Source organism: Vigna radiata, chromosome 2, assembly GCF_000741045.1.
Source record: "Vigna radiata var. radiata cultivar VC1973A chromosome 2, Vradiata_ver6, whole genome shotgun sequence".
NCBI lineage: Eukaryota > Viridiplantae > Streptophyta > Magnoliopsida > Fabales > Fabaceae > Vigna > Vigna radiata.
In genome coordinates, this window is record NC_028352.1 from 7,516,660 (window position 1) to 7,588,748 (window position 72,089).

At 28.8% G+C, this 72,089-nt stretch overlaps 5 protein-coding genes and 1 pseudogene across 9 annotated transcripts in view; 1 reads left to right on the top strand and 5 right to left on the bottom strand.

The window, feature by feature from the left end:
* The window catches only part of LOC106776100 (serine/threonine-protein kinase D6PK), a 3,085-nt gene extending 2,730 nt beyond the window's left edge, over positions 1-355 (bottom strand). The window contains exon 1 of the mRNA XM_014663426.2: positions 1-355. This exon is cut by the window's left edge and continues 326 nt beyond it. Coding sequence (XP_014518912.1) covers positions 1-216 — 216 coding nt within the window. The 5' untranslated portion in view covers positions 217-355.
* Positions 356-11,646: 11,291 nt separating this feature from the next.
* On the bottom strand, positions 11,647-17,931 carry LOC106756524 (histone deacetylase 9). Of its 3 annotated transcripts, XM_014638986.2 has the most exons (14): positions 17,722-17,930; positions 16,597-16,709; positions 16,368-16,485; positions 15,829-15,903; positions 15,523-15,742; positions 15,332-15,395; positions 15,022-15,114; positions 14,774-14,882; positions 14,548-14,597; positions 14,378-14,468; positions 13,571-13,641; positions 13,277-13,375; positions 12,649-12,715; positions 11,647-12,258 (listed from the first exon to the last, which is right to left on the bottom strand). In XM_014638986.2, exons 1-14 carry the CDS (start codon positions 17,756-17,758, stop codon positions 12,176-12,178), a joined length of 1,290 nt encoding a protein of 429 aa, XP_014494472.1. In that variant the 5' UTR covers positions 17,759-17,930; the 3' UTR covers positions 11,647-12,175. The 3 variants fall into 3 exon arrangements, with proteins under 3 accessions (XP_014494472.1, XP_022634252.1, XP_022634251.1); XM_022778531.1 differs by lacking the exon at positions 16,597-16,709 and having other exon boundaries at positions 17,722-17,931; XM_022778530.1 differs by lacking the exon at positions 13,277-13,375 and having other exon boundaries at positions 17,722-17,931.
* An 808-nt stretch (positions 17,932-18,739) lies between these two features.
* On the top strand, positions 18,740-26,101 carry LOC106756285. 3 transcript variants are annotated; one of them, XM_022778533.1, is made up of 6 exons: positions 18,740-18,773; positions 18,892-19,005; positions 19,361-19,457; positions 19,623-23,093; positions 23,725-23,828; positions 26,083-26,101. In XM_022778533.1, the coding sequence occupies exon 4, from the start codon at positions 19,639-19,641 to the stop codon at positions 22,297-22,299; it is 2,661 nt and encodes an 886-aa protein (XP_022634254.1). In that variant the 5' UTR covers positions 18,740-18,773; positions 18,892-19,005; positions 19,361-19,457; positions 19,623-19,638; the 3' UTR covers positions 22,300-23,093; positions 23,725-23,828; positions 26,083-26,101. The 3 variants fall into 3 exon arrangements, with proteins under 3 accessions (XP_022634254.1, XP_022634253.1, XP_022634255.1); XM_022778532.1 differs by having other exon boundaries at positions 18,741-19,005; XM_022778534.1 differs by lacking the exons at positions 18,740-18,773; positions 18,892-19,005 and having other exon boundaries at positions 19,457-19,532.
* A 6,421-nt stretch (positions 26,102-32,522) lies between these two features.
* On the bottom strand, positions 32,523-34,099 carry LOC106755807 (annotated as a pseudogene).
* Positions 34,100-39,153: 5,054 nt separating this feature from the next.
* Positions 39,154-40,082, bottom strand: LOC106755810 (stress-response A/B barrel domain-containing protein At5g22580). Its single transcript, XM_014638024.2, has 2 exons — positions 39,871-40,082; positions 39,154-39,551 (listed from the first exon to the last, which is right to left on the bottom strand). The coding sequence occupies exons 1-2, from the start codon at positions 40,038-40,040 to the stop codon at positions 39,353-39,355; spliced, it is 369 nt and encodes a 122-aa protein (XP_014493510.2). The 5' UTR covers positions 40,041-40,082; the 3' UTR covers positions 39,154-39,352.
* Positions 40,083-47,013: 6,931 nt separating this feature from the next.
* On the bottom strand, positions 47,014-54,175 carry LOC106779774 (dehydration-responsive element-binding protein 1F-like). The gene is made up of 3 exons (XM_014667968.2): positions 54,018-54,175; positions 49,016-49,034; positions 47,014-47,619 (listed from the first exon to the last, which is right to left on the bottom strand). The coding sequence occupies exons 1-3, from the start codon at positions 54,173-54,175 to the stop codon at positions 47,014-47,016; spliced, it is 783 nt and encodes a 260-aa protein (XP_014523454.2).
* Between the last annotated feature and the right edge of the window lie 17,914 nt (positions 54,176-72,089).

Below are 72,089 nucleotides of genomic sequence, written 5' to 3' on the forward strand. Positions count from 1 at the left end.
GGCGAGGGGCCTCGTGCGGTGGATGAAAGAGGCGCAGGGGTCGGAGGAGGGCGCGTGAGGCTTGGCGTTAGGGATTGGCGCGTGAAGGAAGTGGGAGGAGGTGGAGGGCGTGACGGTGGTTGTTTCTGAGCTGAAACTTGTGCTGCGTTTGGTAGTGGTGGTGGTGGAAGCGAAGCTGAGACTGTGAAGGTCGTCGGCTAGATCCTCTGCGTCCATGGTTTGTGTTTGGGAATGGAAATGAAGATGAGAATGGAAGAAGAAGAAGAAGAAGAAGAAGATGAAGTGTATGTGAGTGTGCGTGTGAGAGAGAGAGAGGTTGTGACAAGAGAAAGAGGGTAATTGTCGGTTAGATCCTTTCCTTTTTTATTTTCCAGAGCCACACGCGGCTTTCTATCTCGAAAGGGTTGGGCCGAGAATCTGGGCTTGGCCCACCTTCAAACATTATAACAAAAATACCTAAATTTAAAAAAAAAAGTCAATAAATTTCTCAAATATCAAATAAGTTTTTTTTAGACTTAATAGGTTATTGTTTTAATCTTTAAAACACGTGTCAAAATCATCTTTTAAGGAGTTAACTTTATAAATATTATATTAAATTTAGTTTTTTCTTTTTACTTCAGATATTATTATGACAGTGTATTCTCCTTGTAGAAATGTCTCCTTTAAAAGTTTAAATACGTTTCAAATTTTATTTTAAATCATTGATTTAGAATTTTGATTTTAAAAAATACTTTTATTTTTCATTTTCAAAAGAAAATCAAATTTTATTTGTTGGTTCATGTTATTGCGTAACATGTGTTAATGATTTATGTGTTTATTTAGCAGAAGTTTAGTCAGTAGTGTTTGTGGTATAATCTTAATATATGTTTATCCTAATCAGAAGTTGTTTATTCACCTCAAAATCAATTTAAAAAAATGAAAATGTTAATTTTAAATTTTAAAATTTTTACAAACAAAACAATTACAAAATGGAAATTAACTTTTGTTCATTTTTAGGAACTTAGCCATTTTAGAGTTGTAGACATAAAATAAAATAAAAATACATTCATTTTATGAAAATAAAACAGAAATTCTTAAAATAAAAATTAAAAAAGATAATCTCAGTACAAGGTAATTAAAAAAAGAAGTACCTTCCTATTCTCTAACATTTAGACCATGTTTTTAGTAAACCTCTATATATGTTTATATAAAAGAATCATATATTAAAGTGAACTGTATATAATTTAAAATCCTATAATTTTAACTTAAGGATACGATAATAGTTCTTAACCAGAGTAATTAGGAGAAGCAGTTAAGCAATTGCATAATATTAATTTACCGAGGAAGAAAATAATGTTGGTTGTAATTAGCATAGAGGATACATGGAGCAACCAAATAACTAATAAAACTACATGATTTAATTTAAAATTTGAGTTTCACTTACCACATTTAGGGTGTTTTACTTTTTTTAAGAAGAATGAGTGGATGTATTTGAGGATAATTTAATTATTCTTCATATGAATGAATCTTGAGGCGAGTGAGAGTCATAAGTAAATATGGTAAGATTTGAAAGAAATAGAATTAGTTGATGCATAAAAAAATTATTTAATTGATAAAAATTTAAAATTATCAAAATATTCTTAGTTATTAAAGTAATATAAAATTATAATTCTCAATGTTATATTTAATTATAAAAAGGTTTATAAAGAGAACAAAATTAAAATTAATTTTAAAAATGTAAAAAAATTGTAATTTAGTAAAATGAAATAATTTTTTATTTTAAAAATGTATATATATTACTCTTCAATACAATACAAGGTTTAGAAATTATTTTGACATTCATAAAATGCTTTGCAATATGCATGGCTAATAACAAAGGAAACGGGATTGTATTGTCATCTACTACATCGTTAGATAATATTCAAACACTTGGGCTATATATAACATCACACTCTTACAAACTTTACAGTAAGCAAAATACATGTTATTTATATAGTCATCCAACAACATTGGGAAGTTGGAACTGAATAAGCCATTGCAGAACTGAATACAACCACAGACCATGGTGAACAAAAAGCTATAACCGAAGACAGAGGGCGCCAAAGCCGAATACAAGTTGTTGTTCAATTCTTTCTACGTGCTGGAACCAGATACCAAGAGCTTTGGAACCAAATACAAGAGCTTTGGACGAATCAAAGCCACGCTTCTTCAACCTTTCTTCTTCATGTTCTCCATCTTCAACACATGTTCATGGCAGCAGCCACATATGTACGAAGGGTAAAAATGATTTTCACTCCTAATTCACTAAATCACACCATACCAACGAGTGATAGAAAAAACGTTCATCTTACAAATCCACTTAATTATGTTTTTGCAAATCTCCAGAGCGAACACAAAAAATCTCTCAAATCAGTTTTTACTTTTCGTCTTAAACATTAAAATCTGTTCAAATGAACAAAATCATTAAAGATCACACCGAACATCTTATATGAAAGATAAATAAATATCAAGAAAAAATATTAAGTATAATTAAAAATGTAAAAAAATGAGTTTAAATTTGATATAAACACACAGATTTTGATGCAAAATAACTTAAAATAAAATATCATTACTAACCATTGAACCGTTTATCAATAATTAAATATAATTAGGTAGTTGTTGATTATAAATTTATTTTAAAATCTATAAATATAAATATAAGATAAGAATGTAAGTATTGTGTTTAATTCGTCATTGATATTTAAGCGGTTAAACTTTCATCTAATTTTAATATAGGAACGTCTTTTGCATTTCGAAATTGTTTTGACAAACAACTACCATAGAATTTAAGCAAAAGATAATCTTTGAACTACTTTAGACTTTGATCTCAACGCTAAAAACATAATATTACGAAATGAAAAAATTTAAAAACATTGATGTTGGATATTTCATACAACTGTAAAGGTTAGGTGAGCGTTAAAACATGAAGTAAATAAGATCTGCATGCAATGCATTGTCATTTACTGTTCTCACGTGCATGAAGAAGCACCATCAAATGGTAATGTGCAGTATCTTCAGATTTCGGGTTCATTTATATTTTGTCTTTATAAGACTTTTTATGTTATAGTAACAGTTAGTTTTAAACTTTGTGTGTGTTAAGGCCGACCAACTATCGAGGTCGGCTATCCATCAGATTGATTATCTAGATTGATCGAGCATCAAGACTGACCGATCACTCAAGTCGATCATTCATCAAGTTGACTGACTACTTAGTCAACCACCCTAGTCGATTATGGTTAGATTATAAGTAATAATAGCTCATTAAAGTCTTTAATGAAAATTAAGGTATGATTGGGTCGTCATGAGACCCACAAAAGGTAAAAGTTCATTATAACTAATATAAATAAAGGTTACATGTATGATTTTCAGACCATGATTCACATTATGCACACCACATGCATCACTTGGTGTGATAGTCGTTCGGACATTTTACTGATTTCAGCGTCAGAGTATCTTTGACAGGTGTCTGCTCGCCTTGCTTGGAGAAGGAGGAAGGAGAAGAAACAATACAACTTGGAGTACATAGAGGCGACTAGGAACCCGTCTGGCCTTTCACGAACCCGTTTGGTCTTCAAGATAACCTAGATTGCTTAGGTCCGCCCAGTCTTCAAGGTCCATCCGGTCTTAGAGACAACATGAAGTGTTTTAAGTGAAGAACCCCAAGTCTTACTGAAAATATATATATATATATATATACATATATATATATATATATATATATATATATATATATATATATATATATATATATATATATATATATATAAACACACCTGTATCATTTATTTATTATTGTGTTTTTATGTTGTTTATTTATTAGTAATTCACAATATATATGTTATGGTTTGCTAACAAATTACTATCAACATAAGGAGAAATCAAAGTTAAAGAGTACATGATCATATATGTAAAGGAATACATTTTAAGAATGGATTAAAATGTACGTTTGAAAACTTATATTTTTAAAATGATAAAATATAATGACTTATGGGAATGAAGTATAAATGAAGTATAAATTTAGAGTGCATGTTCATGCAAAAAATAAACTTAAGGATTAATTAAGACAAAAAAAAATTGGTGTTTATTGTTAAAAGAGGTTTTGTTTCCTAATTAAATTAGAATGACTAAGAGAACGTTTAACATTTTTTTTCTCCGGAATTTGAAATTAAGAATGTTTTCTTTTATGTTTAGTTTATATCTTCAAAATTAATATTATCATAAACTATTGATAATGTTTTGTAGTTAGATTTTCTCAAAATTATATGAAAATTGGAGTTAAAAAAATTTCATTGCAAAAAAAAAAAATTCGTATTATTTTATTACCAAATTTAATATGGTAAGTAATAAAATGTTTTTAGTCAGAATATTATGTTATTTATGTATATATCATAATTTTATATTTAGTGAAAAAAAAACATTTTATTAATGAGTTCCTAGTAATTTTTGTCTTTTTATTTGTTTTATTAATTTTGTTGCCTAATTTTTCATTTTCATAATTCTTAAAAATAGTTTTATGATCCGTTTGAAAATAGATTGTATATTTGCTTTATTTATGTGTCTTGTATACATTTACATTGGTAAAATGTTAAATACAATACAACAAAATTTATAATTTAATTTTGATTCATAAATTTAGTTTGATAGATCTTAAATTCACAAACTCCTTTACGAGTTTATATCATAAATGAATGGGAAAAAAAAAGTAAAACAAAGTGAAGAAAAATGGTTGTTTAGGTGAAATAATATAAAGTGAATAGAAAATAAAAATAAAAGAGATAAATCTTCTTTGGTGTGAAAGAAAATAAAAGGTAATTTTTTATGGCATTTCCACAATAGCATTTTATGAGTTACGATATAACATCAATATAATTGTGAAGGTAATTTTTTGAAATAACCTTTCTTATTTTTAACCCTACAATATTACAAAAGTCTACTAAAATAATAAGAAACACTTATATTTCAATTGTGGTTTTAGTGTTTCTTTGATTTTGACTTTAATTTTTATTAAAGTGAATGATTTACAAGGAATTTGAAATTAAAAGATTTCACTGAGTAAGATGATTTAATTTATATTTTTGTGTTTTTCAATATATTCTAACTATTATACATATTACTGATATTTTTTATTACTGATAAAAATAAAATATAGTTGTTCTCGTGGTTCGTTGTTCCTTTCTTCTTCTAGCTTCTTTAAACTTTCATATGTATATAAAATGAACCTTCTAATAAATTTTTGTATTGTCTTTTGGTTAAAAATATTTTCAACATATTTATCCAATAATAATATAAATACATTTCCTTTGTATTAATTTTCTTACCATTATTCCTTCATTCTTTCTATTATATCAATATTAAAAGGCATTTTTTTTTCATACATTATTATTTAACCACTATCATTTTGGTTAATTTTATCCTCAAAATTATTTTTCACACTTTTTTTTCTCAAGTTTTTAACGTGTTAAATTTATAATAAAGTGGTTATATGTTAATATTAAGAATACTAAATCGACATTATTGGTTGAATATTAGTAAAACAAAAGTTATTTAAATTTTATTTTATTTTTTGTGTTAAATATATTTTTAGTTTTAAAAATTGAATATAAAATTAAAACTCATTGTTTTAAACTTTAATATATTTCATCTTTACATTTAAAAAAATAATAAATAAGTTATTTTAACTCAATAATACTAATCCTTTTGTATGCGTTAAATTGTGTTCTAAATTAGCATACTAATATGCACTAGTGCAAAAAGGACTTTAAACGTTTGTTATTTTGGACATCTAATGTCACATCCATACATGACGTCTTTATGGGTGACGTTAATGGGACGTCGGACTCTGCACATCCGCCGTCTTTATAAAGACGTCGGGGCATGGAATTAACTAACGTCTAAGGACATTATAAAGACGTCAAACATGGCACTAACAGACGTCTAAGGGCACAATAGACGTTGGATATGACATTAACTGACGTTTGCTGAGTATTCGTTGTGTTTTAATGCAATTTTGCTCGTGGTTTTGGGTAGCGTAGCAGCACCTCCTCCCTTTGCTAGCTTCTTCATAAGAAAAAATTGCGTCTTTTGCATCTCTTATGACATTTCAACTCAAAACCGAACTTAGGTCGTTGCCTAGTTCCATTCCAACCGCCAAAGAAAAAGAATACGATGACATGAAAACTAGGCAAGGACCCAGGTTCGACTTTAGGTTGAAATGTCATAAGAGATCTAAAAGACATAAGCTTTTCTTAAGAGGAAGCTAGCAAAGGGAGAAGCTGCATTACGCTACTCAAAGACACGAGAAGAACCACACCAAAACATAATGAAAACTCATTTTAATCGGTTCAAATGAAAGATAATACATCAAAGATTACTTCAATCGGAGTAAACGTAAGTTTAAACGGTTCAAAAGAGATTAAATACACCTGGAAATGCAATGCCACTAAGAAAAAAGGCGAAAGAAGATAATGAAGTGCGCGTAACTGCTGGTTCACAATTTCTTATTTAATAGGAAATTAGACGTCGGTTTCCAGCGATGGACGTCTATTCTTGAATATACGTCGGGGACCTCACTAATGTGACGTCCATTTGATTTAAAAATTAATATTCGTGGCATATATAAATGTCAGGTGTAGGGGGAGTCGACGCTTATAATCGCATATAGACGTCGAAGTGACGGGATCAGACGTCTAAATGGCGGAAAGAAATGACTTTTCACCCGTTAGACATATAGACGTCGGTTAGGAGGGACATCGACGTCTATAATATTATAGACGTCGGTACCCCTGCGAACCGACGTCTATATGGCGGAAAAAAATGACTTTTCACCTACATGTCAAACACATAGATGTCAGTTAGTTGGGAACCCAACGTCTATAATATTATAAACGTCGAGACCCCTCCGAATTGACGTCTATATGTCCAACTTATTTATAAAAATGCCACCAGTCAATAAATTTACCTTGAATGTTTTCTGATCCGACGTTTATGGGAGTATCGTTAAAGTCCAATTTTACACTAGTTATGATAAATTATAACCACAAATATTAATCTAAAATACAAATTACCCCGTAAACAAAATACATAAATACTTTATTATAAATTTAATTTACAGACAAATTTTTTGAAAATGAAAAATATTGATGATAAAAGATGAAAAAACAAATTCAAATGTTAAAATTCACCGATCAATAAAATAATATTACACTAAAACTAAAAAATTTATTCTAAGAAAAAGTAGAACTAAGCAGGCAAAGATATTGTAGGAAACAAATGTTCTACCACAATTAAGCATGTTTACATATTAAACATCTCTCAAAAAGTTAATATAATAAGAAAATAGAAAATAGCACTCTATAAAAGAAATTAATGAAAAAATATATAATTTTTATTGGAAGTTTTTTCTTTCTTGGTCTCCTAAAAGACGTCGTAGGAGAAAAAAAAAATTGAAAACACCGTCCTTAGGAAGAACGATGAATGTTATTAATTTACAGTTTTGCCACTCTTCCCAACTCCTCCATTCACCAAATCTCTTATGCATTGTTCCTTCTTTGCAAATCCCAAACTTCACTCTGAGAAACCCAACAACCCCATTTGCTATTTCCTTTCAAAAATCGTTTATTTTCTCCAATTTGTGCGTCGTGGCCTCCTCAGCCTCCGTCACGGAGAACGAAACATAGCCATTTTCCGTTCTCTTGGTGTGCCTCAGCAACATTTGCAGAAGCCTCGTTACCGAAGGAGTCTTCACTGACTTAGTCAACAAAAGGAGCCTCAATTTGATGTTCAGAATTGATTCTGCTGGCACCATCAATTACCACGAGGTGGGTTTGTGTTGTGTTTATAACAAACACCTAATGTCATTTCATCCAAAAAGATGATTTTTTGGAAGAAAAATTGTGATGGGTTTATCTTTAGTTTAAAAGGAGTGAGCATAGTTTTTACATGGTATCTTAGAATATGAGTAAAGTTTAACTCAATCCCATCAAGTTTGTTGGTGAGATGAGTGTTGTTTCACACTTGTGTATTTTCTTTGGCCTTGTTCCGGTAAATGTGTTACTTGGATACACCAACTGTGTTTAGTGTGTGGATAATATGTTAGATGACCCTACAACTGATCTTGTCTATGCTTTGATATCGTTTTAGCATTTGGGTTAGCTTCATTAAACCCCACTAAATCATCTAGTATGGTGATAGTTGTTCCCACAACTCAATGTGGACTTAAGATTTTCTCAATGTGGACGTGAGATTTTCTCAATATGGCCCACCAATCAAAATTCTCACTGCAATAATTCTTATGATGGGGATTATCATATATGTCATGTGTCATGATTGGATTTCTTTCTCTCACACACATATATTTGAGGACTTTTGGATAAGTAGTATATGCATAATTCTGTTGAAGAACGAAATTTTCATTAATTCTAGTCTGCATCTGATAAAGAATGACAGCAAATCGTGAAGCACTTTTCTATAAAATTCAAGAGGAAATTGAGAAGGCTTTGGGCGTGGAAATGACGGGATATAATATGAAGGAAGTTGTTGGTTCATTCATGTATAATATATCTTCAATCACTAGTTATCATGGATGATAAGTTGGTTGATTTTTGCAATGAAAGTTAAAAAGTTAAACCAATCATCTGCAGTGTAAAGATTTTCATACTACGTGGTATTTAAACTCTATAGATTGTTTAAAAAGGTTTTCAACAGATGGAAAGGAAAGCATTCCTTACAGGATGATGCACATAAAAAGGTTGGCGTAAGATCTTGCTCTTCTTTGGGGCTTTTGTTTGGTATGCTTTTTGGTCTAACCAGGATTGTGATGATGCCGATAAGTTGATGTGCTCATAGTGTAAGAAGCCTGATAAAAGTGAAAGCAAGAGTTTGAGAAGGTAATTATATTCATGTTGGTTATGGTAGTACTTGGTTAGCTTTGTATGTTGGAGTGGAGTGTTAATTCCTAGTGCTACGATAGTTTTGAATGATGGTACTACATGGTTCAATAAACTGTTATATGAATATTGCATGGTGGATCTTTCTCAAATTTTTGATGATTCAATAAATGCATCTATTTTCAAAGATAACAAACACTAATGAACGAACTTCAGTAGAACTATTCACTCTTGGTTCATGCTTTGCTTATCATCATCAAGTTGGCACTGGCAGGTGTTGAACTTGCTAGAAGATGATTGCGGATCATTACTGGAAACCATTTTGGCAGAAAAGAAAAACATGTACAAGAATCCTAAAAACATGTACAGAAGATTCAATCTTGTGTGAAGTTATAGATCCATTTCATTTATTTCTTTATATTTTTTTTATAGGTTAAATACCTTTTTTTTGTCCCAGTTTTGGTTACGAATATTCAAACTGGTCCCCATTTTATTTTTCTGTTCAATATAGTCCTAAAGAACGTAATTATGTTCAATTTAGTCCTTTTTATGTTCAATGTAATCCTAAAGAACGTAGTTTGTGTTCAATTTAGTCCTTGTTTGTGGTTCATGGAGTTTGTAAAAAGGACTAAATTGAACACAAATTACGTTCTTTAGGACTACATTGAACAGAAAAAGGACTAAATTGAACATAATTACGTTTTTTAGAACTATATTGAACAGAAAAATAAAATGGGAACCATTTCGAATATTTGTAACCAAAATTGGGACCAAAAAAGGTATTTTACCTTTTTTATAATAGGTATAGCTTATCTAGCTTATCTATGTTAGAATTTCTTATAATGGATTTGGTGTGGTCCCTGTGCTTTTTGTATTCTCTTATTTTTATTTTTAATAATATTTTTTATGTGATGACAAATGGTAGATGGACGGTAAGGTATTATCATAGTTGTGATGTCAAAGTTTACAGTGATACCTAACAAGAGTTTATTTGAGACGTTATAAATCCATTGATTATTGGAGAAGCACATGTCATAATATCTTCTTGTTTCAGTGGTTCATTGTCCTAAAGGCAACGATTTGTTATATATTGTTGGAAACTTCTTGCCATATTCATATAACAATCTGAGTCACAAGTTCGATTCTGTTTGTTTTTCTTCTGGTAGTCACTTTCAATGCTGAAATTCAGCAGAATATAGCAGAGGTATGTAATGATATTGGTGGCTATTATGTTGAGGTACATGTTCTTGAATTCTTGCATGGGTGAGGACTGATTTGTGGCATGTTTGGTTGTCTTTTCAGAAGCTATACTTTTGAGGCAAACACAGATTAGTTGTGTAGGCCTTTCAAATGATGAATATTGTTATTAGCTGTTAGATGCAGCCACTTGAATGGAACCTGAAATTCAGATTCATTTAACTTGGTTGTTTAGTGGCATGTTATGTTACACATCTTTTTAGAAGCTATGGATCAAAACTTGTGCATTTTTCACATAGTGAACATGATTTTATACTTTTAAGAAGAGTGTCCAATCAAATATTAGTTGTGTAAGCCTTTCAAATGAGTCACATTATTAGTTGTAACATGCTACAGCATTGAACCCAAAAGTTCAGATTCATTTAACTTGGTTTGTCAAGGTTTACCTACTACCATTGATTGGGAGTAATGAGGTGGTGAATGCATTTAAAAGTTCAATTGAATATCATGCAGTAGCCACCAAGTTGATTTACTTTGAAGAAAATTGAAAAATGCATTTTCAAAAATTGTCAAGGCTGTCTGCTTCGGAGGAGGGAAGATTTTATTGGTGGGTGATATTGATTTGATTATATGTTTTGGTTGGTGTAGAGGATAAGAGTTTCCAGGGAAACATTTTCAATATTCTCATTTCTTTATTACAAGAGTTTATTTAAAATTAAAATTTATTCATTTTTTTAATATATATTCATAATGTCTTTTATATTATTTATTTGGTTAATTAAGTTATAAATCTCTCATAAATTTATATATCTTTAATTATTTTTTTGTTAATTAATTAGTTTATTTAATAGTAAAAAAAAAATATTTTTATTTATTGTTTGTTTTCTCGTTTTCACATATTAAAATACGAAAGGTTTTGTTGTTATTATAAGATAATATTACGATTAATGAGTAATATAAATCTTTAAATTAATATTATTTTATATTAACTATAAAATTTTATCTCTTTAACACATGGAGACAAAAAAGTAAAATAATAATCATCTTACTCAATTTCAAGACTGAATTGTAATTTGAAGTACTTAATACACAAAAATAAATAATTAAAACCTATTTATAATTTTTCAAAGTCTAACTTCGTCTTGCATAAAAAAACATATCGTAAACCTTTGTGACTAAGCACAATCGATAAAATTAATATTGCAAACTTATTCATCATGAGGAACATTAATAGAATTAAAACCAAATAATTCTTGAAAAATAAAACATCGATATTAACAATTTAAGAAAAATATAATATTAATAAGTAAACTAAGCATTTAGTAGACTAACTGATGGAATCTTACTGAAAAGATTATTATTTTTTTAATTTCCTTGTATCATTTTTAGTTTGAAAAAACAAGAATATTGATATTGTGATCAATATATTCAAAAAGCTTTAAATAATTTACAATAGTGCCAACATTGTTCATTAAACGACACCTTGTTTGAAAAAAAGTTCAAATAAATAATGCTATTCAGCTCGTATCAGATTTCACACAAAAAATAGATATTCCGTGATACCAAGGAAATAAAGAATAATCAAACTTTTGAGAAAATATACAACTTCGAAACTAAAAATTCTATTAAATATACAAGTTTGTTGCACTAGCCCCTACCACTTTCTTGCTACAAGTAGGTGTTCATCTCTAATTGGATTTTCTCTTTTGAAATGGTCACACCCCAACACTGGCTGGCTAGTTAACGTGGAATTGAAAATCAACCCTTAATCTCATTCTTGAGAAATGCTCCGACTTCATTCTTTACATACTTTTTTGAAACAATCTCACTGATTAAAATTTATTGAAAATTACAAAATTTGGTAAATCTCATAACTAAATGACTCTTTCCTGATTTTATAATTTTCAATAAATTTTAACCAATAAGAGAGGGTGTACAAGGAAGAGTATGTTAAAAAGTGAGATTCTGGCATTCTTCAAAAAACTAAAAATAAGATAAAAAGAAATAGTCATTATATCACGACTGCACCCCTTGACTCTGAAATGTGACTGCAGTGAATCAAGGTCCAGCTAATTTCATGAAACATCCATTTGATCATTGTCATTGTCAGCTTCATAATATTCATCATCGCGCTGGATGTGCTTGTCTTGAGAGTGCTCTGAAAAAGAGAATTGTCATATCCATAAACCAAGATTTGGCACTAAGGTAAAAAGAGGAAGGAAAATGACGCTTTTTTACTTAATCACACTTTTAAAGTCTATATTCAATATTAATAATTACGGATAGTCCTTAAGATTTTTTAATTAAGTTATTTGTCCCAAAAGTTTATCCACACTGATTAATATAATAAAAAAATAAAAATGGAATTTTGATGTAAAATAAAAATGTGATATGTGAATATATATAAAAGTTGTATGCAAAATCAAATTACTCCTAGAGTAATTTTAGAGTTACTCTCCCTATTATTGAATGGAAATTAGACATTCCAAAATCACAGATCAATATAGAGATCAGAAATGCAATTAATAATTATTTTCTTTTTCCTTACGATCAATACGCTCATCAGGGTTCTGCTCATCTTCATCGAAATCTGGAATGTAGAAGTCAGGAGGGACCTGTGATCCACAAAACATTAGTTGATGCATTACTAAAAGTAGTTGGATCCGACATCATCAAATGGGTTTGAACCCAAGTCCAAAACAATTCAACAAAGAATGGAGAGCGACAAGAAACATTTTGAAGAATTAATTATTAGCGAGATTCCAAGTTTACTAACAAGCATAGCCTAAATAATAGATTTCAATAGTCCAAATGCCCAACTTCAATGGCTACCATCCTTCAGTTTAACAATTTTACAGAATCAGTTGATACATAGTTCCTGAAATTCCACCCAACTTTAGAAACCTTCACTCTCCACAATCTACCAATGATTCTCATCTTAATTTAGAAGCATCATAGGAAGGAATATTTTCACTTAAAATGCTTAAAGGTATACCTCCCAAAAATTGATTAGTAACCATTGGCAACAGATTATTAATACAAGAAAGTTAAAGAGCTTCTAACACAACACCTCTAAAGTAAAAACAAAACATTCACAAGAAACAATTTTATGATAAAGTAATTGAGTCTGCCCACAAGATGGGGTCCTCCTATTTCAAGGATGAACTCACACTCACCTCCTGCATTTGAACACTTGGAGCATGTTGGATGCAACGAAGATTTTCCAAGACTTGCATTTTAATAGTGCTAAGATATGATTTACTATTTAGGTTTTCCTGATCAATTTAAAGGAAATATTAGTACAAGCAATATTGTAAAGAGGAAAGATACCACTAGATGCAAATTAAACATTCTAATGAGTATTTTTTAATCTATCCAATGAAATCAGAGACATTAAATGTCAAAAAGAAATCCAATCATCAAACAAATTAAACTCAATAGAAGAGAAACCCCAACAAATAGATACATACTATCTGCCCATTTGGAATCTTCAAAGAGAATTCTGGTGCAAAATATTTAATATAATCATTTTCCGGAATCTCTGCAAGACAGAACAAAGCAAGTAAGAAACATTTCCAATCTGAAAACAGTAGGACAGAATTTAAATCTGGAATGGGGAATCGACTATATTGGACAACACATGTATGGTATTGTTTAGGGGCTCGTAGGGTTAAGGAGGATTATATTGTCTATCAGGACATAAACCTAAAAAGCACAAACTTATAACTAAGATAGAAAGCATTTTGGGGATAAATTACTCTCCGGGCAAATGTTGCAAAATAAATATAATGCAACAATTAGTAAATGTAAAGCAAACTCTCCCATGCTCCTGAGGAAAAATCGGTATTGCGTATTTTTTTCACCCATTCCAAGTGTTGTGTGCAACTACCGATATCCTATGCTCATAGAAATTATGAGAAAGGAGCAGAGCAGGGGTTTTGGTCATAACAATAAACAACCTTGCCTATGAGGCAAAGAGGGTAGAAAGGAAGGGGAAACCATTTGAAGTAACAAAGATAATAAAAGGCTGGGAAGCGCAACATAGAGGAGATTCAGTATTCAGTGAATTTGAGGGGTGGCTTTACTCAGTTAAGTTTACAGAGCCTCAAAGGTCTGTAGTGTTTAAATAACCATCACTTGACAATTCACATGACAATAGTGTTTTAGTTTCACTTTAAAGCATGAACAAAATAAATATCCAATCCCATTAACAAAAGAAAATAAAATCTTGGTATAACATTTCATAATTCAAGACTTGAAAAGAGGCTGACTAATACCATTAGGAAGCTCTGTATCTAGAAGAACTCCTGTTTCAACAGTCCAACATCGAGCAACATTTTCTTTTGTGTATCCTCCACCTCCAGTGACCTGTGACAGAAGTCCAATCTTGTAAAATCATCCATAGCACATGTGAGTGGAAGGCAAACATAAACTAATATAAACTCACCAGCAATGGCAAATTGAATCTTTTTACAAAGCTAACACATTCGGAGTGACCTATTAAAGAAACATTGAAAAATAAATTTTCTAATCAAGCTAAACCATCCACTAAGCAATAGAGACCAATATTTGAGAAGACAGACTGAACATAAACAAGAACAACCAGGCTTTATCCCTAACATTGAATGGTGATATTTTTTCATCAGAAAGGAAATTTACAGGGAGATAAGCACCATCAATAGAGAGATTGAAGCAACCCAAGCGATCTCCAGCAAGCGAATCTGCTCCACACTGGAGAACTATTGCACCAGGTTGATATGTTTCAACTACTTTGGAAATAATCTATGGCATAAGCATTTAAAAAAGTTCAGACAAATTACCACCAAGCAGAAATAATGAAATGAGTATTGAAATGAGCAGCTTTATAATTTAGGTTGAAGTTTGGCAGAAAAAGAAAAGGGAAAAAAAAAATTGAACTTACAGTCTTGAAAAGTCGTGTGAAGCTAAGGTCATCTATTCCATCCTTCAGTGGGACATTTATCGCATAAAACTTTCCTTCTCTTTCTCCTATTTCCTTTAATATGGTAAAATCAGTTCAAATCATTCCAATCTATAGAGTATTTAAAAAGCTTTTCAGAAAGCATAGAGCATTCCATTCAGCAGATTACAACATGGGCAACAGTGAAATCCAGATTTAGAATATTAATATTAATGTAATAGTAAGGTTGTGATAGTCTGATAGAACAAACTGATGGCACAACCAGAGATACAAAGAGAATAAAGACAATCACCTTAGCATCACCAGTACCCGGGAAGAACAGGTCTCCATACTTATGAAAACTGACAGTCATCACCCTGTAATGAGAAAGTTTACCATTTAACAAGGTAGAGAAGTCACAAGAAGTATGGCTAAACTCCCTATATTCTCAATCATTAATAGTTTCACCTCATAAGCCAAACATGATATTAGACATCAACTGACCTATCAGTGAAGTAGAAGGCTTCTTCTACGCCATCACCATGGTGCACATCTATATCAATATACAAAACACGGGCATGATATTTAAGAAGCTCCAAGATTCCTAAAACCAAGTCATTGATGTAACAAAACCCAGATGCCTCGCATTTCTTGGCATGGTGAAGTCCACCAGCCCAGTTTATAGCGATATCACAAAGTTGGTTGTTCAATCGACGTGCAGCATCTGTAGGCACATGAGTGAATCAGCATACATATGACAAACTAGGCATAACAAAAATTCAGAGAAGCACTATTATAAACATATTATACCTATAGTTCCGCCAGCATAAATCTGACAAAATTCAAACAAGTTGTCAAATACAGGGCAGTCTTCTCCAAGATTATCTGACACATGATTAAAAAAAATAAGAGAAACCTGATATTAGCCAGAAGCTAGACGATAAGTTAATAATATATAAGAAAAATAATTATATAACCATTGTGGTTGGAAAACATTAATTTCAAAAGTCAAATATCAATAATTTATAGAAGGAACTAGGGAGGAAACCACATATTTGATGAAAAGTAACAGGAATTATAGGTAAACATTTACTATATTCTTCAGTACTTTCAAAATCACTCCCTTTCCCCCCACACTTATCTGCCATGAACATTAGGGTTAGATAATGTTAATCCAAAACATTTATGGAACTATCCTCCTCTCCCCCCCTCCCCCCAGGCAAATGTTTTTGGACATGGAACCCTAATTTAGTGACAGCTGCATCCAGGATAAATTACACGTTCAGTATTTGGGTTTCATCATATCTCTTAAAATTACATCTGAATGCATTTAAAACTGAATAGCATACATTTCGTCAGTTCATTTAAGAACAAGTGCTGAGTGTCTGGCGTAATCCTGTGCAAAAACTCAACATAATCAGCCGAGTGAAACTGGGCAAGCTCAACAGGATAAGCCTTATGTGGACGCTGGATCATGCATAAAATAGAAACCATCAGAACAAAATTATGCAATCAACAACTTGGCAACAAAAAAACAAACATAAATAAAATGCAGAACAGCCTATATATGTAACTAACATAAATCTCCATTTTCTTATGAAGGTCATATGAGAGAACAAGATGATGAGTCATGCAAAGCCGGTGTGGCTTCATTGGATGCTTTGCACCAAAGTAAACACTACCAACATCGCCTGCAATATGAACATTGAAATGCATGAGTAGATAAAAAAGATGCAAAGAAACAAAACCTAGCAGATAACATAAATATTAATCCGGCTGTCATGACACTGTTAAGGACTCAAAAATAAACAGGCAGTAAATGGAAATTGAAAAGCAAAGCTTTTCTAAGTTCTCAATGAACTAAACATTGCACTTTCATTAAATAATTTCACTTTTCAATTTATACTTTCCTAACAAATTTAATAAAGGAACTTCTTGACATGAGCCAAGGTTTTAAATTGAGGTTGCAGCTACCTGCAATTCGTCATATTGCAAATAAACATGGCTGGTGTCCTCATTTGTGAAAACCACAAAAACCTTGATGTTGCAGCCACAATTGCAAATGTGCACCAAAATTTAAAACCTAGAACCCGAAAACCAATTGGTATTCAAGATCGAACAGCTCCTCACAGAACTCGACTGTCATTGCAGATGCTGATTTTCTTACTGAACAGCGTGAGTAATAACAAAAAAAAAAATGTAAAACTAAACTCCATAGTGACAGCCAAATAGAGTTTTTTAAAGTGCAACTATCCAAAATTCTCTACATTGAATCTTTCAGAAAAAATACTGAGCCAAGCATGGAGCAGAATCAGAAACCTAAAACAGCTCTAAAGACAAATTCATATCCTTATTGTACAGGCGACTTCTTTGGAATTTAAGTAAAATAAATAATATATAAGTAGAAAGAACTATAATCCCAGTTTCTTGATTTTAGGTTGAAAATACTTCCTGTACTTTTTATATAGTATTGCTTACAACTCGTTGTTACCGGTTAACGAATCCTCGGTATCCCGCCATGAAAAACCTCACATGGCTAGGGTTTCGATATTCAAGAACGAACTGAGCTAGGAATTTGAAAATTGCGTGATACGAAGAGCGTTGACGAACATCACGAGTTCAATTTCGTGAAAGAAGAATCGGACAAGAAAACAAAGAAAAGGAACGCGATTTGAAGAATATAAGGAAAAAAGAAAAACGTACCGTCATAGAAGTATGCGATTCTGTCCTTGGAGCGCATGTTTTGGAGAGAGCGTTGAAGAGTAGTGGCGGGAATTGATGAAAGAGAATATGGCTACCATGGCAGTGTCAATGGCATTAGCTTTCCCTGCTGTGACATTTCGCCTCTTCTTTTCGGTACCTCTTCTCTCTGTCACTGAATGACCGTGTTTTTGTCTGCTTTTTTATTCGGTTAAACCGTTTACGCGTACTTATTTTCGTAAATTTGGTATCCTTCTTTTACAACTTTTTTTGAATTGAGTTGTTATAATTATTAATTTCAAACAAATTAATTTCTTTTGTTAAAATTGTTAAAGGTATTAAAATTGTGTAAAGGTGGGTAGATGACGTGGTTAAAATTCTCCTTTTTAGGTGTTAAAATTATGTAGAGATGTTAAAATTGTGCATAGGTGTTTAAATTTTTCATATTTTCCTCTGTACAATTTTAACACATTTGCACAATTTTAACACCTCAAATAACAACAGAGGCTAATTTGTTTGAAATTAACATCTATAAAGATTCAATTGAGAAAGTTTAAAAAATAGACACCAACTTGAGAATCCCTTACAAAACAAAAATAAAGACGTGTATATGGTTTTAACCTTTTTATTGTCAGATAAACAATTTAACCATTGCTTGTAGTTTTACCTTTAATAACTTGTTTTTTACAACTGTTTTTTTAGTTAGATATATTTTTTCTTAAACTATTATAAAAGGTATATTTTGTTTTTAAATTAAATTTTGTTTTGTTGAAAAACATATTTTATATTGGTTTTATAAAATTTTGAGACTGAATTTTTTATAATTTAGTTTAAATTGAAATATATATTTTTTATAATATTTAGAGACTAAAAATAATTATTGTTTTTATAATTAATATTTTGCCAAACTTTAACATGAATATGATTAAGAAACATAAATTTTAAATTTTTATTGTGTTATTATAAAAATATTTTAAATTGATTGTATATAAGAGTAATTTATAGCAGAGGAGGACGCAGCATCCACACCCAAAACAGGACACAAACTTACCCAGGTGCGTTCTGCATAAATCATGACCTTCAAACAAGCAAATTCAGTGTCGTTTTTTGAATTTTTTTTTATCTTGTATCCAACCGAACTCGCTGAACCGACTCCAAAACCGTTTTCTGAAGCGAGTCGAGATATAATAAGGAGAGCGCACGCAGTTCATCCCATCACAGCTGTGCAACTGGAGTGGTCTCTGTGGACTCGTGAGACGTTGAGGAAGAGATAATCCTACTCTGCAGGTTACTTCCATTTTCTTTTTAACTTCATGCCACTGGAACTCTTGTATGTGTTGATCTGGGATCTGAGTGAAAAGAATAGAAAAAAGAAAAGAAAGAGGAAGAGAGGGCAGAGTGAAATCTTTTATTTATTATCATCATTATTAGTACTTTAATTTTGTTATAATTATTATTTTATCTATCATAATTTTTTTTTTTTTGTATATCCTTAAATACAAATACTGACTTTCTTTCGTTCCACGCCTACATTAAATTCCTGAAAACAATAACAGTGTGAAGGATGATAAAGAAAATTGCTGAGTTATGGAGAATGTGCTGGCTGAATTTTTGTGTTAATCTAATGTTTCTATTGGTACAGGGAACTTAATATTGGCATTGTACAATATAGTCCTCTGGGTCGTGGCTTTTTTGGAGGAAAAGGAATTCTGGAAAACGTGTCTGCTGTTAGCAACCTGGTATATGTTATTTTAGCATTTGCAGTTTCATGTGTGTTTCTGCTGTATACCGTGGGGATGGAAATGTTAAGTTCTGTATGTAGCCTAATGCAAGTTAGAATTAATAATTTCCTTAGTATTAATTTACTCTTTTTGAAAATCTTATTTTGTATGATTTTATTACAGGGGTTGTGCAATTGCAATGGAGCTCTCAGAAGAATGGAAATCATTCTTCCCAGTGGGATCCTCTACAGCAGCTCCTCTTCTTCTCTCCAGTTCCTCTTCCCTCCCTTTGGGTCCTCTTCACTTCAACCCTAACCCTAATTCGCTCTCCCTTATCTTCTCTTCCACCTCTCTGCAACCCTCTCTTCACTACACTCCATACCTCTTACCTTCACGATTCCTTCTCTCTTCCCACCCTTCTTCCATTCTCCCATCCACCGCTTCCTCCATCGCCTCCCTCTTCTCCTCCACCCAACAAAACGACGCCGCTTCCCCCTTCCTCCGCAACCGCCTCCACCTCCTCACCTACTCCCATCGCCCTTATGCCCTCATTTTATTTCCCGCCGGCGACAACGACCACAAGCTCGCATTTTTCACGCTTTGCTTCGAGGACTCTCGCTTCCATACTCAGCTCGACACTAACGGCGACGTTTTTTATGCGTCTACCGGCTCCTCACACCGTATCTTGAACATTTCTGTTAACCCTGTTACTGAATATGACGAGGTTGATGGAGTTATCGGGTATTTTCTGGCTACTACTCTGTATTCCGTTCATTGGTTCGCTGCGAGACACAATCAAATTTTGGATAGACCTAGTGTGCTCTGTTTGGGTGATAAGATGTTTAAGACTTGCCCTGTGGCGCATGCTTGTTGGAGTCCTCATATATTAGAGGAGAGCTTGGTTTTGTTGGAGAGTGGCCATTTGTTTTTGTTTGATTTGGAGTGTTTTGGCTCCGGTGCTGGTTTCAAGGGGACTAGGTTGAAGGTGCCCTGGAATGATTCTTCAGAGAGTAAGGCGTGGCTGAGTTGTGAGTTTAGTTGGCACCCCAGGATTTTGGTTGTTGCCCGTTCGGATGCTGTTTTCTTGGTTGATTTGAGGCTGAAAGAGTGTAGTGTGAGTTGTTTGATGAAGATTGAGATGCTGCGAATGTATGCTCCGGATGAGAATGAGCGGTTTCTTGCGTTGTCGAGGGCTGCTCCGGACAATTTTTACTTTGTTGTGGCTTCAACTAGTGTTTTGCTTCTATGTGATGTGAGGAAGCCTTTGGTGCCGGTTTTGCAATGGGTGCATGGGATTGAAGGGCCTAGCTTCATGTCTGTATTAAGGTTGTCTGATTTGAGGTCCCACTCGAAGGAGGATGATTTTCAGGTGGCTTCTGAATCTGGGTTTTGTATTATGTTGGGATCCATTTGGAATTGTGAGTTCAATATCTTCTGCTATGGGTCTATATTACCATTTCGCAAAGGNTCTGTTACTTCAAAGATTANNCCAGCCATTTGTGCTTGGGAGCTTCCACTTGAGATTAATTTGTCTGGTCATGAGTGTCACTGTGGAAGTTGTCTCTTAAGGAAAGAGTTCACGAAGGATGCGCTTCCTGAGTGGACTGATTGGCAGCAAAAGAAAGAGATAGTTTTGGGATTTGGCATTTTAAGCAATAAACTTGCTGCATTACTCACTGAACCTGATGAAAATGGGGGTTTTACACTGATAAGGCTTACTTCATCGGGAAAGTTTGAATTGCAGAGATACCATGCCTCTTGGGCTCCGGTCAGAAACTTAGAAGATTGCCCAGATCAAGTATTGTGTTTGAATAGACACTTACTGTATCCCATGAGTGATGAGGATTACAAATTTCCAAAAAATTATAACTACTTAAAATTGGATTACCTTTACTCATATGCATATGGTGGACTCACTCGATTCCTGGTTAGAAAACTAAAAAGAAACTTTCAGGATGCTCATGACAAAGAACCTTTTAGTGCTGAAGTGCATGAGTTATTGTGTGAGAAATTAAATGCTTGTGGATTTGGTCAACTAAGATCCTGTCCTGAAGTTACTTCTGTTTTTAATGATGTCAAGCTACCAACAAGCTTACATGAGGTTGCTTGGAGAAGAATGTGGATTGACTTACCTATGGAACTGTTGCAGTTGGCGTTTTTGAGTCGTGCTGAATGCCATAAAGTTATTGGAAACCTGGATCACAATAGGGTGGCATTGGAATCTTTAGCTGTTCCCGAACTTCCTCAATTGCCTCCATTCTTTTTAAGGAAATCATCACCGCACGGCAATAATGACATTGTGGGTCCAGTTATTCCTTTTCCTGTTCTTCTTGTGCTTAATAAATATCGCAATGGGTGCTCAAACTTGGAAGGTGAATTTTCAATAGAAACAGAGCTTAGCCTCAAATACAAAGAAGTTATGCAGGTGGCTGGCGAGATTGCTGTCTCAGCTTATGGGCCTACACACCTTGATGATCATGCAGTCTCCCTTGCTGAGGATAGAGACGAAACATGGGCTGGATATTCGAAACCAAAGTCTTTTTTGTTATACCGTCCAGTTTCATTCAACTCGTTTGCAGCCGACCATGTACGTGAAAAGTCTGTTTATAGTGACGCAAATTATGATACATTCATCTCTCATATCCCAGAGAAGAAGTCCACTGAGCAGACTGAATTTGTTGGCCAAGAGATATTTGATGATCTTTCCCCTGTTGAATTGAGATTTGATGCTCCTGCGAAGAAGCTCGATCCTCTAGGTTTAAAGGCATATGATCTATTGAAGAGACAGATGTCTAAATGGCAACAAAGTTTTGATTCGTATAAGGAATTTTGTATTCAATCTAGATTTGAAAAAAAATAGTTTACCAGTGATCCCTCCTTTGTTCATTCTCTTCCCCTTAAAACGTGGATATCTTAGTAGCAATGGATCCCCTACTCCTCCTATATGTTGCTTTTGGTTGATTCTTGGAGACAGATGGTTAGTGTAATTTTATGTAAGTAATTGACAATTAAAGATGGTAGAATTGAAGAAGCTGCTCCTGGTGAAAAGAGGCTCTTATCAATTTGAAGAGGAAGTAGGCAGCTAGTTCTCAAAAACTCTAATCTATTTGGCCGATTTTGTACTGCTTCCTCCCATCATTCTTATTCTGTATAGGGGAAGATGATCTTCTTTTGTGGCTGGTAAGTGAACCTAAAAGGAGTTTATCCTCTGCTTCCCCTCAAGATGATTCAGGAATTGACAGAAGTACAGTCTATCAATTATTTATTGCTCATACAAGAATGATATTCTGTGGAAGCAACATCGGTATAGATTTTAAATCCTGTCTGTGTGAATCTGATATCCACTCTGTGATACAAGGCTCATTAAAACAAGAAAGCAACGAGGTACCCATCTTTCAAGATAACATCAAATTCTTTTCTAAAAGGTGTCATAAGGGAGAAAGAAATAAGCAATATCCAGTGCTTTATGCATCTAAACACCTTTTCTCGACGTGGATACAGTGATCTTCCCTAATGTCTATCTAGTCTTTCCATGAGTTCTTGCTGATTATGAGAGTTGAAATCTTGTTTTGTCCAACCCAAAAACAATTTTCACAGGCATGATAAACCAGTGCACTGCCAGACTCCTGAGGGTGAAAATCAGTTTAGAAAATGGTTGGTCTCTTTCAGTGCTGTATCGTTTTGTTTTATGTTGCAATTTTTCTTTCATTATATATGATGTGTTGTTTGCTATCATGCATTACCTGGGGATTTTTTGCTGAATGTTTTACTGGTTTTCATGTGTCAAACCTATATTCAACATACATTGTTGTGCTTGTAATGTATATACGAGTTTAACATCATGAAGCAAACAATCAAATTTAGATCCATTAAAAAAGAACTAGAAATTTGATAACTGGTAAAAAAGAGTTTGATAACTGGGCTTATGTTAACCGTTGGAAATTATCTTGGGTAGTCGTTGTAATTTGTAGAACAATGTTGTCTCGAACCTGGTTGGAGCTGATTGTTTTGAATGTTACTAGAAGTGTACGATGTTGAATTGATCTTCTACTGAACGTATGCTGAAGCCGTGGAAAAATGTCCAATTTGTTTACTAGTTTTATTTATTTATTTTCTATATCACACATTTTATTCCTTGAAAACCATTATACATTTTTTTTAAAGAAAAAAATTCCCACATGTATTATTTATAAAAGAAATTGATTCCTATATGTTCTCTTTGGTAACTTGTTCTTCTGATCCTATTAAATTTCTAGCATATGCTGATTTATGGTGAACTCAACAGGGACACCTTGTTGAAAGAGAGGTTGCACATTACTGCAGTCTGCACTGACAGTAGCACTTTCCATTATCCGAAACTAATCCTACTGTTTGATGCTTATTCAGAAGGTAATTGATTCTATTTTTAATTTATCACAATCGGGCAGTGTTCTCTGGCAATTGTTAAACAATAACAATGATTAGTTCTTCCATAAATGTCTTTTAAGATAATTAAATGGATAGTAGATAGGTTTAGAGTTAAGGCTTTCTCCTCCTTGGGATTCTTTTTCAAACCTTACAGCTACTCACGATTTCAAGCTCTTTTTTTTTTAGTTATTGCTCGATTCCATTGTTGCCTGCAATATTTTGTTGCTTCACTTTTTTTCCTGAAACCAAGGCAAACCTCGCATAATTCACCATGGCTAGCTTGAAAATGCACCCAACATTGTACACAGCTATCCATGTCTACAAAGGGTGGATCCCTAACATGAATACTGATATATGTGGACTGGGGGACATTGTACTCTGTACATTTTGTTATGAATAAAGATCGGGTCAATTGTTTTTTCGGCTGAAAATTTGTATATTCAGACAGCCACTATTATGTATTTTCTCTTCCATATCTCTCCGTCTTAATTTGCTGTTCTGCTGCTCTTGTATGAAAATCATGTGGTGATTCTGGTAAGAGGAAAACAAATTATAATGATCTTATTTAATGAAGGCATCTGGTTTTTCGAAAAAGAAATCATACTGAGAAGTTGGGTCAAAAAGTTGAAAATTGAAATTGAAGAGCTGTATATTTTAGAGATAACATGTGATACTGCTGCTAAAGCGAGGACCCAATTAGCTGAAGGAATAAAATATAGTGGTGTTGGTAGTGTGTGTGTGTGTGTGTGTGTATATATATATATATATATATATATATATATATATATATATATATATATATATATGTATGTATGTATGTATGTATATTTTTGGGCTAATCCACATAACTAGTAAAGTCAATTTCTCATTTATTTTTATTATATTCATATTTCCTGCCTTTTGCTTAGAAAAACTGGGTAGGGTTCATAATTCATAGTATGTGCCCTTTCTGTCTCCCTGTAAGGCATGATATCATCAATTATTTTGACTCTCGGGCCTTTAACTTTTAGCAATAGCAATCATATTTTTAGATGGTATAATGATTCTATTGAAAATAACAGTGATGGTTATTGGTTATGCTTGCATGTATACCTTAATGTACTTGCAAGAAAATGGAGAAAACAAACAACTGCTTCCGCTCTTTAACATATACTGGTTCCATGATACTAATTAGCTTAAGTTACACTACACGCACAATTAACAACATGAAAGTAAACAGGCTTGCAACTTGCACTTGGTACTGTGCAACACTGCTGTACGTGAATGTATATGGTGGATTTTTATTACAAATGACATTTGCCAACTGTTTTTCATTACACAACATTATTTAATTGTACTATTTTGAATCTTCTATAAATATTTACGAATGCAATTGTGGTTTATATTTTTAAATTTTTAACCTGAACTAAAAGAAAACATTTTTTAATCCAAACTTATTTCTTGAGAAATGATATGTAAAATCACTTTTCTAGGTATTTTTTTTATGTGATTATAACCAAATGTAAACTTCTGCTTAACATAAAACCTCTATAAGTTTCACTTTTTCTTTATATAATTTTCAATCTGCTTTTATAAGCTTAAGCAAATGGTCCTGAATTTGTAGGCATTGCATGTTTGAAATGGCTGTCACTGTGGAGAAGTCGTACTGCTTCATCAACACTCAACTTGTTAGCCAATACTCTTCGCCGATTTTCTTCTGGTACATTGGTTTCTACTTTGATACTCAGCAATAAGAACATTAATTTCGTAGTATTTTGTAGAAAATGGAACAAGGCGGGGAAAATATTGGAAAGAAGTCTCTGTTGCTTGGGGTTTCTTTTTATGGCTGCTCTTCAGTTTAGTTACACAGCTTTGCACAAATGACTTGATTGCTTTACACCCTAGCCTTATTCTAATAAAGCCTTAGTCTTTTCAATGCTGTTTAATGGTGGCTTACGAAATCATTCATCTTAATAAACACCGTCAAATCTAGTAATAGCCTTGTTCATGCGCTCTACTTCAAAACAACCTTGTTTAAGGTAGCATTAGGTACACTTGTTAGAAGAAGAACCAAAGAAAATTTATATGGTTTGCGTTTTAAAATTAAAGAAAACGGAAAGTGGGGTTTGAAATTTGTACATTTTATTTGGTCTATGGGCTAAATGCTATCCAAAATGGAAACTATGGCTTCTATGCTATCCCTGATTGCTTCTTTCTCCATCGTTTAGTCACACGTATTTGTTCTGCCTTTTCTCAGAAGTGACAAACACCAGCGCTCAAAGAACGCGAGAGAGTATGACGAATCAAATGATGTATTCTGACATAAACTCACGAATTGGGAGTTGCATGCCACTGTCTGCTATGCGAATTGGAACAATCATTCACAACATTGAGTTGAACCCAGGGCAAGGTGGCAAGCTTGTCCGAGCTGCAGGAACCAGTGCAAAGATCTTGAAAGAGCCCACATCAGCATACTGTTTGATCCAGATGACCCATTGTTCGAGGAGTGACAATGAATCCGATAGATCATCCTCATGGAGGAGGAGAGGGTAAAAGCAAGAGTAGTGGAAAATGGGGGAAAGGATCTCACACTCCTTGGGGCAAGCCAACGAAGGGTGGCTGTAAGACAGGACCCTTGAAGCGCAGAAGGTAGTAGTAGTAGTATATACAACATTCACTACAGCTGCTTCTGATGCTTAACATGCATGTAATAATTTTGGAAACTGTTAGAAAATTCATGGAACTGATTAGATTCAGTCAAATTGTGCATGTTATAGGTTCAAATTTTATTGTTGCTTAAGTAAAATGTTTTTGCATTTTCTCTGAACTAGTCTTGCATTCAGCTCACACCTCCATTGTTCACACTGAGTTTTTCTTGACTGCCTATTATGCTTTTATGAATTGGTTTGGATTAATTTTGTTGACTTGCTTAAATGAGACAGCGGTTTTTTGTTTCTTTTATATACTTCTGCTTATGCTTGGTATTCATGAAAAAAAATTATGTTGATGCTCTTTGATATTGTTCTTGAGATAGGGAAAGAATTGTTGTGCATAAAGAATCACATTCACATTACCAGCAAGGAAACTAAGTTCCCGTCTACTTTTAATTCCAATAAAAATCTATGTTAGTTTTAAATTTGTGATATTTTCTAACTGTTTTTTTTTTCTCATTTTTATTGCTAATTATTGCTAGCTTTAATCTAAACATAAAAATATTAGTTAATATAATTAAGATAGAAAAATATATTTCAAATTAAAATAATTACAAAATTTAAATATATATAATTATTATTTCTATTTTTTGGTTTAATAATTTATTTTTAGTATTATAGTTTATTAAAAATAATTATATTTCACTTAGAGCTTATAAATTATTTTTTATATATTAATTTTGATATTATAATGTTAAATTAGTGCATACATTATTTTTGAATTTATAATTCGATTAAGTAAAGTAATATTTTCATAAAAAAAATCACATAATTAATTTTCATTTGCAATATATTGTAAACAATATTTTTCTATAAAATAATAATTACCTTTTTATTTAAAAGTTACTTAAATAAAAGTTTTTCATCTATTTGGTTTTTTATATTACATGTAGTTTTAATATATAATGATTAGCAATTCTAAACATGTAATATTATGTGATTCTTTTTGTTTGAGATAAAATCTTATATATGATGTATTAACAAAAACGATTTTAATGAGTTTTAATAAAAAAACGTGTTAGGAGTAAATATGGAATAAGAAATAATATACATAAAATATATTATAATTAAAAAATATAATAAATAAATATTATTGAAATATAAATCATATATATTATTTATGATAAATAATTATGGTGTGACATAATGCTATTTTAATGAGAGAAATTTTAAAGATATTAAAATATAATTTAGCAAAACAAAATTATATATTAAAATGTATTATAAGTTAATAACTAAATAAAAAAATGTTCTAGTTGGAAAAAGAAATTCTAACATACTTTCTTTAAAGAATAATTCTCAAAGACATTTTTTTTACTCAAGTTAGTGAAAATTGAAACTAGTCTTTCTTCAAAACTTTTATCTAATTTAGTTTTCTAATTTTAGACATGTATAAATTTAGTCCTTTTTTATCTTTATTTTAATTTATGTAAAAAGTACATTGAACGAGTTATATTATATGGACAAATAAATTATATACTCAATTATTAATATATATATATATCCAAAGATGGAGACTTAATAAAAAGGAAAATTCAGTAAAAAATATTTAACCTATTTTTCTTTTGTGAATTCTCACAAAATATTCTTAAACATCACTTAATTAGTTATAGAGAAATTTTTTTAGCCTAGTTCATACTTTATATATTTTCAAGCATAAAATCATAGACACCTTTATCTTACGTAAAATCTCTAAAATTGTGGGATCCATCTACACTTTATTTATTTATTATTTTTTAATTAATTAGGTTATCCATTATCAATAACTTCATATATTATATTTATACATAATACCCCACCATTTTTGTTTTTCATGTTTATCGTTCAATTTTACAATGAAATGACCATTTCCTTCATCCTGAAATGTCTAAACTCATCTTTTTGTTGTCTTTGTTAAACTTTTTCTTCTTAATAAAAATCATAATAAACTTTTCATTAGACACAATTCTGTTCTATTCTTCTTTTGGATTAAAGATTTAATTTTTTCTGAATGAATGATGTAAGATTTAATTCCGATTTTTTTAATAAATATTACGGTAGTTTAATTCTAGTTTCATAGGTCTTAGTTGAATCCTTTGAATATCTACAAACATATGTATAATTTAATGGCTTAATTAACTTATAAATTTAATCATATTTACTTAATTTTTTCTTAAATTTTTTTGCTTATTACGTACTTAAAAATATTTGTTTATTTATTTTCGTAGAAGTGTTACATACTTTGATTTTAGTGTTAGTATACTGTATCAATTAATTAGATTCTTTCTCTTTAATTTTATTGATCAATAATTGAAGAAGAAATAAACGAGTTCATAAGTGAATTAAAAACGAGAGAACAAAATAATGACTCACAAAAATCAAATAAAATGATATTTATATAAAAATAACAAATGTTTTATGCATAATTATAATTGTAAATAAAAATTAAATTAAACAAAATAATTTCCTAACAAAAAAAATAATCAACATAAAATATAATTAAATTTAGGTGTGAGTCTAATTTTTTAAATTAAATAATGATTAAAAAGTTAACTATTACATTTCATAAATTCATTGCCCTGTGTTAAATTAGAAATATGATGTTAATTTCACTTATATTTCTTTAATTAAACTAATATTATAAATAATACTTTAAGACATCCTGTATTTTTTATAATTTTATTGTTTTTCTCATTTAAGGCTTGCATGATCAAATTTGAATTAATGTCACAACTCAAATGTTATTTTTTTTATCAAATATTTGTAACCTAATTTGTTTTGTTGTCAGTTTCTATGCAATTTTTTTAATTTTTCTGATTTGAATTAGTTTTTCAAGTAAATTTGTCCAAGATAATGCAAGAGGTTTCACAAATAAGGTGAAGGTTCTTTTAATAATATTTCTTTAATATTTTCCATAGAAATTGACTCTTATAACTTTATAAATTTTAAAATCAGAACTTCTATACTAAGTAGAGACGAGAGAGATGAGTTAAAAAAAATCACAAATTTATTACAATGAAATTTTGAATTAAATCTATGAAAAAGTTCTTTTAATAATTTTTTTTGATAATTTTTTGACAACGCATACATGGTAGCTTGTGATGGGTCTGTTTTAAATATTTTTTTAAAAATAAATTCAAATAGACCTATAAAATAATAATACATATTCTGTTATCAAAAAAATTGTTTAAAAAAGTTGTTAACATGATTCTTAATATATGGTCTTTTATATAAGTTAACTCATATTTCAAAACTCATCAAATCACACATTTATATGCATATTTGAAAAAGATTTAGTCAAAAGTTAAGATATTTCAACGCAAAACAAAAACTGGAAGACAAAAGTATACATAATTGAAAGCGAACACGACAACTTAGTGGCTTCTTCCATCCATGTCTGAATGTTACCGAATTCTCATGTTTTGTTTCATGAAATGACGCTGCTAAATTTCTGCTTGACATTTATTTTTTCTTTTCTCTTCAATTTTAAATTTCTGCTAAATTATAAGGGATAATTTTAGAGTAACACATTTTATATTTATTTGACATAGTATAAAGATAAAATAATCACAAAAAAATAAATTTTTATATTTTTTCAATAAAGAAAAGAGTAAAAGTAAGAAATAATGATATTAAATAAATGTAAAAAATTTATAGATGTCAAAGTATTATTTCTCACTCATAATGTTTGATGAATTCTAAAAAAGCAATAAATCACTTTTTTTTTCATTGCTTTTGTTTTTGTCTTTCAATGAATATTTTTAATATTTTAGTTCGTGTTTTCGATCTTCAACTTTGATTGGATAATAAGAATAGTTTATTCCTATAAAGATAATTTAGGTCAAAGAAAAACTTAATCCTTTTATCTGGGATGTTTACCAATTTATTATACTTTTTATTAGAATTTTATCTTTCATATGATTAAGAAAGATCTAATTATAGTTTAATCTTGATTTAATTTTTGTTTTGTGTATAATCCCTATTTAGTTATGCTAAATATTGGTTGTAATATTAGAATCTTTTAAACTTTGTTGTCTTAAAAAACTCTATAGGCCACTCGTGAAATATTGTATATTTTTTCTTGTATGTGAAATATCCTAATTCTCTATATCTTTTATGAGAGGATGTAATTTTTTATATTATATTTGGTTAATTAGATAGTGATACTGAAGTCGCATATCAACTAGAGATAAAAACAAACAATTTATAATATATAAGTGAGTACATACTTTAGTTTATAAGTCGATTTGTGAGACTGAGTTAGGTTTAAAGTTCACTTTTAATCATGATATCGAAATTATGGTTAGAGTTTATCGTAACGATATTTGTTTGATATTTTCGAGGTTTAAAGTTTATTTTTTATCAATTATTCCATCCAAAATTGTTTTCCGTTAATGTTATTACAAATTTAGTTTTTTTATTTATTTATTAATGTTAATTAAAGTTAATTTTAGCTAGTTCAAAGTTATTTATAAACCAATTTTAATATGAACTTTTTTCTAATGTCAGTAGGTCTATTTTTATTTTATGAATATAAGTTGAGATTATTTATGAGTTTTTCAACTATAATACAAAAACAACCCAGTTTTTTTAGTTGATACAAACCAGGTTTTTTTAATTCTATTAGGCTTTTTTTTTTCGACGTCAACAAATATTATTTTTTTATAACATTATCTATGTTAATTATTTTTAAAGTTGGTCAAAATCGTAGTCAAATTTATTCAAGAGAACTTTTTAGTCATTGATGTTACCCGAAAACCTTAACTGTAAAGAAAATTTCCTTTACATGATAACTAATTGATAAATAAATTTTGACCAAAATTTCCTTTACATGATAACTGTAAAGAAAATTTTTTTTAATCAACTTTAACTGATAAATAAATTTGACCAAAATCAATTGAAAATATTATTTTAAATTATTAAATATCATTTAATATTAGAGTAAATTCTGGTCTTTCATAATACTGAAAATATTTTATCCAAACGAAAAGTTAAAGTTCAATTTGAATATTATCTTTTTTACCAAAACATTTGAAAAATAAATTCATTTGAATAGAAAACAATTCAAATTTAATATATTTTAATTTTTTAAAATTGTTTTAAATTCAATATATATATATATATATATATATATATATATATATATATATATATTATGCATATTTTGTGCTTCAGTTGGCTTTACAGCATAGTAAAATAAAATGAATAATTATATTTCCTATAAACCCCTGAAAGTTTAGTTGCAGATTTTATCTTAGACCGTATTTTTATTTATTATATGCATTTTTAGTTGAAACAATCTTCTTCGAGGTACTATTTGGAAATTTAATAGACAGGAAGTAAGATCCAACTTTAATATAGGTTTAAATTTTTTTTTGTCCCTAAGTTAACTTTTGATATTCAGTTTAGTTCTCGTTTTTAAAAATGTTAACCTTTAGTCCCTATGATATGAAAAATGTATCAAATCAGTCCTATTCGTTAACAAATCACAAGTTTTTTCATTAAGTGATTTGTTGTTCATAACACATTCTGTTAACAAATCACAAAATATTGGATACCTAGGTATGAAAAGTTGTGATTTATTGTTCATTAAGTGCTGTCATGAGGACTGATTTGATACATTTTTCATATCATAGAGACTAAAGGTTTGACATTTTTAAAAGCGAAGAATAAACTGAACATCAAAACTTAACTTACGGATAAAAAAGGGTTTAAATCTTTCATATAAATAATTGAAAGCTTTATCTGTAATATTTATTTTGTAATATTGAATTAAATTTAATCTCATATTCCATTTCTGACAAACTTTCAATCTGATCTTACTTTAAAATCCTTTACACATAATATAAAAGGTTCATGTTCATAGTTACAGTTAACATAACATGTTCAAAGATTATACATATTATGTAAGAATGATATTTAGGCAATCATTTTTAACAACTTATATATTATTATTTTATTGATTTATATATTTAAAACAGATCAATTATCAACTGTGAGATAAATGGTTATTAAAAAATTGTTAAAACAAGTTCTTAAAGATAATTTTTCTATATTTTAATAGCAAATGATAAGTGTACAACCACCAACTACTCTTAACTAACAAACCGACCCTTAGCTAAACTTTCTTACACACACATGATTAAGGTAACAGAAACTGAACCAATGAAAGAAAGCAGAGAGAAAAAAACACTACCAGTAGATTTTATCACAGCCTTCGAGATGACCTTGTCTTCTGCAAAATTTTCGTTATTTATTCAGTCAGACTCATCAAACAGTTACCTCACAACTCAACAAAAGGAAAGGAAAAAATAGAAAACAGGCAAAAGATAGATACACTTTTATAAAATATTCTTTTATTTAGTATTGCTTTCAACCAAAACTTAAATTTTAGCTATATTATTAAAACAAATAATTTTTAAATCTAATTTAACTCCATGAAATCAATTCATAAAAATATTTATATCTTCTTACTAAATTAATTTTATCTTTAATATAAGTGAAACTTTTAATCTATATTGAAATATATATTTTAAACACAAGACTGACATTAATTAAAAGATAGTCTAATAATATATAAGAACATATCTTTTTAATAATTTTTTTATAATCATTTATTTGACCGTTTATAATTATACGAACCAATAAAATAATTATACGTAATAAAAAAATGAAATAAAATATCATAGTCTTAACATATAAAACAGTAAAACTAACAAATTTCGTTAAAATAGATTATATTTGGGAAAATGATATTTTGACACAAATTTTTGACACTATTTTGACATTGTACACGTGTCAAAATGTAGTTGGACAATTTTAAATTAAAAAAAGCTTAAACAAGAACATATTTGGAAGTAAAAAATCAAAGCTTTTTTTAAAATTTGAAATCATCCAACCACATTTTGACATGTGTGCAGTGTTAAAATGGTGTCAAAATATCATTTTCCAATTTGTATCAAGAAATAAACTTTAAATTTATAAGTTTTGTTGAAACAAAATCTATGTGCATGTGTAATGAGGAAGTTAATTACTTACTGCACTCTTTAGGGTGACATAAACAGTTCAAACCAGCACCACAGCTTCCATTAGGCTTTTCACACCCTTGACAAATTTCTGGTACACGAGGAATGTCAACAGATATTCTTGTTCCAACCTTAAATCCCTGATCATGTCCACCGTCTGATGTTCTTCTATGCACCCAGCTGAAATGAGAGCAGTTCAGACGCTGAGGGTGAAAATCATTGTCAACTTTTCTCAGATCTTCAACAACTAAACATGGATGAAGGTTGTTCTTGTTCTCTGCAGCACCTCCACAAGTGTACAACTTTCTACAATTTTGCATGGTTGGTAAAATGGGGTGTCTTCTGCTTGAGCAATTGAAGAGAACAAGCGAGTTAGGCTCAGGAGGAGAAGGAAATCCAGCAGTGACAGCCGTAGGAGAAACATATTGCAGAGAAGAACAAGAAGAGTGAGTGATGGTTAGAAATCTACCATTGTTGTCTAGTGAAGAGACATGAAAAAGACCAAGGGATGTTCTGAAATAGAGATTCTGAGATATGCACAAAACGATGTTGTCTAATATAGAAGGTGTTTGTTTTCTAATACTTTGACAGTAGTTTGCATCGTTTTGTATAGAAGAACATGATAATATGATATTGAATAAGAGTAAAGAATGAAGAATTTGTGGTTTCTTGAATGGCTTCATCATGTTCATCCCTTTCTGAATCACTAAGTTATTTTAATATTTGTATAGATTTGTTTGTGATGATAGAAGATGAGAAAGCATGGTGTTAATAACTCTAGAAAAAGGTCACATTTCAAAGTTGGTCCCATGGATGCTTAGTGACTTTCTTTTTCCTTCTTTTCTTTTCCTTAGTCACTAGAAAAAGGTCACATTGCTTTGAGAGGGAATCTTAGGCTTCAAATTTCAAAATCTTTTTTTTTTCAATTTATTACTTTAATTTTTTAACTTTTTTTATGAATTTTCTAGCTATTATTTATTTCAAAATACTAACTTTTTTTTTATTCAACAATTTCTGTAGTTTTAATATGACTTTAGTTGATAATAATCTTAAGTTATCTCTATATGTGACTAAATGTTATTTTATTTTACTCTTCAAACTTTTAAAATCCAATCAATTGGTCAATTGGTATCGTTTGTCAAATTATTTCAAATACGTAGAATAAGATTGAAATGCTTTAAAACAAAAATCGAGAAAGAAAGGTAATGGGAGGGAAAATTTTTTGGAATTTTAAAATTTATGGTAATAAAATAAAACAACATTAAATCTAATATGAAAATAACTTAATTAGCACATGATATCAGAAAAGTTGAATAAAACTAAAACAAAGAAGGACTAATAATGTGTTAAATTCTAAAAGTTAAAAAAATAAAATAAAATAAAAGTTAAGAAAAATAAAAAGATAAATTAAAAATTTTACTTTGTTTTAGGCTTGTCATTGCTTTTCTAGACCATCCTTCCAAAAAGTTGTGCTACTTCCAATTGGTGATTTTTTTTTTTTTTTTCATGTTCAATGTCTTCACCATTGATCATCATTTCATATACCCTACTAAAGTAGATTTGGTGTTTAGCCTTTTTTAGGCAAGGCAGGGCCAAATGAATGTTTTGACCCCATTCTCATTATCAATTGTTCAATGCATCAATCCACCAACCAAAATATATGCATATGGAAGATGCATTTAGAGAACACCAAAATATGCATAATTTTATGGAAGATGCATTTAGAGAACACCAAAATATGCATAATTTTATTTCCAAGTGAGCAATGACCGATGTTGCACGTGAGAGTGTGAGATAAAGATATGTGAATATAAATTGATACATTAAAAATTATAATTTTATACATTTTTTTTTTAAAAGTAATATCTTCAAGAAAATATGACATTTTACACTTCATCTTTTAAGCATATAGACACAATAGAAAGACACTTTCATCAATGGCTAACAAGACACGTGTAATTTTATACAATGAAATTCCATACATTGCATTAAACATAAAATATAAATAAGGCAAAGTATATTTAGATGGCTATTAAAACTTCTATAGTAAAATAAGTTGACAATATTGAATGCTTTAAATTGCATATTACACTGTTTAATCTCTGAATTTACATTAATAACACAAATTTGCTTGGCAATGTTATGATAATTTCATTTAGCACGTTGTTCCCTCCACCTCCCCACTTGTTTCTTTCACCTTGTCATTTTCTCTTTTATTCTTCACTATATTTTTCTATTTCTATTTTATCCTTTTAATAAAAGTTTATTTTAGATTAAAATTTTATAATTTTTACCTACTCCATCACATAACCTATTATTAATTCTCTTTAACTCTTTTAGATTTATGTTTTCATTCTTACTGCTCGTTGCTTCGTTTTTCTTCTCTTTAACGTGAGAGTGTGGTGGGTGAGAGATTGGTAGAAGGAATTAGTCTCTGTTACAAAAGTTTAATCATCTCCGCACTTGGAGGTAGAAGTTTAATCATCGTTAATAATCTCTAATCATCTCTGCGCTTTGAAGGCAATCACGAACTCTGAAAAAAAAGGTGCGTGAATAACCTAACCCTAATAATGTTGAAACCTCCCTTAAACAGATATGAGCATCTGTTAACGGATGTCAACATCCGTTTAGGCCTGGACGTCTTCTTCCTCCTACGTACACAGAAAGCCTCAACAGGAAAAACAAAGCAACAACAAACTCGCGCACACACAGAGCAGAAATCAAACACAATTTTCAAACTATATTACATACATTTACAAAAAAACGAAGCATAAATCAACACAACCTTAAGAAACGAAAGAAACCAACATGCTCGTGCATGCTTCGATCATAAAAGGGATTGAGGATGGGGAAAGGGGGGTTTCAGTGATAATGGGACTAAAATTGAAAGGAAAAAACGAAAGATTAATCAAAGACGATGAATTGGTACTATCTTTGCATGCGTGACAAGGTATAAGAGCCGAAAAACATTTGGGGGAAAAACAGATAACAGTGAGTGAGAGCGAAGAGGCGAAATGTTATACCTGAACATCATCGACAATGCTGCACTGTCGCACACACCCGCCGTACCACCGCACATACCAAAAGCTAAAACCACCACACACAAAGGGAAGAAAGAACTGAGAGAGTTGGAAAGTTTTAGAAAATGAAACTTGGAGCGTGGGAGTGAGAATCCGAGAAAGAGAAGTTACTTAGTTAAAGAGGGTTAAAAAAGTAAAAAAAAAAAGATTATTTTTATAATTAAAGGAAAGTTAAAAAAATTAGGAAGATGCAAAATGGAAATGGGGAGGTAGAGGGAGCAACACCCTTTCATTTATATCTGAGATATTATTTTTAAAGCTTGAATTCAATTTTTTTTTTCTTCATAGTTTTATCATAAAAACGTGTTTTATTATTAAGAGACAGTGTGTGTATAAATTAAGCTAATCTTAATTTATAGTTGATGTAAAATTTTTACATGTGTTATTAGAAGACATCTCACTATTAACAAAGAATGATGGGTATAAAAAGTAGTGAAATTTTGTGTATCATAAAAAAACAAGTTTCAATTTTAGCAAATAAACATGTAAATTAATTTTTAAAATATCAAAGTTAACATTTTTTCAAAAATTCAAATATATAAGGACTCTTTATACATACAAATTTTAATTTTAATATAACAAAAGTAATTTTTTTTAAATGATTGAAGATAATTTTTTTTTCTCCTCTCATTCATAGATTCGTGTTAGTGCACCTCTGTTTAAGAGTGGCACAATAGTTTAATAATGAGATGAAAGTGAAAAAAAGTTGACAAGATGACCTAAAAAGTAAAAGGAAGATGTTGAGTATAAATTTCTTAAAGAAGTGAAAGAAAGAGACAGATTGAGAAGGTGGAAAAGAAGAGAGGTAGAAAGTGACACCCAAATTCATCTTGTAAGACTAAGAAAAAGAGGAATAGAAAGAAAATAGATATAACAGATGATACATGTCTAATTTATCTCAAAAAAAGAAAAAATAAAGATACACTTATAAAAAGTAATATTACAACTAATACATACTTCAAGATTATTACTATAATTTTTTTAATTGCATTAATTATTTTTAATGAAATTTTTTGGTACTAATTTTATTTAAAATTAAATTGCACAAATTAATGATAACTTTTTATTTTTATTGAAATCTGTTAAAAATTTTATGTAAATTAAAAATAACATTAATTTATAATATATAAGTATATATAAATCTTATCTTAAGTTTATTTTATAGGAAATGAATTTAAAGTTTATTTAATATGATATTAGAATTCTGATTTATAATTTATACTAATAAAATTTGAGATCAGCATATAAAATGAACGTAAACTTATAATATAATAAATAAAAGTTTATAACATTTATAGATTAATATCATAAAACTTGTGATATTTGTAATTTAATATTATATGAGTAATTGAAATCAAATATTAAACAATATAATGATTTAGAAAAATAAATATTTTCCTTTTAGGTAATTTATCACGACTCATCATAATTCTTACCAATTTGTATAAACTAAACATCGAAAAATATAACCCAATTGTGTACATAAGTGCATACAATATAACACAATAATATATATATATATATATATATATATATGCTAACATATTAAAAAAAATCAACATCAAAATATTTATATCATGTATGCAAATGTAAAGTATGATAATAAAAAAAAATCAATATAATCTTAAAAAGTGTGTCAAATTATTAATATTAAAATATTTCAACCTTATTTTTATAATAATAATAATACTGGTATCTTGATGATTGTCTTTTTAAGAAAAAATATCATAATAATTAAAATACTTTCAAATAAAGTTGTGTTACACATCAATACGACCTTTGACACCTCATTATTGATATTACAAAATTTATTAATCATTTACCATCATATAAAAATTTATTGAAAGAAAAAAAAAATATACCAATAATGAAAAACCTCTATAAACTCATGATAAAAGTTGCATAACACCAAATATAAATAAAGTATACCTAATATAAAAAAAAATCTAAATAAATACATTTCTTTTGACAAAACATTCAAATTTATAATGTTATTTATGAATCAAAGCTATATTAACTAATTTATCAACATAATGATTTTTTTTACAAAAAAAATATAAAAAACTTTGAAAAACATATGCTTATAAAAATACAAACACTAAATCATCACTTTTGAAAACTTTAAAGAACCATTATTAGTTTATCCAAAAAAAATCATGAGAAATTAAAAGAAAATCACTGTCTCTAAAAGTCCTCTCTTCAAATATGCATTAAAACATAAATGATCATCATAGATAAATAAAAATTTATACTTAAAAAAAACTGAAAAACAACTCGGATATTTATCCCAACTTCTCCAACTTCCTCTGAACATATCAGAAAGAAATGACAAGCATTATCCACCTTAGATCAATTAAAAAATAAAACATACCATATTACACCCATAAACAAACTCACTTTACCTTTCATAGTTTTAATATTAAATAATACTTTAATTATATTTAAAATGATAAGGTAATATTTCAAATATATCAAGAGTATAAAGAATGTTTACATGGATTGATTATCAGAGCAGTCTGTTAGAGATTGGAAGGCTATAAAATGTGTTGACATATTAGATCTTGATGTTTTCCACATGAAACATTTTCATAGTATTAACCAATTGAACTGCTAGAACTTTGATTAATGGGAAAAAAAAGAGAGCTTATTATGAAGTTGAAATTGCAGAAGAACATGTAGGAATACTAGGAAGAACCATAACAGATGCAGTTTAAAGATGGAAGGTTGAATAATCATGCTGGTGCTTTGACAAGCTTAGATGGAAAATCCAGCACCACAATCTTCTCAATAGCTGGTGAAAACACTCCTGAGAACTCAACATGATTTGGATGAGTCTGAAATGCATTGAACTCCTCTTTTCCATTGAATGCCATCAAGAAAACATGAGTGAAACCTTGTCTTAGCATTTCATGGCTTTCTATGTCCTTTCCCCTGTCATACAAACAAACAAACATTAATCAAACCTACTCTTTTTAACTCCAACAATACTAAATTAAACAAAAATCATGCATATATCCAAAATAGACTATAAGGTTTAGTTGGTTGTGTTTTTCAATTACTATATATCTACAAGCTTATCTTTGACAACTGATATACCAAAAATCAATCAAAACCTTATATAAAGTGATGCCCTATTCATAGATCACACACAAGGATTAACCAGTCATGTAAATGCAGAAAAGTAAGTCTTTAAGGGAAAGAAGAACACAAGCACCTTGAAATAAAGTAAAGCTAAGATATGGTTTTATACCATTCAAAGGATTTGACTTGATCAATTCCTGATACCATCTTCTCCAACCCTTGAATGAGCTCTTCAACTTCCACACCATCCTTGAACTTAACAATCACATAGTGATTAAAAGATCCCATAGCTGTAACACAAGTCTTATGAACCAAAAGTATAGCTCCTAGGAGCCACATATATATGCAGAAAACCTACATCATGCAGGCATAAACTATTTTACAGTCCCTATTTGTACACTGTGATCATAAAAGACCAGTTTCACCGCTGGGGTAATGAATCTTAAGAAGTGAAGTTTAAGTTTAGTTTATCTTCACAAAACTGTCTATGGACATATTGAACATCATAGTAGAATTAATGGATAGTTCGATAGTGACTCGATAATGAGTGAAACAGAATGTCTACATAGATCTTGTTAGGATTGACTCCGACCATGATTCTGATATCATTTTAGGAAGTGGAGTTTAAACTTAACTCGTCCTAACAAAACTGACTTGATTTATATCCCACTTATATATTATAAATTGACCTTATCTCTAAACGATGTGATGTGAGACTTGCAACGAATTCGCCAAAAAGTTTTTGGGGACAGAATCCAGAGTTGAATATGAGGAAAGGTACTGGTTTGAAACATAGACCCACCATGGTGCAACTTCTTCTCCATATTTGCACAGTAAAAGTTGTCTGGTGTAATTGTCATTGTGCATGAAGGACAGAGCTTTGGGGTCATTTGCCTCTAGAAGTTTGAGTTATGTGTTGGCCTCATTCAGAGTGAGAAAACATTATGATAATATGTCTGCCACAACCCTTTCCTTTCTTCACTGCCATTTTCTATTCAAGAAAAAGTGGTGTCATTTGCTGGACTGTTCTTCTTGTCCTTGCCATGTGCACTACCAAGGTAAATTATTGAACTTCAATTCATCCATCAATGGCATCTTCCTATGTACTTATCTTTAAGGAATCTTCACTCCCTTTAATATACAACAATGATCTGCAGGTCTTTTTTTATTTATCAACTTCACCTGTTTAATTTCCACTATTAAGTTATACAAAATTATCAGAAAAGAATATATTTAATTTATTTTTTATGTCAATTCCTAAATAAATTAAAAATAATAGATACCTAGAAGACGTATTTATTTTCATCAACACGTGTTTCCTATGTTATTATTATTGGTGTAAAAAGGCTAGCAATATTTAGCTTAATTATATGACATGACATATATGAAAAAAGAAAGCCATTATTGATCATAGATAGCCTAATAAAATCAATACAATTGGTAATCTGTCTTAATCATTAGATATTATGAAATCAAAAACTTTTAATACAAATGAATTATTTGGGTTGATTTTTTTAGAAATTATTTTCTCTATAATTTTAATAATTGATGATATTTTAGTCAATAATAGACTCCAATATTTAGTCTTAGATTAGTTCAAGAAATTTAAACTGTAAAAATCTGACTTGATGAAAGAAAAATATTATAAATTTAAATTTTTGATAAAAGAAATATAACTTGTTACAGGTTAACCACTAAAATATAGTATATGGTAAAAAATATTTAATTTTTAATAAATTATTTCAACTCTATTTTATAAAATTAATTTCTAAATAAAATTTCGTATCTTCAAAAGTCTAATAAATAATAATTTTTTTTGAAATAAATTTTATATAAGTTTCATACCCTCAAACTTTAAATATAATTTAATTTTACAAAATTTACATATAAAATAAGATTTTTATCTATTTATATAATATATTTTTTTTTAATTTTTAATTAGTGTGAAGTCTCTAATATTATTGATAAAAAATATTAATTTTTTTTTATAAGTTCTTTTCGCAGGTTGATCTTATATTAGAGTTAGGAATGTGTTTATGTAAAAAAAAAATAAAAAATTGGGTATTAATTGATTTTCTATATAATAAAGAAACATCATATTATTGTTCTATCATGGTGTATTGTGTGATAGATTATATGAAAAATATAAGATACAAATAGTGTTATGAATTCAAATATTCTCTTTCACAAGGTGAATCTTAATTTCTAAATCATTTCGTCAATAGGCCAAACTCATTAATTAATTTTCCGATAACTACTTTTTATAAAAAAAAAAAAAGAAGAAGAAAAGAAGATGATTAAACGTTGTTAGAATAGTATTACTTTTCATTAATATGAAATTTAAATTTTATATAAATACACAGTAAATAAAGATAAATATTTAAACGGGTCATGTTTAAATCTGTGAATTGGATCCATATACTTCAGTTTTTGCATTAAAGAGAGGCCCAAAGATAAAAATAAACACTACAAAAATCCAATAAGTTTTTTGTTTTGGTCTCTCATAATTTCTATTAAATTTTCATAAATGTAAAATAATTCATATTTCCCATGAATAAAAAATAAATTCTGAAATGTATAATTTAAAAATATATTCCAAAATTACGCAATCCAGAACTTAAAAATATATTTTAGATTATATACTATAATATTTAATATTATATTTCAAATTGTTCGTATTTACTGAATTTTGTTCACATTTTAATATAAATAAATATTCTCCTTGCAACCATCATTATCGATTTTTTAATTTCCATTGACCCTAATATATACAGATAGGTCTCCAGGTAATTAATCATTCGTCTAAAATTATAACTTATGATGGTTAGATTTTCCTTTGAAAATATGTTTTTATCATGAAGAGAAAAAGAAAAGAAAAAAAAGAAAGAGATTAATGAGATTTTTAGCATATCTGAAACCAGATTATTTTTAAAATATGACGTAACAGAAAAAAGAAAAAGAAAACTACTGTTTTTTTTTTTTTACTTACAACTTAATAAAAAGATAATACTAATAGAACAAGGATGACTATAACAATTAAAACAATCGAGTGAAAAGTATTGGTTATTATAGTTAGATTTTTTGTAATTACATTGTTTTTTTTTTTTTTTGAGAAATACTAAGAATAAAATATAAAAGGTTATATCATATTTAAATGATAAAGATTAAAATAAATTATTCATATTTTGTTCGCTAACTAATATATTGGGATAACCAAATACGAATTAATTATACAATCATAAATATAATTATCACCATTTAAAAGTAAGTTATTGTTTAGAAAATGCATGATTTCTTTTTTAAATTTCCGATGATTTATATTATATTTCCTTTTGTATAAAAATAAAAATACCTTATATAGAGATAGAAAAAACTATATTTTCATAATCATTAAATCGTTGTTTTTTAAACAATTACTATACAATTCAAACATCTTAGAAAGGTCTATTTTGAATACCGAAAGTTTGAGATGATGGTCTAATAATTGTAGTGTGAAAATAATATTGTTTAGTAAAATAGTTTTTTTATAAATATAAATATTTAAATTATATTTGAATGATTAGGATTAAGTTAAATATGCGAGTTCTTTTAAAAACTTTTTATATGAACAATGCTAACAATAATATAATTTTGTTTAAGAATTTTTATCGTTAGATTTTAAGAAAGTATAATATTATTTTTTTAGGCTTTTAAAAAAGTAAAACTACTATATTATATTTTCGTTTATTAATATTATATATTTTTCATATTTATTCATATAATTTTCTATCATCAAATCTCTAATTTTTATGAGTTATTTTTCTATTATTTGAAATTGTAAATAACTTTTACTTAATTAATATGTTATTGTGCTTACCACATTTTTTTTTATCTAGTCAATCTTAATTAAAATAAGGCTAATACAATATTTTCATTATTTGTGTGTGGCCTATAAATTATTTCTTTGAAATTATCATTATAAGAATGTTTGTATTTAGTTTTCAAAACAAATGTAAACAAAACACACGACAAAAAAATTAATAAGATTTTATTTACGTTAGTCCAAATATTACATTAATAATATTAAATAAATACAAAAAGAAAACTTGTGTGGGCCTGCTCGCTGCTAATAAACTATTTTTTATTAATATGAGCATCGATATAATTGACGCTAAATAGGATAAATTAGAAAAGGATATTAACGGTAACATTTATCTAGTTAACACTATGATAGATTAGAAAAATAAAAAATAATATTAATAGTAACAACTAGACAACATTAAATAGTGAGATAAAGAAAATAAAATACATTAGTGCTATAATATAAATAAAAAGTAAAATATTTGTATGTGTTTAGCATCAACTTTATCGGCACAAATTAGTTAATTTTTTATTAATATTAAGAAAGTAGTGTCGGACTAACCGATGCTTATTAAGAAGAGTGAGGGTCAGGAATCATTTGCAGTAAAAAAATTTGTTTATCATAAGGATAATTTTTATAAAATTCATCTTTAGTTATATTGAACAAAAACTTGGGTCTCATTTTAAAAATATAAATTGATATTATTTAAAAAAAAACTTAATTGCTCTATTCGTCTAGGTTTGATTAAAAAGTTTCAAGTTGATTTTTACTTATTTCTTTCAATCAAGTCTCAACTTTTAAAAAATTGGCTTAATTAAGTAGTTTTCGTTAATATTTTAACAATTTAACAGAAAATACTTAATTGTGTTAATTTTTCAGAAATTAAAACTTGATTGAAATAAAAATTCAAATGAAGACCAACTTAAAACTTTTTAACCAAACTTGGAATGAACAGATTAATTAAGCCTATTTTTAAGTAATATTAATTTAAAATTTGTCGATAAAATTTCACTAGTAGAAAAACTCTATTTAACGTTGATTATTTTGTGTTTTAAACGTCACCACCAAAACCGACGTCTATACGGGTGACGTTAATGGGACGTCGACTTTTTGCAGGTGCGACGTCTATATAGACGTCGGTTTAGTTCAGAGAACGACGTCTACAAAGACATCAGTCATTGTGTTAACCGACGTCTATAAAGTCGCCAAACATTGCATTAACCGACGTCTTTGGGACATCATAGACATTGGTTTGTGCATTAACTGACATCGTTGGGACATTGTAGACGTTGGTTTGTACATTAACCGACGTCTATGAAGTGATCGTTGTGTTTTGGTGAGGTTTTTGTTGTGTCTTGGGGTAGCGTATGAATACCTCTTTCCTTTGCTAGTTTCTTCGTAAGAAAAGCTTGTGTCTTTTGGACTTCTCATGACATTTCAACCCAAAGACAAACTTGGGTCGTTGCCTAGTTCCATTCCGACCGCCAAAGAAAAAATATACGGTGAGAATACACCGTATACTTTTTCGTTGGCGGTTGGAATGGACATAGGCAACCACCCAAGTTCGTCCTTGGGTTGAAATGCCATGAGAAATCGAAAAAACGCAAGTTTTCCTTACGAGGAAACTAGCAAAGGGTGAAGGTACACTACGCTACACAAAGACACTACAAAAAAACCGCACAAAAACACAACGAAAACTCATTTTAATTGGTTCAAATGAGAGAAAATACATCAAAGATTACTTTAATCGGAGTAAAAAGAAATTTAAATATAGTTAAAAGGAGAGGAAACTTACTTGGAAGTGCAGAGCAACAGAGAGAAAAGGCAAAGACGACCAAAGTGTTGGTTCGCAAACCGTTGGTTCGCAGTGTATATATATATATATATATATATATATATATATATATATATATATATATATATATATATATTGTCATTATTGGGTAAATTCAATAAAATCTTTCAATTTGATAGAGGTATTATTATTAAGGACAATGATATTTTGACAACTATTTTTTAACAATTTTTTGATAACAGTACACATGTCATCATTTTATTAGTCTGTTTGAATTTATGTTTAAAAAAATATTTGAAACGGACCAATCATAAACTGTCATGTACGCATTGTCAAAAAGTTGTCAAAAAAAAGTTGTTAAAGAGACTTTTTCCTATTATTAAAATATAGACTTTTAAATCTAAAAATTTGACTTAGGTTTATATTACATACCATGTAATCGTCTAATATCATTGTGGATTTCCAAGTGTTACCATTGATCTTCTTGTGTTCAATCACATCACACTACACTTTTGCATGAAACGAGTTCATTTAGTAATTTGCTGGCTCCCACAACACATTTACGTATAAAAGATAAAAACAAGAAAAAAAAATACATAAAAGAGGGGGACAAGACCAGAAAACCACGTTTTTCTTTTCTATACAGAGTCAGTTTATCTGCCAAACTAATTAATAAGCTTTTATGACAAGCAACCACAAAATGTTTTTAAAATATTACGATACTTTTAAAAATAACCTTCAAAAACTTGCTTTAATGATAAAATATTATATTTACATGTTAATGATAAGGAAAATGATATTTTGACATCAATTTTTTGACATCATCTTGATACTGTACACGTGTTAAAATTGTGGTTGGACGATTTCAAATTAAAAAAAAAAATTGTTTTTTTCTTCCAAATATGTCCTTGTCTCAGTTTTTTAATTTGAAATCGTCCAACCACGTTTTAACATGTGTACAGTGTCAAAATAGTGTCAAAAATTGGTGTCAAAATATCATTTTCCTTTTTATAAATAGAATAACTCGGTAGCACACAGAAAGAAAAGTATAATTGATTTTTCTGATAAGGAAAAAATTAAAAAAAAAATCTTTTTAACAACTTTTTTTTATAAGATATATGTGACCGTTTGTGATTGATTTGTTTTAAATATTTTTTTAGAATAAATTCAAACAGATCAATAAAAGGATGACACGTATCTTGATGTCAAAAAATTATTAAAAAAAATTGTTAAAATATCACTCTCCTCTCTTTCTAATATACCAGTTTCACACTCTTTATTTCTTCTCCCATATATAAACCTTTCTGACTGCATATTCATCTCAAAAAGGTGATGACTTTGAAAAATGGTTGGGAGAAATTATAGCAGCAGTACAAGAGTACATGCAGTAATTAAGCAAAGATTCTAGCAGAAGGAATTAGTATCATTCTCTCTCACACGCACACACAAATATATATATATATATTTGTGAGAATGAGAAACTAAAAAGAGAAACTCTATTTAACAATTCTTTTTTCACAACTTTTTGACTGACAGTTTATGATTGGTCCGTTTTAAATATTTTTTTAAAATTAAATTCAAACATACCAATAAGATGATGACACATATATCTGTTGTCAAAAATTGTTAAAAAAGAATTATCATTGTCCAAACAAAAAATATAGGTAGTGTTGATATCAGTTATTCCAGAGAGTAAGGTCTATTTCAGAATCAGAAGGGTCCCAGTCCAGTGCTGTAGAGGGTGGAGTAATCAGCAAACCCTCGGCCATACTATCCAACAAACCTGGCATATTATACAGTGCCTCCTCATCAAAGAACACGGTTTCAGACTCATCATCGTGCATGCTCGTGTTAAATAAACTGTCTTCAAAACTAGAATTTCCGTGAGAGGAACAAGAAAAAGAGGAGTTTGGCGTGAAAGTATCATGGACAGTAGCAGCTTTTGCTGCTTCCCTTATATCTGCAGCAGAAGAAGACTTTGCAAGGGGAAGAAGGGAAACTGAATCGGGGAAATTGAACTTAGCAGAGATGCCATTAAGGGCTAAAACAGCGACGTCGTGTGCCCTAGCAGCCATTTCAGGAGAAGAATATGTGCCTACCCAGATCCTTGACTTTTTCACTGGTTCCCTAATTTCACACACCCATCTGTTTCCGTTTCTTTGGCGTACACCCCTGTACACAGGGTGTCTTGTCTCCCTAAACTTTTTTCTGCCTGCTTTTCTTTTGTGGGATGGATTAGGGTTTGATGGAGACTGTGAAATGGAACAAGGAGATTCCTTGTTCTTCATGTTCATATTAATCATTTGTATCTATTTGATTTTGGAAAAGATGAAGTGATGAAGAGGGAGAAAAGGGTGTATATTGTCTGTGTGTGAGGAAGATGGTACAAGGTTCAGTAATATATATGAATGATAAACACGAGTTGGACACGCATGGAACGTACGTACACGTGCGACACATGTACGCTTATGAATATCATTGCTTTGATTAGTTTTAGGAAACCACGTGGGATGTGAAGAACAGAATTTAACTCTGGATTCTGGTTTCCTGACGTCAATGGATGTCGTGTCTCGAGCAGGAATGAGATCAAAGGTGATATTCAAGTTCAAAGGCTACACTGTGGGTTAAAGAAGTGACAGATAAAAATAGAAAGAAAATTAAGAGAGAAGAAATGTGGTGAAAAGGAAGTGAAATAAGAGTGAAAGTGTGGCGATATTATGTTATTCAGATTTGTATAATGTGACGAACTTGAGTTGGATGCACTATTTACAGCTATAAAGGTATCATTACGAGTGATATTGCCATCAACTTTTGGAAATAACGAAATAGGAAAATAATCCTTTTATAAAATTTAGAGAAAAAAAATACAAACAAAAATTAAGCCTTTGAATAAACATAAATATGTTCTTATTAAAAATTTATTGGGTTGATCCAAGTTGATGAGTTCCTGATTGATGGGTTCCTTATTGGATATTTATATATAGGCTTTTGTACAGAGATGATAACGGATTAAATCTAGCACGAATAATGTTTATACGCTACATGATCATAACAAAAAATTCTTATTATATGTCTTGTTATATGTTAAATATTTGTTTAAAAATACTTTTAAGTATTTTAAAACTTATTAAATACTTATGGGTATCCGTAGATACACGTTGATATTTTAAGAAAAAATATTTAATAAATTTTTAGAATAAAATCTATGTAAAATTATAAAAATAAAATAAAATATAAATTAAATTTAATTAAAATTTAATTTTAATTAAATTTAACTTAATAAAATATAAATTAATTTTAATTTTAATTAAATTTACCTAAATAAAATATAAATTAAATTTTAATTGTAATTGTTTATTCGATCAGCCTCATAAAAAATTTTGGTCGACTGATCTCTGTTATTTTCATCCTGAAATACTTGGTCTTGAATCCCTTTAAAGAACGTGACATAAAAAGAAAAGAGCCACATTCCCTTTTCGGATACGAGGGACACCATACCCTTCTTGGCGTTTGGTTGAGTACAAAAGTAATGTAGAAAGATGAGAGGAGTTAGAGTGATATCAAAGGTCAAATAGAGCACCCTAAAGGTTTGAGGTAAGAAGGTAGGTGATATGCATTTACTCAGCTATTAATATTTGAACTGTCAATGTTAAGTTGACTTTGGCAGTTTGGACAAGCGGTAGCACTAGAACTTGGACTTTAAGACAACTTTCGGACCCTAGACAACTCACCAGACTTTGGACGGTTGACCTCAACCCTACATCTTAAAACAAATTGTATAAAAAGATTTATCATTTATTTTAGAAAAATATACGAAAGTTTGCGTTATGTTAAGTAATATTATTTGTGCATATTCAACTCAAAATATAGATTTAAACCTCTTTTTGGTCCCCAAGTTATAAGCGGATGTTCAGTTTAGTCCCCATTTTTTAAAATGTAAATCTTTGGTCCCTAAGTTATAAAAAATGTATCAAATGAGTCCTTTTTTGACTTGAAATACTGTTTTTGGTTGTTTCTTAACAACTACTACATCTTTAGATTGCTCTGATTTGTTTCTTAATAATAACAACACTTTAGATTGCTTTTTGTACTTTGACCATGAACATCAAAAAAAGGACTCATTTGATACATTTTTTATAACTTAGGAATCAAAGGTTTACATTTTTAAAAGCGGGGACTAAACTGAACATCCGCTCATAACTTAGGGACCAAAAAGAGGTTTAAACCCAAAATATATTAGTCCAATTTGGTCTTATAATCATGTGATCCAAAGTGTGAGATTTATATATTGAATACAATTATTATACCTATTAATACGTTGCTATATTTTGAGTCTATCTTAATTGTTGTTATACTAATAGGCTCACAAAAGTACGGATGACAAAAGTACTCGTGCTTGTAAGTATCTATAGATAAAATCTGTCACGGATAATTGGTACCCATGAGTATTTATTACCCATAGGTAACGGTTAGCAGATATTTTAATACTAATTTATAAACTTATCGAGTGCGGATATTATATTATTCGTACCCGCGAGTATTTATTAGCTACTTAAATTTCTTTTTTACTGGACTCAAATTCCCATAAAAATAACCTCATGGCACAAGTCCACAATGAAACCGAAATAAATGGTCGTAGAGATCGATCACCTCCCTCATTGTCTCCCTTCCCGAAAACTTGTCATGTGCCACAAGTCTACAAACCTCTACAAGAAATAATATCTTCCTGGAATCCAAAATAAAAATATTAATTCAACAAGATATTTGTTCAGCAAAGGGCCGATTGTGGCGGCACAACTGGTGCCGAGTCTTCGGGCACTCCAACAGCGAGTCGCCTTACCTCGGACACTCCAACATCGAGACATCCTACTATTGTCGAAGGGACTATACAACCGTCTATGATCCTTCTATCTTTATACATCCACCCAATCAACCTCAACCTATTTGGGTTGATTCTACTTCTCAACCAACACCCATCACGATCATCTACCCTAACCCACAAGAGGGTCGAGAGGTAGAAAAGGGAAAAGGAAGTCTCACTGTCAAGGTGAGAAATCATCTTCCTCACACAAGAAGAGTTACAAGCATGGAAGCCTTTCCAAGTCTTTGATTAGAGGCGTATTTGACATTGAGTTCCAACTTGGTGATAAGGTAGTCTTCGACTTGGTCGAGGACAAGAAGGACTTGGTGGGTAAGATGTCTCACCAGAAAGCATTGGACGCTACCTTTTAGATGAGCCCCCTGACGGCTCTATTAATTTTGCGTGTTGTTGAAATCGTAGAGGGTGGGTCCGAGAAGCTGAAGGAAAAATTGGCTACCATATAATCTAACTTGGACGAAGCGTTAAAAACCATTTATGAGTTGAATGCAACGTTGTAGGAGGTGATCACTACTCACGCTGATTAGGATAAGAAGCGGGAGGATGTGGCCACCTGGTTGTCAGAGTCCCACGGGGCGGACACTACAAGAAAAAAAGGTATTATTGACAGCCAAAATTAGTTGAAAATGTTAAAAATTCGTTGAAATGACTTTTATTCGAACGAATTACCGACAAATCAAAATTTGTCGGTAAGAATGCAATTGATAATATTTATCACAAAATCTTATTTTTGTTAGTAATTACTGATGGAAAAATCCATTAGTAAATATAAGAAAATCGTATCGATAATTATTGAAGAAAAAATTTGTCGATAATTACCCAAGAAAAATTTCGTCGGTAAATTTTGTCGATAAATATCGTGATCTGATTTTTCTTCTTCCTCATGTCTCCTTCTTCTTTGCTTAAGGGTTTCAATTTTTTTATTTGTGCTTTTCATGTCAACAAAATCAAATCTTCCTACCTGTGTTGACAATTACTGTTGATTTTTGAATTTTCAGTCTGATGACGAAAATCTGTTTCAAGTGAACTCTGATGTCAAAGTCAACTTAACGTTAATAGTTCATATATTCATAATACAATAAGGGCATATCATCTACTTCCTTACCTCAAACTTGTGTTTATAAGTGTTTTTAGTGGAGATTCGATTAACAATAGCCTAATTACAATCCAATTATGGGTAATCACATTTTACCTCATAAGTTAGTCAACATTAAAGTTAATTATTCTTACTCATGACTGATTGATTCACTTCTTCACTAATTGGTCTCCATATGGCTCATTGCATTGTCTGAATTAGGGTTGATCATCTTATTCGTGGTTAACCGAATTGTCGTACACAGTTCAAAAGAGTTGAATTATAGTGATTATTTTCAAATCAACTTTTATTTTTTATAATAAATTTCTTTTGTTGCATTCTTCATATTTGTGAACGGGGGACTTTAATGAACATTACTTATAACCAACATCAACATAGCTGACTTTCTCATGTTTCGTGTTTAGTTTATTAAATGTGTTCAGAATGAATTAATGGGTATATGATTCCACATAAATTAAAAAGAAGTTGAAAGAAAATTATACAGTTCGATATAATTTATCTAGAATTTAACATTTTATAAAAATAAAATTTGCCGTACGTGTGATAATTATAAAAAAGAATTAAGGTCTAACAATTTACAGTTTACTATAAATAAATAAGAAAGTATATTATAAAAAATATATTGAAAGAAACTATAAAATAAAATTTAGATTTGTACTTGTAATAATGAAATAATTAATAAAAATATTTAATTATTATACACACAAATATAGCGATGAAATATTAAAAAAATATTAATGTGGAGTGTATGCCAACCCACACTATAGTTGTGAGCATATTGCAGGTTATGCAAAATGACTCTACGCGGGTTCTTCAAAGAGGACTGCACCGTACTTTGTTTGCTATATTTATGTAATTCTATCTTAAAAAACTATTTTATTATGAATTAAAGATAATATATAAATCATAATGCTTACAGTAGGTGTTAGAATTTAACACGGTTGTAATACTTATTTTTTTTATACCTTTTAAAAATAAAACTGTAATAAAACATGAACTTTAAAATAAATAATATCTTAAATGAGAAATGACTAACATTAACGATATCATTCATCTTGTATTGACAAATTATTGATTCTAAAAAAGAGTTTAAATAGATAATGTAAGAGGCTATTTTTTTCTCGAATAAAATAAATTACTCATTTTCTTTTATATAATTTTTTGAATCTAACTTTTTGTTAGACTTTTGGCAAGCGTATCAATAGTCAACTGTAGTATAATGATTTTTTAAGTAAGAGTGTCGAATCCACGAGGAACAACTCCAATTAAAGAGCTAAATTTTATCTCAAACAGTATATATATACAAGGATGTTCAAACTGATTCATGATGGAAGTTGCTAATTAAAACTACGTTGCGTGAAAGTTGAGATTGAATTCATCTATCTCACTCGTCTGTAATATGGATGCATGCAAACATATAGCAACTAAAGTTACCAACACTGATGCAACACACAAAAGTCATATATTGATTCCTCACATATAAAATTCATAAGATCAGTTCCTTGAATATTGATTCCTCACATATCCAACAAACTGTCCAGCATTATATTCAAGTGTTATAAGCAATTGATAAACTGAAATCTATCCCTAGCATCACAGAATATCAAGTATTCTTTCTCAGATCAGGGTTTTAGAAATACTTTCCAATCAAGTCTAAAATCCACATTCATGAAACTATTGATCAGGTAGAATCAAGCATTAAGAGCATAACAAAAATACCAATGTTGAATAAAAATAGAAATGTTATATATAAATATCACCAGATTACATCCGAGTTCGAATCGATTGCATTCAATCCCAAGAGAAGAGATCAGCCACTCATGGTGGCCATTGGCATTCTAAGAGATGAAGAAGAAGATCCTACAGCTAAAAATGGAAGAAAAACTCTTTGGGTAGCTCTGGGTTTCTTTTCTCTGCGCTCCCCTGTCGCTTTCATTTCTTTCTGCCCTGTGAATATATATATATACTTCCCGAGTTCTCGCTTAAGCTAAATTATTCTCGCTTAAGCGAGAAGAAACTTCTTGGAGAAGATAGTCATTCTCGCTTAAGCTAAAATATTCTAGCTTAAGCGAAAATGACTTTTAAATCAATGGCTCCCTGGATGAATCTAGCTTAAGCAAGATCATTCTAGCTTGGGCGAAATGTTGCAGGATTTACTCTTCCCTCTTGATTTACCTAATACATACAAAATAGGGATCAAATGATTTCCTTTTCAATCAACAACTCAGAAACATGTGATTATATTTCATCTTTCTTAGATTGAGGAAAATTGATATAAATGTACACAATTCAAAACAGAAGTGTCAAAATTCCATATGATAATTTACTAGTTTTTTGCACTTATCACCGTTGCATCTATATTAGATTGTCAACTATAATACAATACATGGTGGTACTAGAAAGAGGGATACATACCATTAAAAGGAAGGTTTAATGTCTCGGTAGGTTCCTATTTTCACTTTGAATCTCAATTAGGTCCCTTTCTTTTTCGATTTCTCAATTGGGTCTTTATTTTTGTAAAATTTAAGCAATTAGAGGCCTGCCGTTAAATTAAACAAACGACCGTTTAAATTTAACCTATGTGGTATAGTCAGTATATTTTATTAATCTGACGTGGCATTAAAGATGAGTTTGAATTGATTTTTATATTAAAAAATGGATTAAGCAAAGTTAAATCAGATGTCTTCAAGGGCAAAAAGACAAACCCCTTTTCTTCTTCCATTAACCCTTTTTCTTTCAGAACCCTAAAACCCCTTCTCAATAATGAAGCCAACATCATCTGCATCCTCCATTCAACATAATCTCCTTCAAGGACTTGGCCACCATCAATAACATTCACATCTCCTTCAAGGTCTTGTCTCATCTTTCCACTCTGTTCTTCTCCGTCGCAATCCAACCATGAAACACGATTCGACCCATTTCACGTTTCCTCTCTCAACATGCCAAGTCTCCTAAAAGTTGAAATCTTTTCGCATTTTCCTCTACTGGGTCACTCGAGGAATAGAGTAAAGAATAAAACTTTAACTTCGGTTGATCTGGGATTATTCAGCTCCAATGGCGTCGTGCCCCACGAATTCCGTCACTTATAATACCACCCTCTGCGCGTGTGCCCCCGGCTACGTGCTCCAACGCATGAGTAACACGTGCGTGCTCTTCGAGGGGAACTCCATCATCGCCACCGACTGCGGCGTCGACTACTACGCACTCAGCTTGCCCAAGACGCTCTTCGCCTTCGAACAAGAGGATTTATGACAGTGGCGGCGACAACCAGCCTCGCTGATGACAACGGTTACGAGTTCAAACAAGAGGAGGAGAGAAAGGGGAAACCTCTGCTTTCAAGTCGTGCCAAATCAGAGGTTGATGAGGGAAATCGTTCTTCCTTAGGATGTTTCTGGAGTAGACGACCAAGCGGTAGTCGTCGGCGTCATTCACGAAAGCGAGAGCACTTCCTCTTGCGGGCGAAGGCGCGGCGCGGGAAGAGAGAACCTCGCGCGAAAACAGAAATCATGGTTGGAGTCATGAGGACTGGTCGTCGGCACAAATTCTGAATTTTTGCTTTGGTTGAGTTCGATCAATTGCGCCAATGGATCTGTCTCCATAAGTGGACGATTGCATTAAACAAACCATCGACCATTCCTTAGGGATTACCATACTAGCGGAAACCCTAGAGGCCAAGCTTCAAGCTTCTCAAGACTCGTAGTGGCGTCTCCGCAAATGTCTGCATTCAGTTAAACCCTAATTGGCTAATCTTCATCTTTCATTTTCTATTTTTGAAAATTTGATGATGGGAATTCTAGGTTGTTTTAGCAGTATGAAGCAAGTATGAACTGAATATAATTTGGTGTAATTTTGAGTTGATATCTCGCTTGGTAGAAGATATGGAACCATGGAAGATTGAATTTGGGTCAGGGATTGCACTTAAATTTTTAGGTTTTGCCCATTTTTTCCTTTTCTAAATCTGAATTTACAAAATTCAATTTTAATACCACGTCAGATTAATGAAATGATCGTTTGTCTAATTTAACAGCAGACCTCTAATTGTTTAAATTTTACAAAAATAAGGACCCAATTGAGAAGTTGAAAAAGAAAGAGACCTAATTGAGATTCAGGGCAAAAATAGGGACTTACGGAGATATTAAACCTAAAAGGAATATATTTCACTATGACTGTAGAGAACTTCTTAAACCAAGCCTAAGATGCATGTTTGAGACCATACAAAGTATTTCTTAAATTATACACTTTCCTTAAAGAAAAAAAAAATTAACACCCATTTAAGAGGTAACCCATTAACAAATAGAAGCAATATCAACAAAAATACGAATGGTAGTCATATTAGAAATCATGAAAAGATTTTTACATAATCTAGACTATATTCTTAAGAGACTCCTTTAGATACTAAATCATGAAAATATTAATTTGAAAAATAGATAGCTTCATTTTTACTTTTTTCCACTTAAGTAGAAGAGAGTGAAAATTTGTAAAAAAAAAATAATAATTACTTTAAAGTTTTTTGAGATGTGATGTGTAAATGCATGGATGATATGAATGTAGCCTCTCATAGGTATTAGGTAGTGTATTGAAAGAGATTTTTTGTAAAAACTATCTTAACCTTGCTAATATCTTTCTCACGTAAAAGAATATACCTAGTTATAAAAGTTGAAGGAGGTTTGCAGATATAAGAAAAGATCAGACCTCATACATATAAGACATTTACCTTAGTCATTGGATTATCCAATGTAATACTTTTAACATACTGTATTCCAGTCATATCATTTATAAATATTTATTGTTTTATATATATATATATATATATATATATATATATATATATATATATATATATATATATATATATATATATATATATATATATCTTTTGAACATAAGGATAAATGTCTATGTAATGTTTGAACCACACAAGTTGAGCAAAAAGGAATGCATTATATGTGATAAACATTTGTTTCTTGATGTAAATGGTTGGTTTTGAGTTGATGATGCTAAATGATATATGTAATCTTGTTTAACTTTCATTAACTTGTCCTTTATGTTATGGAATGTGATACAATCTGGATATTAGATTATACACTATAGTGTTAGATTATGTGATCATATTCAGGAAATAGTATGATCATTCTGAATTTGAATACTCATAAACAAAAAAAAAAATGCAAAATATGATAGAGATGGAGACGCCATAATCTAACAAGTTGATATGTCAATGAAGATTTACCACAAAAATTATCATTTTGATAAGAATCAGAGTTAGAGACTTACAACTTAGAAGATTGATAAGTCAAAAAGATTAGCCACAAAAAAATTCATCTTTGATAAACATAAAAGTTTTAATCCAAGAACTAAGAATTTTAATCCAAGAACTAAGAATTCTAATCCAAGAACTAAGAGAATCTTTTTTCAATGAAAAACCAATTTTCATATAATGACCATCTAAAGTGTCTATAAATGTAGGTGTCTTAAGCCCAAATGTTTAAGTCACATAAGAAACCCTAAAAGAAAGCTAAAAAACATTAGATCCAAAAATAACTTGAAAATTCAAAAATAGACTCAAGTTCATCGTCCGACAAATTCACTTGTCCAACGACAGTTACAAATGCTTAAAATTAAAAGAAAATTACAAATAACTTTAATTACATAAAATTATTCTATAATTATACTTCAAGTCATGATCTTCGTGTCCTTTTTAATTTCAAGTTTCATGAATTATATTGAATTAAGAAATAGTCTTTTATTATTATCTTATGATCTTTACATGTGATAATCGTATGATATATTTGAATAGATGATTACGTAAATGATAATAATAAGTCTTTCGTAATATATTTCTTCATAATTAAAATCATCAAATATAAATTAAATTAGTGATGTGTTAATTAATAATGTGATGACATAATGTTCTTAAGATTTTACTATTATGGATCAAATTAGATTGTACCGTGAAGAGAGAATAAAGTATGCATTTGATCTCATTCAGAAATTAATTAAACACTTATTTAATCGTAAAAATAATATTATGAATCGAAAATTATTGTGGAATGAATGGGTTTTGCAATTCAATGAATAATGTTTGGTCATAAAGCAGACATCACGAGTATGGATAAAGTCCACCATTCATACTCAACCTAACAGAGCTCTATCCTTTTCGTGGACTATGTTTTCATTTTACAAATCACAAGTTTTCTCACATTTTTGTCTGTTTTAGTCATAATTATGGTTCACTTTTCCTTTCTAATTATACGACCTAGATTAATCTTATAAATGTCCAATGTTAATAATTTTGTTTACATAATTTGTGAATATTATGAATCTAATTACAAATTACCATGAATAGTAAAGTTATTGATTTTATAACAATAAATTTAAAAGTTATATAAATCATATTTTTTTATTGATTAATAATATAATTTTTTTACATTAACTGTCTTCTTGTTTAAATTGATATCAATGATTTGATTTTTTTTTTCATTAAAGAAGACAACTGAATAAAGTGGAAACTTATTTTATTATCTCACTTTTATTTTCTTAAATATAAAATTTATTTTCATATTTAATGAATTTAATTTTTTTATTTTATCTCCATCTTTATCGAGTACCCACTAATATTAGTTAATTATTTTTAATAAAAAAAGAAAATTATAACAAAAAATATAACATAAATGTATTCTATTTTTTCAATATCAAATATTTATAAACTATAATTATATAATTTTTTAAAAAAAGTATAAAATAACAATCATAGTGAAAAAATTATATAAAATATTAAATAATTACACATAAATAACATTTTATGATAACCATTATTCATTTTAAAAGCGTTAATAAAAAAATTGATAAAATTAATATTTTTAAAAAGTTGTAAAATTAAAAATATTTATTTTTAAAAATATTTTAAATATTTCTTTAATTCCTTTTTCTAAATTATAATATAATATTTTTATCATACACTAATAAATATTATAATACACTGTTTAAAAAAATTAAGCATAAAAAATATTAAATTAATAATAATAATAATAATAATTTAGACATAAATCTTTTATTTTTGAAACTTTGTTTATGATAATCATAATATTCATGAGAATGATATTAAAATATAATACTGTAGTAAATAAAATATTTTTATATAATTAAAGTGATAAAATTGAAAATGATATAAGAAATAAAAATAATTATTTAAAAAAAAATTTAAGTATTATATATGACAAACATAAACAACCTATTTTTAAAATAAAAACAATTGAAAGTAGTGAAAATATGTACATCAGATAAAATTTATTTCATATTTTAAATGAATACACATCTGAATAAATCATATTTCTTCATAAAATTATGTTATAACTTTGTGAATTTTTCCATAGATAAAAAGTTACACTCTGTCTAATTTTTAAAAGACTCCAACGTCCTGAATCTTTTTAATTAAATGAGAAACACAAAATTCTAGTTTTTAGAAGGTATCAACTATTATCTATTTAATAAAATACATTCATCTCCCTTTTTTTATTAAAGTAATAATTACATTCCTTACTTTATTTTTTATAACTTATAATTAATTATTAGCTTATATGTTATTTTTAAATAAATAAAGGAGATGGATATTTTGTTGAAAATATAGGACAGAAAATTTTTTTTTTACTAAAAAGTAAAAAAAAAATATGTTTTTTTTTTAAAAAAAAGAAATGTGTAATTGTAGTTTTATTCTATTCTTTTTTTAAATTTAACGATTTCAAGTTTTCAAGTGATTTAAAGACAGTAATCTATAAAATATAATCTGGTCAAAATATGAAGGTTTCTAAACGCTATAAATTTTATTTTTTATATTTAATAAATTACATAATTAAATAGCTTTTTAGACTTTCATCTCTATTTCTTAAAGTTATATTTATTACTCATTATTTTCTATTCTTAAAATAACCAAACTTATATAATTTATCTATTTGTTGAATTAAGTTTTATCATTAAAGAGGTCTATTTGTCTTTTTCTTTCGATGTATATATGCCAGAATTAATTTTGTTCATTTTCACCTTTTTAGAATTTGAAAGCATTATTTCGATTTTTCTAAAATGAATGACATGTATTAAAAGTGATCAAAAAGTTGCTTTAAAATTTTTTTTTACAATTTTTTCACAAGTGACAGTTTATGATTAATCCGTTTCAAATATATTTTTAAACATAAATTTAAACAGACCAATTAAATGATGACTAATATTCTATTGTCAAAAATTTATTAAAAACAGTTGTTAAAAGTGACCAAATAGAATCACCCATTTCAATATTGTCTCTTATATCAGAAGTCACCTAAAATGGTGACATGATTATAAATTAAATTTTAATAAAAATAAATAAATTTAAAAATAAAATAAATTTAAAATAAAATTTAAATTTATGTATCATTTATTATCGTATAATATAAAAGTGTAAAAATAATTAATCTCACCTTTATATATACATGTGAACGTGTATATAAACTTTTTTAGACAAATCTGACATGTAGACCAACTTAGTTGAGACAAAAACCGTGCTGAACTGATATTTGTCTTGCTTTTGACTTTACATTGATGGTAATGTGGGAATAAGTTAGAATTAAGTATAAATCTTTTATATTTATTTTATGTTTTTTTTGTAAAAATATAAAAATTTATATTTTATGATCGTTTTATTTTTGTGTTTTTTTATAAAAATATCTCATAATACCATTAATCATTATGTTATTTATATTTCAGCTCTTGCCATTGCCTTTTCTCATAAAAGTTCGAATCAAACTTACCCACCTTAAGTCTAAAATATTTTTACATCTACTTGATATTATTATTTTTTCTTTATAAATATAAAATTAAACTTTTATATGATGATTTTATTCTTATCGTATGTTATTAAATGATTATTTTTTGTCTTAAACAATCTTTTTTCCACTCATATCCATGCGACACGCAAGTACTTGTTTGCCTCAAAAACTGTGAGGTTTTTGTTATAAAAGACACAGGAGATTCATATCAACAAAAATTTGTATAAAAGATTAAAATATTATTTTTAATTTAAAAAACATGTTTATGGATCATTTTATTTGTATATTTTTTCAGCTTATTTGTTTTTATTCAATATAATTGTAAGATTTCCAATTTATTTTGAATTGCTAATAATTTCCTTCTCAAGTGTAATTTTTACACATTAAACTCTCAAACATAAATATCTTCTTTTGTATTGTGTCTTTTTATAATAGGATATATTTTTCTGAATGAAAGATTTTCTATATGAAAAATCCTTAAACTTTAAAAGTTTTTACGTATCATACTTGTCACTAAGATGAATTACACCTTCAAGGAAAAAAAACATCAAAGAAATTTAGTATTAATGAAACATGAACAAGTTTATATAAAAGACTAAGACTCCACTTCTAACTTATTACCATAAGAATGTTAAAAATATAAATGTGAATTTAAGTTGACATTGAATAAACATAAGAAAATTGAAAAATTCATAAATTTATTATTTTAAAGTTTTAATTCAAAGATAATATCAATATTTTATGTGAATCGAGTTCACATTTTATTAATGTTATTATCTCTCTAGTTCATATTTTTCTTATATATTATTTATTTTTCTATAATGTGAATTTGAAATTTTTAAGTTATTGGGACAAAAATGAGATAATAAAAACACTAAATATTAATTTAAGAAAAATATAAAAAAATATGTAAAATTAAAAGTTATCAACAAAATTAAATTTTATATTTACGGATAAATTTTAAGAAAGATATTCATTTTGAGATGATTATTTCTATTAAAATGTATAAATTTTAAAATACTTTTTACTTTTGTATGGAACCAAGTTGTACTGCAAGATCCTGGATATTTCTATGTGGTCCTTGAATGAACCAAGAATATTTAACTTAACTGATATGATTTAGATAACTCATGTATCTATATCAAGCTTAAAGTTAGGTTTATCTGATAAAAAAGTTATCTTTATATATCTTATTATTTGAGTCCTTATCTGATTGAATTTACCATCTTCATTTTAAGAATATTTAGATACTTATAATAAATATCATATACTATAAAAAATATTGTTTTGTAACATTATATTAACATATTATTATCCGCATGTGGGCTATAAGGTGAACTTGGTTAGTTTTGTCTAAAATAATCTTTGTTTATATATAGAAAGTGTACTTATAAGTTGGAATGACCCAAATCCTAGACAGTACAACTCTAAATATTATTTACTTTGTCCATAGAAAATAATTATAACATTAACTAAAATATTATTTTTCCATTAATTTCATATATTCATTTTATTTTTTTGATAAAATTCAAATATTATTATTATTATTATTGAGAATGAATAAGATAATATCAACCATCACTGTTCCTTTCCATTTCAATATTTACTTTAAATTTATTTCGATTTCTTATTAGGAGACACTGATTTATCATGTCTTATCATTTTGGCAAGACCAGACGTTCCATTTAATGTTAGGATAATGATATTTAAACAACTTTTTTTTTACAACATTTTAACATTGATTACGTGTAAATCTGTGATTGGTCAAAAATTACTCCACAATCAATAATAATAATCATAAACACAGATTGACACGTAATCAATGTTCAAATGTTGTCAAGAAAATGTTGTCTAAATATCATTATTCTTAATGTTAAGATGTTGACCTAATGTAGAGATCATCTAATTTTGAAATAATTTTAATTTTAAGGTCAAATTGGTTAATAAGAAATTAGGGTAGGAAAAATTATTATTACTGACCATCGACCCAAAAAAAATTGGTTGGAAATTTGTTCATAGGAGCATTTAAATAGATTTCTGTTCACCAGTATGTCATCAATATTTCAGTATGGGTTTAATTTATTATTGGGTCAAAACTAAAATAAGTTACTTATATATTTATTTATTTATGGGTAAATTATCTATGAATCAATCTATTTTAAATATCATATTTATTTCATTTTCGTTAGATAGAATTTTTTATATTAGTGTATATAAGAGTATTTGATATCTCTTTAGTATTTTTTTAATGCATAAAATTTTGTATGTTGTTCTTAGTTTAAGTGAAAGCGTTTATGACATTTGAATTAAACAAGTACTTTTGTTTGACTTCTTATATTTAGTTGTCGGAAAGAGTGTTCTTTTCATTATTAAGAAAAGTAGTTTTCATTTTCACACACATTCAACCATTTTCTATTTCTAACAGTTAAACATCACTTCATTGAATATAAGAGGTTTGTTCACAACTTGTTATTTGTTTTCTTATGAGACATTTTCTCTTGTCTTGGTATTAATTGAAAGAGATTAATTCTAATACCAACTAAATAACATGTTGACTTTAGAGATAAGGTTGAATCAAGTGTGAGATTTTTTTGCAAGTATTAAGTGTATGTTATGATTGATAATAATGAGAGAAAGAGAGAAAAGGCTAATGGATATGTAGGTAAATTTCATCGGCACCAATGAGTTTTTTCCTAGTTAGATGATTAATTTGAGAAGTTCGATTGGTACATAAAAATATTTGTAAAGTTTGATTTTAACATAAATATATGTGAATGTGTTCAAATGATTTGTTAAGTCTAGTTGATATTTATATTTATATTTATATATATATATATATATATATATATATATATATATATATATATGTTTTTTTATATATATATATATATATATATATATATATATATATATATATGAACATGATTTTTCATATATGTATTTAGAGATGGTAACGGGTTGAATCGGATTGAACACGAATAGTATTTTACCAACTACCTGATCCGTTATAGAAAATCAGACTTATTATTTATCATGTTATCCATTATATATTCATTTAAAAAATAATGATAGATTTTTTTAGAAGTTATTAGTATCTATAGATACATGTAGATATTTCAAAATAACAATTTATAGGTTTTTAAAATGAAATCTAAATAATAAATAAATTTTAAAAAATATATAATGTAATGTAAATTAAATTATTAATTAAAATTAATTTTAATTAAATTTAAGCTAATAAAATATAAATTATATTTTTAATTATAATTAAATTTAACCTAATGAAAACTAAAATAAATTTAAATTTAAAGTAGTATGATACTCACACTTAATTAGTTTATAAACAAATATTAAATTATCCACTCAGTAGATATCTATAAACATTCACTTATTATTGTAGTAAATTTTATCTGCATATAGTTACGAATATGAATATTTTTTTCATCTTTATATGTAACTACTTCGATTCATATTTATAACAAAGTTACATGTTTAGCATACTAAAAGATTCAATAACCTAAGAATCTTAGTATGAGATATATAGATATATCAACTACCTTATATATGATAAAAAGAATATTTATTGACAATAACAAAATTCCTTTCATATTTATGTGTTAATATACAATGTTATATGACATAACATAAAGTATAATCATTTTATAATTATTTTACAGATAGACTTTTTTTTCATGGTGATTCAAAGTTTGATCACACAATTTAAAGACTATTGAAACAAAGTCAATAAAACTATATATTTTTTTGTCAAAATGATTGTTTTTCATATGTTGAACTAGAAGCAAAGAGCATGACAATCCACCGAGATCCAAAAAGCTCATTAAAAAAAGAGACTTACTTTAAATACAAAAAGCAGACGCAAACCTTAAAAATATGATTATTTTAAAATATTAAAAAGAACAAAGAAAATTAATTTTAGAGAAATAATTGATTTTATGAAAGGAAATTTAAATAACCAAGTTTCTTTATTTGTAATTTTTCTAAAATTTAACTAATAACGTATTTATTTTTATTTCATTTAAACAAGTTGTATTAGTCTTCTTAAACAACCAAATGGAAATAACACAAATAAAACAAAATATACATATAAGTGACAACTTTTAATGACATTCAATGATATTTTTATGAATCAGTTTATGTGTTGGTCTCGGGAAATAAATTTATATCTAGTACTTTATTCTACATTTTTAAATAAGATTACTTTAGAAAAATCGTTATAAAAATATTAAACGTAAAAAGACACTAATATTAATAGTATTATTCTAAAAGTTCATTAATTATGATTTTTTTTATAATATCTGAGTTTTAACAAAAATAGATTTTAGAAAAATATTTGCAAATGAAATTAGAAAAACTAAATTATCTTAATTAGGTCTTTTTGTTAGTTTAAAATTATTTATTTTAATTTAAGTTTAAACATTTCCGACATCTTTATCTATATAGGATTATTTCAAATAAATTTTCGTATTCTAAAATATCTCGATTAGGTCATTTGTAAAAAAACCTAATCATCGCATAATTACTCACTTTATATCGATTTATCCCATAAGATTAACTTTTGCTGACATACTATATAACCCTATTTTCCAAGCCAGGTGTAAAGCACTTGGGATAGCCTTTATTTTCCATATTTTATTTGAAATATTTTAAAAATATCTACAATTTTCACCTGTTGTTTAAATAGTTTTATGACCCCTTTATTTTATTTTGATTTAATTGAATTTTGAATCTAAGATGTTGATTTTTAAAGTATAAATAAAAATTAGAGATATTCATAGCTGACTCATTAGCAAATCATATAAAATATCGCATTGACTTGAAATTAGACAAAACTAATGAAATGTAATTATTATTTTACAAATTATTTTTGTAAAATTAAATTAAAAATAAACTTATTAACTGAAATGATATTATAGTTATTATAAATCTTTTCTAATTAAGTTTTTGAAGATTATTTTATTATTGTATTAGCTTTTGATAAACCACTTATAAATATTTAATTTTGTTACATATATTAATTCTATTTGATTGAGTATGTTAAAGATCTCTGAAAATTAGAATAAATCATAATAATAATAATAAGTTTAGTATAAGTTTCACTTTATTAGATAATTTTGTGAAATGGAATTAAACGTAAATTTACTAAGATATTATGATTAGCTTTTAACAGTTTAAGTTATTATTTTTGTTTTAAGTCTTTTTCTTTATATATATGGATTAAATATGTTTTTCGTCTCTCAACTATTGGCCGTTTTTGTGTTTAGTCTCTCTTTCAAACTATAATACAATTTAGTCCTTCAACTTTAGAAAACTCTGGTTTTAGTCCTTTTTATCAAATTTTTTTAACTTTATTTGCTGTTTCAAACGCGTTTCTCAGTTAACATTGAAGCAAAAATGTGTCAAACAGTGTAAACAATCCAAATGCTATAATGTAACGTGCTTTTCTCAGTTAACATTGAAGCAAAAATGTGTCAAACAGTGTAAACAATCCAAATGCTATAATGTAACGTGCTTGAAACAGCAAATAAAGTTTAAAAAATTTGGTAAAAAAAGACTAAAACCATAATTTTCTAAAATTGAAGGACTAAATTGTATTATAGTTTGAAAGAGGATCTAAACACAAAAATGGCCAATAGTTGAAAAACGAAAAATATATTTAACCCTATATATATTGTTGTTCATTCTTTCTATTTTAATTAATATTTAATCTTATATTTGCATTCCTAACATTAATTATAGAAAAGAAAAATTATGAATTTTCTAAAAGAAAGAGTATTGAGAAAAACAAAAAGAAATTAGATTTCAACTTATACCAAATCTGGGCTACATAGAAAGTAAGTCAAGATTTGTTAGTGAGTGTGTTGCATATGTTCCGTTTCAAATTTTGCTTCATTTTATCGATCACCGTGTGTAGCAATATACGAGGAATCTGAAAACATTTAATGCACATGCAGCGTGGACTCATAAAAGAGAAAACGACTATGATATGATATTAATTTTTTTAACAATTTTTTAATAATAAATTATATATTTAAAATTGATTAATTACAATAATAAAAAAATTATAAAAAATATATCAATATGAATAAATTCTAAATAGATAAATAAAATAAAGAAGAAAAAGACGCGTTAAAGTGAGCATTTATTTGTGTTTATAAAGTATTGAAAACACATGAATTTAATGTAATCTTATACACTCACTGAGGAAATAGAGTATGAGTATTTTTCCACAAAGCGTGTTCGTATTAGTTGTTTTGATGACGATGTTTTCATATTTGTGATACATATGTACTCAAGTAGGTACTTTAAATGCATTGTTTTCAGTAGATATGTTTCTTTCGTTCATCAACTTTTATAAGAAAATGTTTTTCAAATAAAAAATAATTTAACCGATTAGAGAATAATGTAATTTATTATTTTAAAATGTTCATATATAAAAATGTGCGTATATATATGAATTCTTTAGATAATGGATTATTTTATGTTTATGATAGATTATAATTAACAATTCATCGAATATTTAATTTTTTTAAATTTTAGTTTTGACCCTTTTAGGATCTTTTAAAATTGTAGAATTTTCCCCTTTTCGTCATTTATGGTGGTACTTTTAATTAGTAACAATTTAGAGTGTTGAGGTCGTTCGTTTTCGTCTGAGATTCATCTTGTGTTGTCATTCATAGTATTGAGATTGTTATTTTTCTTTCTTCTTTTTCAGGTGTCTTTTTTGGAGAAACTAGAATTTTTATGGTTTCTCTCTATTTATCTATAACTTCTTTCAATGTTGTCTCTTCTGACTTCTCTTTTGTCATCATTGTTGCATTTGATACGTCTATATATGTTTTTTCTCTCATGAAAAAGATGATTTTTGTTAGTTTATTTATAGTTGTGATTACTCTCCAATAATGACCTCTTTATTCACTGGATGTCAGCAATGCATTCCTCAACAACTATAAAAAGAGATTTACATGGAACAATCTTCCACATTTATTGTTCAGAGGAGTCTTTTGGGTTTTCTTTTATTATAAATAGAGACCCTATATGTTTATATTCAATCAAAGGAAAATTAATCTCATACACAATTTTCACTCTATTCAACTAGAATAACAAATGTTTGGATATTTCGACCAAATGAAAATGAAAATGAAAATATCTTTACTTTAAAAAACAATATCTTTAAAAATAAGAATAAAATAGTCAAACTCGTTCATTCCATTATTATCACTACAGTTCACTTATCATCTTACTATTGCGCAGACTCTTATTCTTACAATATTTATATGCAGTCCTTATAAAATGATTTTAAAGTAAACTAATTTAGGTTTGAATTTATACTTTTAGGAAACAGTTAATACATGTGATTCACGGGAAAATATAATTATTTTTTTTGTAAACGATTAAAAACAAATGAAAGTTGATATATATATATATATATATATATATATATATATATATATATATATATATTAGTTGTATCGTAATAAAGATTCATTTTGTTTTACAAATGTTATTAGTAGTGATCAGTCTTCCATTACAAAGAAAAAAATTGAAATAATAATTGTTTTAATTTTTAATTCGTCGAATAATATTATAAAAATTAATTATTGAAATTTTAAAATGGTAACTATTTTGGAATCTAAAAATTTATTATAGATTTGCTTTTAAAAAACGTCCAAAATTCTATTTAAATTATTTTAAACTGTCATTTATAAGTTATATAAGATTATTGAATGTGATTATAATAATAATGTTTTAAAAAAACAAAAAACACTTTTTGTTATGTTAAATTTTGCTTTAATTGTGAAAAATATTACGATAATAAATAAATTGATTGAAGGGTTGAAATTGTTTTTTAATGAGGAAAGTTATTGATCCTAACGTGTAAAATGTTATTGAATTTAGCTCATAAATAGTGAAAATTAAATCAATGACTATATAATTAATGTGTTCCACAGGAAGAAACAAAACAAATAAAAAGTGGTTCCAATAATATTACATGACAAAAGCAAAAGCACGTTATGCATGTGCTTGCGTATTGTTAAACGGCACGGACCCATATTGGACCACACGTACTCGTTGATGACGCGTAGTTTCCACGTGCATACCATATAATGGTTGAAAGATTTCTTGGTGTTACCTTTCTTAGGCCTTGTTCACTTGAGTGGATTTGAGGAAGAGTAATTAAGAGAATTTGAGAGGATTTGAAGATAATTTTTTTTTTGTTTATTTGAATAGATTTGGAAATGAGTGAGAGTAGATTTGGAAGTAAAATTTGTGAGAATTAGTGTATGATTTAACTTATATGACAGATTAAAAAAATTTACTTCCAAATTCATTCTCACTTCCAAATCTATTCAAATAAACAACAAAAAAGTTTATCATCAAATCCTCTCAATTACTCTTCCTTAAATTCATTCAAATGAACAAGGCCTTAAAGAGAAACTGTGTATGTATGAATTACACGACATTTTTAGGAAATTGTAACGACATGAGAATTATGTAAGTTAGTTGATTGAAGATTAGATTAGCCATAGATAAGTGCAAGATACAAGAAGCGTTAGATACCTATGTCAAGTAATATCTTAAGACTATATCTTCTTATTCATGGAACAACATCTTAATTACTATCATAATCATAATGGTAAATACCTTTCTTACTATCATAATTATACTTTTACAACATTTTTTTTACAATATTTTAACATCATTTACGTGTCATTATGTGATTGGTCCATGACGATATTTATTATTATTATTATTATTATTATTATTATTATTATTAGTTGTGGAGTAATTTTAGACCAATCACAACAAATAAATGATGTTAAAATGTTGTCAAAAAAATATTATTAAAATATCATTATCTTCTTACTATCCTTATTTATTTACACTTAAAAGAAAAAAGTTTTTAGAATTACAAAATTCAATATAAACAAACTTTCAATTTTGTAATTTAAAAATTGAAAAATATTTTTTAAATCATGTAATATAAAATTTAAAAGATACTTTTAAATTGCATAATTCATAAAAACTTTTTTGGTTTAGTAGAATCGGAAGTTCCTATTTGTGCAGTTTTTCGTCAATTAGGTCCTGTATTCTAAAGTAGTTCAATTTAATTCCTATTTATGAAAAATTGAAGCAATATAGTTTTTCCCATTAAATTCTGTGAACGACGTCAAAATTGTTGATGAAGTGGATTTAAATGATTTTTTAATTTAAAAAAAGTATTTGCCACATCACCACCCTGACACGTCATCATCACTATCTCCATATGAACCCTAATTTCTCTCCAAGAAACCCTAATCACCGCATCATCCAACACCATCACCGCCATCCTCGCCGACAATCGTCCTCTCCAACGCATCATCAACGCCCAAGCCGCCGTCGCAAAACCACCATCTCGCACCTTCATCTAGCAGAAACCCAACAACCACTGCGAAAACGTCATTCTCCACCACACTCGCGCAACCATCCTCGCTGGCCGTTACCTCACCACCGCGAATCGAACCCAACCTCTATCATCATCTAATTCATTCCATCATTGCACAACCTACAAAGAACCCAAAAAACCCAATTGTGACACTAAGGGAACCCTAATCGCGATCTGCAATTAGCCCAACAACCACCTTCATCGTGCCAACACTAACGCAAACCCAGCGAAGCACAATGCCGTCGCGACACAAAAAACCATCATGCGAACCAAATTCGTCCATTCCCCTCCTCCAGAGATTTCGAAATCTGCAAGAAAATCAAAGAACCTAGAAATAAAAACCAAAATCGTAAGTTTGAAACCTCTACGAGCCTCCTCCTTCACGAAGCCAAGTTCGCTTCTTTTTTTCTCCATTCTCACGAGTCATCATCCTTACAATCAAAACTTGAAAAGAGAAATCAACGAGCAACTCACACCTCAATTCATCCCTTCAAACTCTGAATCGCCATCCGCAAGAGGCCGCCACCACGAGTTTCTGCCTCGCACCTGCAAAGAGAGGAAAACCTAAGAAGACAACTAAACAACAGAGAGCCCAACAACCACCCTCCAAGAATCGCGCCGCCATGAAAAAGAAACCCCAATCGCGCAACCAAACCTGCAACCAGCCAAGCATCATGAGTGACTACCTTATCTCCATGAGCGGAATTTCTTCTCTCGCACAGAGACTTCTTGACGGGGAGGCAAGTTCTTTTTCCCCAATCTGGCAAATCCTAATTTTGGGTGGGGAAGGGAGTGACACATGTCACGTACTTTTCAAATGAAATGCCACCTTACCCTGCCATTAGGCAACAATTTTGATGTCATCCACAAAATTTAACGACAAGGACTATATTGCTTCAACTTTTCATAAATAGGGACCAAATTGAACCACTTTAAAATACAAAGACCTAATTGACGAAAAACTACACAAATAGGGACCTCTGAATCTATTAAACCAACTTTTTTTAAGAAAAAAATTATTTTTGAATTGTGAAATTGAAAAAAAAAATCAGATAAAAAATAATTTTTAAATTATACAAAAAAAAATCTTATACAGTTCAAAAGTTATTTGATTTTTAAATTATATAATTTAAAAACTTTTCTTTTATGCTAGAAATGATTTTCACACAATCCAAAAATCATAATACCATGAAAATTTCATATGTATGAAGATGAAGAAGACAAATGTAAGATACAAAAAGAAATGGCTGAGCTTGATAAGGGTATGGTACGTTTTACCCATTGCATGATGGCCTGTTTCGGGATGGCCCTGAAAATCTAGGTTTGGGAAGGCCACGTCCTTTTGTACTTCTGCGATTTCTTCCTGCACCTAAATTTATTTTAAATTTTAAATATTTTTCTTTTTTTATTATTTTAAATTTAAAATTAACTTGAGAACTTTTCTAAATATATAATTAAAAGCATAAATTTTATATTCTGAGTTATATAATTTGAAACAAAATAAAAAATATATTTGAATTAATATAAAATTTTGCATTTTAAATTATATAATAAAAAATGTATTATTTATTTTATTTTTTTTGGAGTAAATAATTCAAAATATAAATTTTAGAGTTTAAACTGCACAATTTGAACACAAAATTAAAAATATATTTCAAGTTATACGAACTAAAACATAAAATAAAAAATATATAAACTGAAAGAATACATAATCTGAATTATAACTTCAGAATTCAAACCCACTTTCAATTATTAATAGAGAATGCAAAATTTGTATTCTGATTCGACAATCCAGAAGATTTTCAGGTGCGTGAAAAGTCTGCAGTGATGGATTTTAGAAAATCAAGGATATTTCATAAAATTTGTAAAAAGATTAAAGTTTTATATTTCATAAAATTATTTCAAATTTTTAAAAATTAGATAAAATATCTAATATGTCCAAATTTGATTTTTGGAGAGTTGTTTTTATTAGTGGTGTTATAAGAATTAAGTTTTTTTTTTTAAAAAAACCAACATCAATGATAAATATATTTTTAACTTTTGAGAACATTAAAATCATAAAAGAATAGCCTACATAAATCTCATTATTTTACATATTTCCATTTCTAATAAAAAGTGCATTTGTGAGTCAAACCATCCTGACATGGGAACAAAATATCGAGTTAAATAAACATGTACATTTACCTTTTTAGGTAGTTATTGTTAAAAGATAAATGAATTTTTATTTTTTAAACATTTTATATTCATCCTTTTAACTCTAGTTAATGTTGTCTTTATTTCAACCACTTTCGATTTTGGACACATTTATTGAAAAGAATAAAAAGGTATAATGCTACTCTTGCCAACTGAGTACGTTTATTAAATTAAAGAGGTTATTAAATAGCACTCATGTAACAGAATAGATAACAACTAAAAAATAAAAGTGCCTAGAAAGTAGGCATTATTTATGCAGTAACAGAAAGTGCCTACAAATGAGACATTATTATGCAGAATAAAATATCTCTTCATTCCCTCCCTTAAACTGACTTCCAGCA

Coding starts and splice junctions, on each gene's coding strand:
- LOC106779774 (XM_014667968.2), bottom strand. CDS start 54,175: ATGAGACAAGACCTTGAAGGAGATGTGAATGTTATTGATGGTGGCCAA.
- LOC106755810 (XM_014638024.2), bottom strand. CDS start 40,040: ATGTGGCTCCTAGGAGCTATACTTTTGGTTCATAAGACTTGTGTTACA. Junction 39,552..39,870: donor CAAGTCAAATCCTTTGAATG/GTATAAAACCAT, acceptor TTTGTATGACAG/GGGAAAGGACATAGAAAGCC.
- LOC106756524 (XM_014638986.2), bottom strand. CDS start 17,758: ATGCGCTCCAAGGACAGAATCGCATACTTCTATGACG. Junction 15,904..16,367: donor CTTAAATGAACTGACGAAAT/GTATGCTATTCA, acceptor ATCATGTGTCAG/ATAATCTTGGAGAAGACTGC. Junction 12,716..13,276: donor CAAGTGTTCAAATGCAGGAG/GTGAGTGTGAGT, acceptor TGTGGATCACAG/GTCCCTCCTGACTTCTACAT.